The sequence below is a fragment of the Mustela nivalis genome (genome assembly GCF_964662115.1).
Source record: "Mustela nivalis genome assembly, chromosome: 5".
Classification (NCBI taxonomy): domain Eukaryota; kingdom Metazoa; phylum Chordata; class Mammalia; order Carnivora; family Mustelidae; genus Mustela; species Mustela nivalis.
The window spans coordinates 121,277,191-121,349,279 of record NC_139024.1 but is presented as its reverse complement, the minus strand read 5'-3'; the positions used below and the strand labels follow the sequence as shown (position 1 = coordinate 121,349,279).

Genomic DNA, 72,089 nt, shown 5'->3' with positions numbered 1-72,089 from the left:
ATTCTGTTGTTGGATGGTTGAATAAATGGACAGAGCCCCAAATACCAAATACCAACCACAATCCAAGGCAGATGCATCCTAGCAAAATCCAGGGTAGTCAGATGTCACCACTGAAAATCATACACACACACACACACACACACACACACACACACATAACTAGTAAATAAAGGAAAAAGTGGGGGAGGGGAGTTATTATCTCTCAGTATGGACAAAACCGGGAGTTTCAGTTGTTCCTGGGTGTATGTTGGTCTGTGTGTTAGAGGACACTACGTCCCCAAATCACTAGGAATGTAAAACTTGTATATATATATAAAAAACCTGAGTAGAGTGAAAAATGGGCTAAAATAAAGCATATTTCTATAAAAAATAGTTGTGTAGAAATACAAGTTAAGAAGCATCTATGAAAAGATGAGTTGATTTAATAGACACCTAGTTGAAACACGAAGTTATAAGGAAAAATATAGCAGGGGAAAATGGCATGAGAAAGTGAGGGGGGGAAGAAAGAAAAGAAAAGGAAAATTATATCTGAAAAGCAAACAAATGGTGAGGCCACACCTGGAGCTCAATGTATAATTTTCCCTTTTATTGGGGGGATTAAAATCTTATAGGATCCATAGGATTGCCATCCATCTGTTCTCTTTGGGGGGAGGGGCCTGCCAATGCAGTTTCCCAGGTAACCCAGCCTGGGCGGAGTTGCCCCCCAACCCCAGTCTGCGAATGGGCTTAGTGGAAACCAGTCTTCTGGGCCTCTTTTGTTCTCTGGGGGCTTTCTGTACTTCTTCAGGGGATCAGAGCAAAAATGGCTGCAGTCAAACCTCTGGCATAGAGCAGAAACATTGCAATCTGCCCTCTTTAGTAAACTTTAAAGGGCAAACAGTCTCCACTTTTGCCTGTGCCAGTGAAAACCATAGCCTCCCACAGTGAGCACCCACACCCACTCTCTCAGAAGTGTTTTCAGGGCCCGGGTGTATCTATGCTTTTTGTGCTTTGAAACCACAAACAACTGTGGGCTTGTGCTTGCAAAGGGTTGAGGGGAGGGGGCGTTTGGCTACAGAGTCTGGTCTGGTTCTGTCCTACTGCTCTGCAAGTTTTTGCCCTTTCGTGGGTACTGTTTCCAGAATTTTTCATGATATTTAAGGCAAGAGAGGCTATCGACCCTCCTGGTTAGGTTTCAGTTTTGTGGGTTTCTGGGGATCCTAGTTGCAAGTCCCTTCCTGCTCTTGTTGGTCACTTCTTGGCTTCAGTGCTCAGCCCTCCACCATCTCAGGAATCCCCTTTTGCTCTGTGGACCCTGTATCCTGAGACCACAATGCTCTACCTAGAATTCTGCCTTTTCATTTCCAAAGCCTCCCTAAGGTAACGGTGTCTCTTACTAGAGCAGATTTCCAAGGACTTCGATTTTGCCCGCAGGTGTTATATCACTTTCCAGGCACCAGCTTATGGTGGCTCCCTTCCCCTTCTGTTTATCTTCCTATATCACCCCACAGATTCATGATTCTGCCCTTCCTACCTTGCCAAATGCAGATGCTTTTTGCTTATAGAAATCCATATATATATATATTCTTACAGTGCAGGTTGATTTCTTGATGTTCAAAATGGCTTCGCAGATATCCAGCAAAATTCAGGGAACCAGTTTAAATAGGGTCCCCTGATCCTCTGCCATCTTGCCTTCCTCTTTCAAGTGAGTTTTTAAAAGGACTGGGTTCTTCCTAAGGAAAGAGATTCTAAGTATGGTAGGGCTCAATCTGAATTGTTGGCTTTGAAAATGGAGGACAGACTGGCAAAAATGCCATTTTTGTGGGCCTGGGGACCATTCCAGCTGGCAAGGAAATGGGGGAACTCAGCCTTGTAACTGTAGGAAATAGAATTCTACCAACAGCTCTGTATGAACTTGAAGGTGCAGCTCAGGTCAAGTGGAGAGCACAGCTTTGTGAAACCCTGAACAGAGAACCTATCTACACTATGCCTGAATCCCCCCCCCCCCCCGGCCGCCTTTTTTTTTAGTAAGTTCCACAGCCAACATGGGGCTTGAACTCATGACCCTGGGATCAAGAGTCACACACTTTACCGACTAAGACAGCCAGGAGTCCCCTATGCCTGGATTTATATCTAAAGAACAGTAAGTAAATAAATTGATGTTCTTTTGATCCATTAAGTTGTGGTAATTAGCTGTGCAGAAATAGAAAATGAATACCCAGGCTCACTCTGCAACAAATAAACAGGTAGCACTTTTTCCCCTGAAATGAATTTATGAACTACTGTGCACACTAGTTGCATGAATCAAAACCTTTTCTGATTTCTTGGTATATTCCCCTTTGTGATTTTTATGTGATGAATTAAGTTCAAATACAGTCATATTTCATTCATTCATTCAACAACAATTAATTCAGTGCCTACTACAGATCAGGAATGGCTTTCTATGTTGAGGATACAGATTTCACCAAAACAGCCCAAAGTCCTTGGGCTCTTGTGTCTTATATTCTAGAGGCTTCCCTGGAATGAGACAGAGCCACTGGAGCATTTTCAGTGAAGACATGACTTGAGCTGACTCACATCGTAGGATCACTGACCCCTGTGGGGACAAGGGCCCTGGGTGGCAAGTGATGGGGAGGCACCAGGGCCCCAGTTCAGGAGTGAGAGATGGTGGACACTAAGAGGAGGAGAGGGCCTGAAGGATGATAGAGACACAGAAAGGGCTGGAGATGCAGGATGAGGGAAAGAAGCAGAGGGAACAAATTCTAAAACAGTGGAATTCTCAGATTTAAATAGATTGTTATATAGATTGTTAATACCTATTTATTTAAAGGGCTTAGCAACATATTCTGTGCATTTGGTATTAACTACTCTTTGTGAGGCTGCCTGAAAACCAGTTGCCTCCTTATGATAATCTGATAATACCTAGAGCCCAATAACCACGCCCATGCCTTAGTCTGCGCTCACACACAGGCAATGCATGGACACTGGGGAAGGGCTTTTCTACTGCACTGAACACTTGCCACTTCCAGGTGATCCAACCTTGGACAGTCTTCCAGCTGAAATACACAATAACAATTGTGTGTCCCTGCGCTAAGGGTATGTCCAGGACTTGCACAGACAATCTCGGCGCCAGGGAATGAAGATTATTTCAGAACACAGCAGTCACTGATCTATTGTTTGGGGAAACTGAAGAGCTTTGTGAGTCTGACTGCTGTGCTGTTTGGTTCCATTTCTGTGGGAAGGGACCAAAATCACTTTCACAGACTAGACTGCTGATGTTCAGGGGTTATCAAGACTGTGCTACTATTACCGTGGATCCACAAAAAAGAAACTGTTTTCAGTGGGAATCTTCAGCTGGTGCACCAGACACAGCTTCGCTAGGTGTAAAGAGAAAGCCCTGTCCCTCCATCTCTGGTCCCAGGGCAGCTCAGTCTCTGGTAGCAGATGTGCCCTGGGATGAGTTTTCTTGAAGAGTCCAGGAGGAGAGAGGTATGGGGTGAGAGGTAAAAGTACAGTTCAGTGAATATTCCGTAAAGGACAGCAGAGAGCTGAGAAAAGGGGCTGAGTCCAGCCTGAGGGTCTCTGCCAGGTTTCCCCAGAGCCCCTGCGCCAGGACTCAGGAAGACAGGGTTGCAAAATTATCACCTGATTACCTTGCAGGAGGAGAGGGGTCAGGGCAAAGTCTCAGATTCCCTGGAGGGACTGGTCATCAGGGTCCCAGGAGCAAGAGCAGGGGTGGTATAGGGAAGCTCCAGTTCTGGGGAGTCCCAGTCTCCTCTGGTTTCACTTCTCCTTCTCACAGCCTGTGAGGTCCTCCTGCCTGGATACTCATGATGCAGCCCCATCTCGCACTCCCATTGGGTGTCGGGTTTCTGACGCAGCCAATCAGCAGCACCGGGGTTCAGCGTTCTAAAGTCTTCCGCAGAGCCACAGGGACTCAGCTACATCTCAGACGCTGAGGGTCTGGACCCGGGGGCCTCCTGCCTATCTGGCGACCCTGGCCGTGACCTAGACCTGGGCGGGTAAGTGCTGGGCAGGAGGAAAGGGCCTCTCTGTGGGGCCGGAGCGACAGGACCGCGGGGCGGGGCGTCGGGACCCCCGGGGAAGGCGCCTTTCCGCTGCCCCAGTCCCAGTCCCGCAGCTGCCCCCGACCCGCCCGGGTCTGTGCTCCCGCCCCCCTCCCCGCCTGCGCCCTGTTCGCCCCAACTAGGTAGGTGTCCTGTTCTTCTGGTCGCCTCCACCTGGGCCACCGGCCAGGCGCCGCGCTGGGTCAGGCGAGGTCTCAGCCCTTCCGCGCCGGCAGGGTCCCACACCCTGAGGTATTTCTCCACCTGCGTGCCCTGGCCCGGCTGCAGGGAGCCCCACTCCGTCGTCGCCATTGCCCTCCCTCCTTTCCTCTTCCCCTCCCCCTTTCCCCTCCCCCTCCCTTCCTCTCTCCCCCATCTCTTTCCCTACCCCCTCTTGCATTCTCCTCCCTCATCTGCTCTCCAGTACCAGCAGAGGGGGCGTGGGCCCTATCCATCCCCGTGGGCTTCGTGTCCAGAGGAGCTGCTGCTCTTGCTCTGTCATTGAAATTAAAGCTTTCGATGTGAATTTGTTTTCTTCAGCTTTTGCCAGGAGGGCTTGATGGGTTACTTTAAAAAAAAAAAGGGGGGGGGGCGCCTGGGTGGCTCAGTGGTTTAGGCCTCTGCCTTCGGCTCAGGTCATGATCTCAGGGTCCTGGGATCGAGTCCTGCATCGGGCTTTCTGCTCAGCAGGGAGCCTGCTTCCCCCTCTCTCTCTGCCTGCCTCTCTGCCCACTTGTGATTTCTCTCTATCAAATAAATAAATAAAAATCTTAAAAAAAAAAAAAAAAGGATTCCTAAAGTGTGAGAGAGGAAATGAAAATCAACAGAAGCACTGAGAATCTTCCAGGATCTCCATGTTTGCTGGACTTTCTCTGGGGGTGGGAAGAGGAGAGGCTGTGAAGAGCCAGCGTGGAGAGGACTGTGCCCAGCCTGTGCTCAGTGCATCCTGGGTTTTGACATGGTCACACCTCTGCTGGGTCATCATCACTCCTCCCTTGTACTTGTCCCTTCAGTGGAACCTTCTTCTACTAGGCCTTGGGGTCACAGGGCCTCGGATCTCTCCTGTCTTCAGGACCTTGTGTAGCAAGAGTTTCCTGTGACCAGGACAGCCAAGGCTCAGAGCTGGGTCAGAGCTCGGCCCCCATGTTTTGCATGTCTTTTTTTTTTTTTTTTTTTCTTCTTTTTTTCTGTTTCCTTTGGAGACTTGGGCCAGTTCTTCTTTTGCTGTATGAGTCTCATGTACCCCAGGGGTCCTTTGGCTTGGATTGTCCGCACAAGGCCCAGTGAATCCCTGCACACAGAGGTCTCTGTGGAATTGAAAGATGAGTTTGCAGACCCATCCATCCCTTCTCCTAGGATTGTTCTGGATCATTCTTTCCATCTTTTACCTATCTCTTCTAGAAAGCAGATTATGAATTAGAGATAGGATCTGATAGTTTCTCATCCTTATTAAATTTTGCCTATTTTCTATCTTCTCTGCTCACCTCTTCCCCCCACCCCACCCCATATTGGTCTAGTGATACTTGTTCTTGTTCCACTCCTAATTCATTAGGCAGTGCCTAATTTGAATCCACATTTGTCTGGAATATGGGACCCATAAGACAGGAGTGATGGTGTGAGAAGAAGGGCATGGGAACGTGGAGGAGACACCACGGGTGAGAAAAGTGGCAGCTGCCACAAACAACTGTAGTGTGAGTCTCATCTAGAAGAGAGAGGTGCTCTTTGTGGATCATTTCTCCAAGTGATAATTAAGTGTCAGACACAGGAACACTATTGTAGCATCTAGGACACCTTAGTGAAGTGAAAACAGACAAAATGGGCCTGCTTGGTGGGGCGTATGTGCTGGAGTGAGGGGCAGACCGTCTGTGTGGGAACAAGGAAGATGGCTACTTTACTTGGGGTGGTAAGTGTGTGTCTCACTGAGAAGGTGACCTCTGAAAGACCTCTGAAAGACTTGAAGGACATGAAGGAATTGTGCAAGAGGATGTCTAGTGAGAGTTCTTTTCAGTCAGGGAACCCCAGTGCACACGCACTAGGGCAGGAATGTGTCCTGTGTTCAAGGAAGGGCAAGGAGGTCACTGAGGCTGGAGCAGAGAGCAGGTGAGATGAGGTTATGAGGTCAGATGTCAGTCTCTTCGTGGAGGTCTGAGGACCTTAGAAGTGTTTTGAGTTTCTCTGAGTAAGGTATGGAGTTGCAAGATGGTTTTGAACAAATTTGGGAGCATATACTGGAGATTTTTGAGTAAGGTATGGAGTTGCAAGATGGTTTTGAACAGATGATCCACCTGTAGGACTTGTCTTAGAAACACCTGTTTGCTGCTGTGCAGAATTGAGAGATGCAGGGAGAGCGACCAGTAGAGAAAGTGTAGGAAACTAGTGTAGTGTCGGGGGCCTGGGTGGCTCAGTTTGTTAAGTATTTCCTGGCTCAGGTCATGATCTCAAAGTCCTGGGATCTAGCCCTGCTCAGGCTCTCTTGCTCTGCTCTCTCTCTTTCTAAAAAAATAAATAAAATTAAAAAAAAAAAAAAAAGAGGGAGAGAGAAAGAAACTAGTGCAGTGTCCCAGGAGGGGTATGTGTGGTGTGGGATATGAGGAGGGACGATAATAGGAAGTGGTTGGGTGCTAGAGATTTAAAGATGGACTTTGTTGCATTTCCTAGTGGATCCATTCAGGGTGGTGAGTAGGAGGAATCAAGGAGGGCATCCAGTATTTCAGACTGCAAGTAGAAATGTGGAGTTTCTTCCTTGGATATGGGGAAGATTCAGGAAGCAGGACATTTGGGGAAGCAGCAACACAAGCATCCAATTTAGGAATATTAAATCTGAGATGTCTACTAGAAATGCAAGTGAGGGGGCTCATGGGTGGCTCAGTACACAAAGTATCTGAGACTTGGTTTCAGCTCTGGTGATGATCTCATGGTCCCCAAATCGACAGGCTACCCACTGAGTGTGGAGTGTGCTGGAGATTTTGTCTTTCCCTCTCTCTAGGTCTTTTTGCTGTTTATGGTCTTTAAGTAAATAAATAAAAACAATTTTTTTTTTTTTAAAGGAAAGAGGGATGCCTTGGGTGGCTTAGTCAGCTAAATGTCTACCTTCAACTCAGGTCATGATCCTCGGGTCCTTGGATCAAGTCCCACATTGGGCTCCTTGCTCAGTGGGGAGCCTGCTTCTCCCTCTGCCTGCCTCACCCCCTGCTTGTGTGTGTTCTCTCCCTCTGTCTGACAAATAAATAACATATTTATAAAAAATTAATGAATTAAAAAAGGAAAGAAATTCAAACAACATTGCCAGTGGGATATAGAGTGCAGGGCAAGAGAAATATCTGGCTTGGAGAAATAAATTTGGGAGGTGACAGCATATACATGATGATTAGAGCCTTCAGCAGAGATGAGGTCACCAGGGGGGCGAGGGCCATAGAAGAGAAAGGAACAGGACCAAACCCTGGACTCCTCAGGGCTAAGCAGGCTGACCAGAGTGCACACCCAGAGCGCACTGCACAGTCTGGTTCTGCATCTAGAAGGCACAGAGACCACGGAGCCGCAGCTGTGCACAGGAATTTCCTGGACTAGGAAGATCTAGACAGTCTAGGGTAGAGTGTGAGATTCTGGGTTAATAGCAAGGTTTGTGCAATGGCTGCTGGTCTTCAGAACCCACACTGAGTAGCGAGCACATGAAACAGGATCTCTACATGGCTGTGCATCAACTTCTCCTGTAGGGCTTATTACGTAATAAGCATGTGGCTTTGTTACCAAATACTCAGGCCTCTCCACAGACCCACGCCCAACATTCTAAGGTGGTGGGTCTGGGGAGAGGCCTGAGTATTTGGTAACAAAGCCACATGCAATCTTGTGACTTTACCAGATAAGGAAACACTGAAGTCATTGATGAGAGCACTCGTTGTGGGAAGGGGTCTTACTTACACATTTACTGGTTTTTTTTTTTGGTAGGAAAAAAAAGCACAAGGCATGCTGGGAGATATATATTTTCTTTGCTGTGGGGCATAGCCAGGTGGCAGATGGAGGAAGTAGTTATCAGCTTAACATAAAGAAAATGTCTGATTTCTAAAAGAGTATCTTAAATGTTCCCAACACACATGCACACACACACACCCACACCAGTAACTCTGACAGGATGCAGGTGACAGCTAATGCCATAGTGGTGATCAGTTTGCAGCATATAAATATATCAAATCAAAAGATTGTGCCCTTGTGCACCCGAATGTTTATAGCAGCAATGTCCACAATAGCCAAACTATGGAAAGAACCTAGATGTCCATCAACAGATGAATGGATCAAGAAGATGTGGTATATATACACAATGGAATACTATGCAGCCATCAAAAGAAATGAAATCTTGCCATTTGCGACAACATGGATGGAACTAGAGCGTATCATGCTTAGCGAAATAAGTCAAGCGGAGAAAGACAACTATCATATGATCTCCCTGATATGAGGAAGTGGTGATGCAACATGGGGGCTTAAGTGGGTAGGAGAAGAATCAATGAAACAAGATGGGATTGGGAGGGAGACAAACCATAAGTGACTCTTAATCTCACAAAACAAACTGAGGGTTGCTGGGGGGGGTTGAGAGAAGGGGGGTGGGATTATGGACATTGGGGAGGGTATGTGCTTTGGTGAGTGCTGTGAAGTGTGTAAACCTGGCAGTTCACAGACCTGTACCCCTGGAGATAAAAATATATGTTTATAAAATTAAAAATTAAAAATTAAAAAAAAAAAGATTGTGCCCTTAAATTTATAAAATGTATGTCAGTTATTTCTCAAAACTGGAAAATAATTCTGAATCCATGCTCTCTGAAAGTGTTCCTTCATGGATTTCTCACTCCTTGTTCTCAACAACAGAGTCCAAGTTGTTTTAACTGAAACTATATTTATATGGAAACATATGTGTATATGCATAGTTGAGGAGGATTATATGTATTTCATATATAATATAAAATGTAAATTATATATAATATAATATATAATAAAACATTTTAGGATTAAAGTAACTATATATTATATTTATATATTATGAGTAAATATATTTATAGTGGAATAAATGTATTATGTATACATATATAGTTAGAGTATTTGGCCTCACTTCATTTCAGGGAAAGCCACAGAATAGGCCCAAGACTGCACAGGCAGGAACAGAATCCACCATCGCACCTCAGGTCAAGGCCCAAAAGAGGTACCATTGCCCCTGGTGCTGGGCACAGGTCCTATTGTTCACACCACTGCACCTTGAGGCCAGGACTGCTGTCACTGCTGCTCCTGGCAGCGGGTTGACATGACAGCCACTCACACCACTTGTGCCAAATGCCTGCAGCACTGTCCCAGCTTCTCTGTCACCCATCCTGAGTCAGAGTCTGGCATGTGGTCACCTGACTGGTTGGAGCCTCAGGCCCTGGCCCCCTGCAACTATGTGTGACATCCCGACTCTGATCTGGATTCCTGGGGAGTGATCACCAACATCCTCGGACTTGAGCTCTCCATTTAGTCTGGTCTCTGCATTCCTAGCCACAGGCCTGTGGGAGGCCACACATTCAAGTGGTTCCCAAAGTCACCCCTGCTGTAGGCAGATCCCAAGATGGCTCCAGTGTTCCCATCCTCCAGTATCATGCCCTTGTGTAATAATACCCACTTTGGGAACAGAAGCTGGACATAATGACTTGCTGGTGACACACAGAATAGAGTAAAGTCATGCAGTGAGTACCTGGAATCACCAGGACACAAAATATGAGGGGCCTGGGGTCCACAGTCTCAAGGTGGGCCGTCCAAGCCAGCCTGGATAAGTGCAGATTTATGGTGGAACCTCATGACCAAAGAACCTGCATTCCTTTTCCCTTTGAGGGGTTTCTTTTCCAGATCTCAACCCCCACAGCCACTGCCCTCAGACAGGAGGAGGAGAAAGAAAGGTAACCAGCAGGGATTCTCATCCTGGCTGCAGTCAACAGGGGAATTCTGTAAAAAGTACAGGAAGGGAAGAGAAGAAACACAGGCCCCCAACTGTAACAGCTGGTGAGTCCATGCACGCCCCAGGACAGCCCCGTGGCTACAAAGGTGAGAGGAAAACAGTCTCCAGTCTCCCTGTGCTGCCCCTGGGGCCCAGCTCTCCCTTCCTCCAACACAGTGTCCCAGGGAGTCCCCAGTGCTGCTCCCTGTGTATCTGTCTCTGCTCATCTCCAGAACAGACCAGCACGGCCACCCGCTCCAGGAAGCCCTCCCCTCTCCACATGCTAATGCTCAGTTGTGTGCAACAGAAACCCAGCTAACAGTGGTTGTCCACGGGACAGCAGCTTGTGTGTGTCCCATGAGTGAGGTGAGCTGTCTGGGGCTATAGGGTCGCTCTGTACCACGCTGATGTCCGGACACTCTGGTGATGATGACCCTGGGAATTTTCCTTATTAGCATGACCTAGGGCCATGTCTATGGTCCATGAGCAGGCAAGGGAGAGGAGAAAAAGAGGAAGTTTCTCTCCATTTAGGGCAACACCTACTACCTCATTCTGTGTTACCATAATGGCTGGAATGTAGTCACACAGACAAAAGTAGCCTTATGGAAGACTGGTGAATCTACACATTTATTTATTTACTTTCCATTAAATTTAAATCCTTGAGGGTTACAACATCACATGGATTCTGTGGTTTGGAATTTGGCACGGACCATGCCACTGTTACTCTTCCCCAAATTACTCTGGTTTTGTTTGGTTTGCCACCAGGAGTCACTGTGTTGTCCTTTGTTTTGTACACATAAGCACATTTCTTGCCTAGGTAGAATTCTAGAGCATATACACTTTCAATTTTAAGAAGAGTTGTATGATCCCTCTGATTCCGGAGACCCCACTTATAGCTAGCAAAAATGGCCCTGGACCACAGCCTTCCAGATATTATTTGGTGTTTGAGGAGTCCTGTTTCCAGCAGGCCTCCACGGGATCCAAGATGGTGGAAAAAGACTGTAAGAGACTCTTAAATGAAGGTTGCTGGAGGGGAGATGGGTGGGGGAAGGGATAGTTTGGTGATGGGCATTAAGAAGGGTACATGATGTTAGGAGCATAAGGTGTTATATGCAACTGATTAATTGCTAAATTCTACTTCTGGACCTAATAATAAAGTATATGTTAACTAAATTGAATTAAAATAAAAATATTTTTTAAAAAATTAGGATCTTGAGGGAGAAGGACCTAAGAATTTTTTTCCCACCAAAAAGAGACCCTCCCCTCCCCAGAAACTCTGAAACTATCTGGATCTCATGCATGCCTGCTCCTGGAACCCTCATACAGGAGCCAGAGATGTGTCCTCAGCTCAAGATCCTGGAATCCAGAGACAGCCACGTGCATTGCCCCAGGTTGTGTTGGGGCTCGGGTCCAGCAGATCTCCAGCCTCCCACCTTCTCCTAGCCTGCCCTCCCACCAGCCAGGGATCCCACTAGTGCCCCTTATCCCCCCACCCCAGGCTTGCTGCACAGTTGGATGTCTTCATATCTCCTTCAGAATTAACAGGAGCAGGAATTTCAGTTGAGCCCTTGAAGTGACACAGGTATAGATCAGAATGAGGAAACTAGATCCTCCTACACCTGAGTTCTTGTTGTTCTAGAACACAACTCTAGCAACTACAGTTCCAACCATCTAAACCCCTGCTAAAACAATCCCAGTGATGAGAACGTTAGGAGAAACCTGGGCAGCAAATACCCCTTTGGTGAGCATGTGGGCTGGGCAAATGGGTCAGAGGTGAAAAGGAAAACTGAGGGGTGCCCCTGTGCCCTGACTATGCTGAAGTCTCTAGAAGACTCCTGTGTCCCTGATACAGGGCTCCACTCCTCATCCCCCACCCCCGTCTCATGGTGATGGGCTCAGGCAGCCCCTCATCCTACACACAGCATGTGTGTCTCTCTTCATCTGCAGAAGGCAGCACAATGACCACCCACTTCTGGATGGTTTCAGCCCCTTCTGCCTCGTCTCCACAAGCACCGTGTACTAGATCTGGTGCTTTCTGGTGCACTGCCAGGTCATGGTCATCTCTGCAGGGCAGGAGCCTAGGGCACACAGCTCCTCAGGGTGACCCCACAGTCAGAGGTCACATGTGTTCTGGGAGGCTCTGTGGAAGAGCAAACAGGGAGCGCTAAGGCAAGGCCTTCTAGAAAAGCATCAATTCCACAGACCAAGGTGCGATAACTGCTGAGGCTCTGGCTGCCTGCCAGGACGAGGCAGGGAATGTTCCCTTTCAGGGGCAGAAGGAACCAGCACTGGCCAGGCCCAGGCCCAAGACAAGAAGATGGGAACTGCCTCTGACATTTTCCTCCAAGGGAAGAGCCTTTTCAGAGACTCTCCACCTGCTTATGAAGCCTATAACTCAGTATCTCTAGCTCAGTATTGATAGGTCCTCACAGCTACTGTGTCTCTGGTAGGAAAGAGCCTGAAGTGTGAGAAACCTCCATGAGCCTCAGAGCTACTGCCGTGCTCTCTGGAGAGAACAGTCCCAGCGTGGGCCTAAGAAGAGTGTGCCATGGCACTGCCCAGGGGACTCATGATGCGCTGCCGTCCTCAGCGCATTGCCCCACTCCACCTCCCTGTCCCACACTAGATGTCCTCCATCCCTGTGTGTGATTAGCTCTGGAGAGAGGGCGGCCCCAGGCTGGGCTGGGAAGAGCTGCAGGACTGGGCTGTAGGGAGTCCTTACCAGTGCGGCTGATGTTCTTGTCCCCAACCCTAAGTGTCTCTGTAGCGACAGGAAGCGCTGCTTCTCAAGTCCGTCTCATCCCTCCATGAAGTGCCCACTGGCCTCCTGTCTCTGCTGGGGTAGCTGCAACGATGATACTACCATGGATGGCAGAGGTTCCATGTTGAAACTCAGTCACTGTCATTGTCCTAGTCATCCTGTCACCACCTCAGGGTCCTGTTATCCTCCTGGAGCTCCCAGCCATGGTGACCTGCAGGGTTGGGGGCCTGCCCACCTCCTCCCCAGGACCAGGCAGTGTCTGTCAGGGCAGAGCAAGCCTCCAGAGCCCTCCAGCATTTTTCCCTGCACCCCACCCCCACCAGCTTCTCTGTAGGGAACATTTACTGTCTAGACTGTGCTAGTGTGACACAGTAAGAAGGACGTATTTGGTCTTCCTCCTCCTGCACAGCTCTTAACACCTCTGTAACGGCCTGAGTGATGGGAGTCATAGGAACATCTCTTCCTAGATTTTGTTCCCAGATCCTAAAAAAGTTCTGAAAAGATCTTGCCCCATCCTTATACACTGTACCAAACCTCACTGCATATTGTCTCTCTCCTCTGATGCTGTGAGCCCCGAGAAGGCAGGACTCTGTCAGGGACTGAAACAGAACCATCTGGCAAACTGTGGAATTCATGCTCCTGTATAGATCAGCTGGGAAAGTCTGAGCAGCCTCCATCTTCAGCTCTAATCATGCCTCTCACTGGTTTATGCCTGGATCCCACATGCAAGGCCCTCCACTGACTGTTTCATATGCTAAATCCTCAACCTTAACTAGAAATGATTAACTACACCTACGTCTTGACCTCCCTGTGTCCAATGTCACCCACACCTTGCCCAGCCTGACTGTTGACTGCTTGGAACCTCATCCCCCATCAATGCAGATCGTACACACACATCAGGGTTCCAGCTCATTCATGAACCTTCCCCCAACCACTGGGGGTCTGGCCTATGAATCCTGTAAACTGTGTCTCTGCTTCTCATGTGACATCTAAGGAGGCGTCTGTCTTCAGTAGCTCTCAGTCTGCCTCATACGCTCAGTCACGTGCTCTCAGAAGTGTGGGCACCTCCCCATCTTCACTGTAGGCTCTGTGAGGACAAACACTAGCTTATACCTTCTGGTTCTTTCCCTACAGGGACCCAAACTGTGTCCATGACCACTGAGTCTGTTTAGTTAACCAGTTAATGACACAAGGGCCCTGTCCGCCTGAGCGGACTTTACCCCCTTCACTCTCACATGATAGCTTGTGCACATCTGCCTGCCCCAGCCTGACATGGGGGGGGGGGCACCTGACAGGAAGGTCTCATGCCCCTGGGGGTCAGGGTCAGGGGCGTGCTTGGCTCCCTCTTCTTTCTCCCAGGCCCCAAGCTGCTGGCTGTCATGGCTGCTCTTTGTCCAGACTGAGTCCTGGTTTTTGGCGGTAGGATTGCTGTACATTCCTCAGGTTTTGGGGTGACTCTTCATCTGGCTCGTGAAGATCTTGGTCTCATTGTCTGAAGAACTTGGCTCCTGCATGCACCACTGGACTCCAGACTCTGTCTCTGTCTCCTCACAGTCATGGCAGGGGAAGGTGGCTGGTCTTTGGGGCCCAAGGCAGGAAACGCAGGGCCTCCTGGGGCGGCTCCGACCCAGCTGAGGGGGAATACTGCAGAGAGTGATGTCTGAGGGAGGAAGCAGGGGATTCAGAGGAAGCTCCAGGATTCACTGAGTGAGGACCTAGTGATGCACGTGTGGGGAATGCATGTGTATGTCTGTGTGTGTGTGAGTGTGTGTGTGTGTACATGTGTATTGTATGACAGGAGAGACAGGGCACACAACATAACACAATGGGAGACAACAACACAACAACCCTCCCTGTCTCCGCCCCCTGTGACAGTCATATTCCAATCCCACACCCATGGTGTCCCCACAGAATGCAGTGATTATGTATGATTTCCTGCAAAGGAGGCACTATTTACATTTTTACAATTAAAAAAAAAATCTCTGTTACTTTTTTGAAACTCACTCGTCTTGCTCTTGCCAGCCATGTAAAGATGACAGGCAGATCATACCCCAAAGCTGTGTGAGAGCTGAACGTGTGAGCACATGCTGTCCGCACTCAGGATGCAACGGAAATCATCGGCCATAGTCTTGAAGAACATTATAAATGAACTATATATAGGAACGTCCTGGGAACAGTAGAACTTTCTATAATAGTACTGACTGATGATAAGAGCATCAAACATGGAAACAGTGTCATCAGAAGCTCGCCCTGTCCTCTGAGTCATGAAGCCGAGTGTCATACATGGTGACTTAGGCTGTGACCAGACTGTCCCCTGTCCCTGCGGGCTGTCCCTGTTTCTGCTGGGGGAACCCTACATCTACTAGAGTGAGACACATGGGGGGAACAGTTATCAGTCTGACAATAAATCCTTATCTGTGTCATTTCAAGTATGTCACAAGAATGTGTTCTAATCACTTACTTAAAGACTCAGTTTAAGACGTGTAATAATGAGGGCTTTGTTGATGTGAGGAGTTCACTGCCTCAGGTGTCATCACCGGGGCTCAAAGAAGCTGGGAAACCATTACATGGTGGGACAGATGGTGCCCGTGTTGCCGCAAAGTTCTGGGCCTCAGACAAAGTTCTAGAGAAATTTCTGGATGTTCTCATTTGGTCCTGCAGAAGTCTCTGTAGTCAGTGATTTCAGGATGATATAGTAAAGTGTTAAATAAGTCACTTTGAATATTTACACAGTGCACTTTCTATTCACAGGATTCTCTTGTTCACAGGTATTACTCTTCCAGTAACTGATCATTTGAGACAGTTGCCAGAGGGGAGGGGGTGGGGTCTGGCAACATGGGGAAGGGGCAGTGGGAACACAGGCTTCCAGTTCCAGAATGAATAAGTTGATGGGAATAAAAGGTACAAGGAAGAGAGGGGGTGACACTGTCATAGGGCTGCATCGGGCAGATGGGAGCTACACCTGTGTGGAATAGAGCGTGACATGCGAACTCGTCACATCATTACTTTGTACACCTGAGACTAATGGAACATTATGTGTCAACTATACTTAGAATTTAAATATTTTAAAAAATTATTCTATTACAGTTTGGGCAAGGTGTTTTTCACATTTTACATTAAGTGAATATACATAGCAAATTCTGGTCTTGTGTATGAGAATTGATAAATAAAATGTGTAATGATCACATGTAACTTACACAAAATTAGGTACAAAGACTAAAAATATAAATAAACATCTGAAATAATTAAATAATGTATTTGAATATTCAGAGGGAAAGGATAACACTGGGCAGACCTGGGCCTCCAGCAGGGCTAAGACAGCAAAACTGCTGAACATGGTGTCAAATCTGTTATAGTCACTTTATAAGAAGTCATGCAAATGGAGAAAGTAAATGTTTGGGAAATAAACTTTTTAGAGAGTTCGATTCGATAACTTTTTTATGAACAGTGATGTAAATACTGTCTTAGAACAGTATGTTACTAATTACAGAATCTGGATTAATTTGAGAAAATAAGAATTAGTGAGCATATAAAAGTAATAAGGATATCAAATAGGAAAAAGCAGAGGATACTATTTTTCAAAAATTAATATGACATAGCAGTTTATTTTATTTTATTCTAATTTTAAGGACTTATTTATTTCAGACAGAGAGCACTCAGAACCCTGTGAGCCCAGGGAAGGGCAGAGGGAGAGAGAGAGAGAATGCTAAAGCAGACTTTTGCTGAGCCCACTGCAGTACACAGGGCTCAGTCCCAGGACCCTGAGATCATGATCTGAGCCAAAATCAAGAGCCACACATCCCTTAACCAACAAAGCCACCCAGGTACTCCTGGCATAGCATTTTAAAGAAAAATGTCCATATTAGGAGGAAAAAAAAGACATTATTTAATAAATTCTGTGATTGCAATTACAATTTGAATAAAATACACACATAAAGAAGTTTTAAGTTTTAATTTAATTAACCTTGATTATTTACAAAGCTATATAGATTTAACTAGTTAAATCCATTAAAATCAATCGCATGGATCAAATATTTAATAATAAATGATTTTGGGGACTGAGTGAACTACAGAGACATTAAACATATAAGAATTTCTGACAATATTACAAGGGAAAATCTAAATGCAGTTGTTACAGTGAGGGAAGACCTAGGACCATGAACAATATAGTTGACATTCTGTATGTTGTTACTTAAAAAACAATATAATGGGGAACCCACTGAACACTTTCTATGGGGCTCCCTTGTGAAACCAGGGCTCACATGGGCCTCTCATTTCACTAATGACAGCTTTGTAAAATAGAATCACTCCAAAATAGTTTGGAATCTCGACAACTGAGACACTTTTATAATGCATTAAGAAATAAAATCTACTAAAACTTCTATCATCCGGAAGCAGTTTTTATAACACACAGTTTTGTTAGAACATAGAAAGGCTATAACTAAACCTTCTCCTATACATGGTATTACTGTACTGATGGTCATGTTTTTAAATAACACCCTTGTCTGACATGGAGTTTGCCTGTGCGAATCGTTGGCTGACAGCATGTCTGACAGGACAGGTACATGGAGAGGACCTTGGCGACACCCCGGACGGTTCAGAGTCAAGCGTTCAGGGAGCTTCAGAGTGTGCAGGGCTGACGGTGTGTCAGCGGAGACGTCTAGAACCAGAGCGAACACGCAGGCACAGGAACACAATTGCAGCCCTGCTGGGGCTTCCCCTGCCCCTCCCCCCGCGTGGGAACCTGCGGACTCAGGCACCAGCGCAGCTTCCACGTGATCTCCGGAGCCCCTGCGCCGCAGAGCTGGGCTTCTCTGTCTGCTCATTAGTGAATGAACTGCCTTGTTCCTAGGCCTCGGTGGCCACTGCATGCTCTGCTGCAGGGCTGCACCCCTGTGGGCAGAGGTCATGAACACCTCAGTCCCCAGCAGCTCCCAGTAGAGTGAAGGGCTGGTGACGGCCCTGAGTGACCGCCTGCTCAGGGGCTGACTCGGGAGGATGACCAGGACTGGTCAGCTCTAGTTAGGAAGGGAATCACTTCCTGAGTGTCTATGGGGAAAGAAACGTTCATCTTCGAGGAAGGGTCTGGATGGGCTCCATACTGGGAAAGGAAAGTGAAGGCAGAGCGTCTCCCAAAGAGGGGCGGACAGGGGCACCCTCCACTCCCCCAGCCCAGCTCCGACAGTCCTTGCAGGACTCCCCCCCCCCCCCCCCCCCCCGCACCTGGCATTGGCTTCTCCCCCTGCGCGGGGAAGAGGTGAGGAGGAGGGGGGTGGAGGACCGGAGAACAGTGTGTCTTGGCTGAGCTGCTCCCAGGGTTCAGGACGAACACAAGGCCATTAACTGTCACTGCGCTAAAGCTCTGTCCAACCCTCTGGGAAGGGAGGGGAGAGGGAGCAGCGTCTACTTCAGTTCCTGGAGGAGACTTTAGGATGAGGGGGGAAGAGACTTGTGTGCTTTCCCTGTTAGGCTTCTCCCATCTCTCCCAGGCTAAGGGCTCCTGCTGCAGCAGGGAGAGGGTCACAGGCAAAACCCAGGCTTGCCCTTCCATCGCCACCCTGTGCCTGTTCAGAATGAATTCTCCTGGTATCCATGTTCTCAGGGAGAAGTGCAGACAGGATGGTCCTGGAGCCCAGCACATATCACCACGTAGCAGCAGAGCAGACAGGAGCAGAGCGGAGGGGAGGCAATAATTGCTATTGCTCAGTGGGCTTGCGATGGAGAAGAAACATGTGCATTCATCGTCTCTCACCCCAGCACACCTGCACTTCGGATTCCCCTGCAGCCCTCCAGAGCACCAGCACTTTTAATGTTCTAGTTCATGGAGCTGGGGTGGGGCAGGGGCTCAGGGCAAGGGGGCCATCATGCACTGTTCCAGTTAGAGCCGGAGCAACCATCCAACCCCACTCACACAGGAATGCAGCAGAGAAAGTGCTACTATCCTGTTGTCACAGGATTTTTGTTCCCTGAGTGCCTGTGATTCTTGGTCATGCTTCTGTGAAAAATGAAGAGGTGGAGGAGAGGGAGAGTGGTGGGCAGCAAAGCAAGTGTATTGAGTGATAGTACAAAGCTCCCAGAGAGGGAGGGGACCCAAGAGGGTTGATGTTTTTTTATTTAAATCAAGGTTTTTATAAGCTCTTTGGAGTAACTGTCTAGAGCTTTTTGAATGTGGGCCCCTGTGGATTGGCTGCTAACTTGTGCCAATCAGGGCTGTGATCATGCCCTGTCTACTTATCTGATTACTGTTCATGTGCTGCTGGTCTTTGGAGCTGACATCTGGAGACTAACTGCCTCAGCTTGTGATAGTGACCAGTATTTCATGATTAACTGCTTTGTTTCAGGATGTTTTACAAAAGTCACTCCTGCAGAGGCTGCTAGACAGTATGCTACTGTGGCCTTTTTGAAACTGTAAAACAGGATGCTAGTGCGGTTTTGTCTTAGCTGTTCTGCTCCCTGTTTTCTTGTTGGGGACCCGGGCCCTGACTGCCTATGTGTCCAATTAACCTTGAACACCATTAGGTAGAAGGGATGTGGGGGAGGGTTTGGTTTTGTCCATTTTAAAATTCTTTCCTATGTTGCTACACAATATGGAGCAGTCAGAAAAGGGAAATCGGTGGGCGCTTGGGTGGCTCAGTCCATTAAGCATCTGACTCTTGTTTTCTGCTTAGGTCCTAGGACCTAGCTCTCCCTCCGACTCCCTGGAGTTTGCTTGAGGTTCTTCCTTGTCCTCTGCCAGTCCCTTGCTTGCATATGCTCTCTCTCTCTTTCTCTCTCAAAATAAATAAAATCTTTTTAAAAAAATGGGAAATGGGAGAAGGGAAGAATTGATGGAGGTTCTCATAAGGCAGAGACATGAAAACAAAATAAGAAAAAAATAAGAATTCACATGTGTATATATACCACATCTTCTTGATCCATTCATCTGTTGATGGACATCTAGGTTCTTTCCATAGTTTGGCTATTGTGGACATTGCTGCTATAAACATTCGGGTGCATGTGCCCCTTTGGATCACTACGTGTGTATCTTTAGGGTAAATACCCAATAGTGCAATTGCTGGGTCATAGGGCAGTTCTATTTTCAACATTTTGAGGAACCTCCATGCTGTTTTCCAGAGTGGCTGCACCAGCTTGCATTCCCACCAACAGTGTAGGAGGGTTCCCCTTTCTCCGCATCCTCGCCAGCATCTGTCATTTCCTGACTTGTTGATTTTAGCCATTCTGACTGGTGTGAGGTGATATCTCATTGTGGTTTTGATTTGTATTTCCCTGATGCCGAGTGATATGGAGCACTTTTTCATGTGTCTGTTGGCCATCTGGATGTCTTCTTTGCAGAAATGTCTGTTCATGTCCTCTGCCCATTTCTTGACTGGATTATTTGTTCTTTGGGTGTTGAGTTTGCTAAGTTCTTTATAGATTCTGGACACTAGTCCTTTATCTGATATGTCGTTTGCAAATATCTTCTCCCATTCTGTCAGTTGTCTTTTGATTTTGTTAACTGTTTCCTTTGCTGTGCAAAAGCTTTTGATCTTGATGAAATCCCAATAGTTCATTTTTGCCCTTGCTTCCCTTGCCTTTGGCGTTGTTCCTAGGAAGATGTTGCTGCGGCAGAGGTCGAAGAGGTTGCTGCCTGTGTTCTCCTCAAGGATTTTGATGGATTCCTTTCGCACATTGAGGTCCTTCATCCATTTTGAGTCTATTTTCGTGTGTGGTGTAAGGAAATGGTCCAATTTCATTTTTCTGCATGTGGCTGTCCAATTTTCCCAGCACCATTTATTGAAGAGGCTGTCTTTTTTCCATTGGACATTCTTTCCTGCTTTGTTGAAGATTAGTTGACCATAGAGTTGAGGGTCTATTTCTGGGCTCTCTATTCTGTTCCATTGATCTATGTGTCTGTTTTTGTGCCAGTACCATGCTGTCTTGATGATGACAGCTTTGTAATAGAGCTTGAAGTCCAGAATTGTGATGCCACCAACTTTGGCTTTCTTTTTCAATATCCCTTTGGCTATTCGAGGTCTTTCCTGGTTCCATATAAATTTTAGAATTATTTGTTCCATTTCTTTGAAAAAGATGGATGGTACTTTGATAGGGATTGCATTAAATGTGTAGATTGCTTTAGGTAGCATAGACATTTTCACAATATTTATTCTTCCAATCCAGGAGCATGGAACATTTTTCCATTTCTTTGTGTCTTCCTCAATTTCTTTCATCAGTACTTTATAGTTTTCTGAGTATAGATTCTGTGCCTCTTTGGTTAGGTTTATTCCTAGGTAACTTATGGTTTGGGGTGCAATTGTAAATGGGATTGACTCCTTAATTTCTCTTTCTTCTGTCTTGTTGTTGGTGTAGAGAAATGCAACTGATTTCTGTGCATTGATTTTATATCCTGACACTTTACTGAATTCCTGTACAAGTTCTAGCAGTTTTGGAGTGGAGTCTTTTGGGTTTTCCACATATAGTACCATATCATCTGCGAAGAGTGATAATTAGACTTCTTCTTTGCCGATTTGGATGCCTTTAATTTCCTTTTGTTGTCTGATTGCTGAGGCTAGGACCTCTAGTACTATGTTGAATGTGCTAAGTCTAATTTGAAAACAAAAAGGAAAAACAAAAAGCAACAAACCTTAGAGATTCTTAACTCTTGGAGACAAACTGAGGGTTGCTGGAGGGAAGGTGGGTGGGTGGATGGCGTAACCAGGTGATGGGCATTCAGGAGGGCACGTGATGGAATGAGCACTGGGTGTTTCATACAACTGACAAATCACTAAATTCTACCCCTGAAACTAATAATAAACTATATGTTAATTAAATTGAGTTTTAAATAAAAAAATTAAAAAAAAAACCCCTATGATGATGCCTCATTTTCTCCCTGAAACTTCTGGGGAAATGACCCATTTCTGGACCCCTGGAGTCAAACAGAGTAAGTCCAAGTCTTCACATGGCGCCCTTCAAATATCTGAACTCTTGTCATGAGCAAGGTGTATCCCACCAGCATAAAAACAAACACAAAATGACTGTTTTCAGTAGGAAGGCTGATGTGATTCCTCCAGCCCACCATCACCTGAAATGTGAAGTTCTCCTGGAGTCGTTTCTGATGAGACTGATTAATTTATGGACCTGATGATCTCTATCTGGGGCCTGATATCCTCCAGGCAAGGGGGTGCAGCCGTGAGCAGGTGACACAGGCTCAGTGTGTTTATATATTCAATATTCGGCCTGAGGAGACAGGCAGCTGGAACCTAGAACAAGGACCCCAACCTAGGAGCAGCTCAGGACCTCCTTCCTAAACAGGGGACATGTCATTTGAGCCCCCAGGATGAACAGGAGCTGACAGAGGAGGAATGGTGGATCGAGGCCAGCAGCTGGGGAGAGTCCTGCCTACTGGACCGTAGTCAGGTTCTCAGGACGGACCGAGCACAGGGAAGTGGCCGGTTTTGGCAGCATGGAGCTTAACTGGGCAGGCCTGTACCTAGACCACCTGGATTCCAGAATGTTCCCAACCACCTGCTGAGCTGCTGGACCTGAACACGTTCCCTACCCATGGGCGCCTCAGCCTCATCCCCTGTCCCATGGTTTATGCTTTAAAGATCAGCTGTGATGTGCTCAGAACCATGCCTGGCATGTGACTATGGCTGAACCACTGCCTGCTCTCGTGGCTGAAGGGAAAACAGGTGGGAGGGAGGGGAGTGGAGGCCAGCGGCCATCTGGGGGAGCCCTCCTGGCCTGGTGTGGGAAAGAGAGTGAGGGTGAGAGTCCTTGTGGAGTAAGGCCTCTGGGGCGCCGTGTGGAGAAGAGATGGGGCAGGAGGAGAGTGCATGCAGGGACAGGTCAGGAGACCACAGCTGGGGGGCTCTGTACTGGAGGCCTATGTCCACCTTCTCCTTCCTGAACGACCCCTCTGCTCTCTCTAGTCCTTTTCATAATCCTCACCACATCATCCTCCTGTCACAGGTCAATGCAAGGTGAGAACTACTGAAGCATGAAAGAATTACCTTGGGCGGAAGTCAGGGTGACTGGGCCAGCTAGATGGAGCCTTCTGGAAGAGGTGACCTGCAGTTTCTGCTTGGAGAACAGGAAGGGCCCTGGGAGCATCTTCTTGGCCACAGCATCTCCAAGCCTGAATCACCGAGGGCTGTGTTACTCCCAAAGCAACCAAGGGATCCATGGGCTGTCCTTCCTGAATAAAGCCATTTTATGAGGGGATATCAGGCCTGACTGGACTCTGCACAGTTTGGTGTCCAGCTTCCTAACACAGGAGCCCAGGAAGAAGAGTCCAGCACTGGACATTTTGTCACTGAACCCACATCCGTCTGCTCCAAGCCCAGCAGAGCCGATCCCTGAGATGTCAGGATGCAGCAGGAAAGGGTTTATTTGAAGAGCAGCCAAAGAGCAGATGGGAGGGAGAGCTTCATATTGGCCTCCTGGAAGGGGCAAGAACAAGTTTTTTGTTTTTGTTTTTGTTTTTAAATAATCGTTGGGGGTTGAGATTATATGCATATTGATGGAGAGGATGGGGAAACATGACTGTTCATGAAGAAAGTTGTGTTGGGGAGAGTTACTTGGAAAAGGAAAGAAGCCTCAGTTCATTTTGCTGCCACAGTAGAAGCACAGGGCAGTGAAAACAGAGTAAAGCAGAGCGAGGTTTTATTAAAGTCACTCCAGGGGAGGGAGAGCGTCAACAGACACTAAGGCCTCAGTAACTTCAAAGTGTGGACCTATATCAATGTTTTCTTTTGGATGGGTCCTGAGGTCCCAGCGTTGGAGTGACAGGCCTGGGTAGTATAATAATCAGTCAACTAGGGGCGCCTGAGTGGCTCAGTGGGTTAAATCTCTACCTTCAGCTCAGGTTGTGATCCCAGGGTCCCGAGATCAAGCTCTGCATCTCCTTCCCGCCCCCGACTGCTTGTGATCTTTCTCTGTCCAAAAAAAAAAAAAAAAAAAAAAAAAAAAAAAATTCTGTCAACTAGGCATGTCTTCTCCAATGATGCTTCGGAATGCCTACAGGGGAAGGAAACCTCAGAATTATTTTTATTTTAGAGACACAGCTCAGATCAGGACAAGCCACTGCTTTCTGCAGGCCCAACAAACTTGACTCTTCCTCTGTGGGGGTTCTCCGTTAAGACCCCAGACATTTAAGGTCCATCCTTCTGTCGCTCCTGGCCAACGAGCTTCCAGTCGAACAGGTGGCGCATGCGCACTGAATAGACATGAGTGTAGCCTACCTCCCGTGTTCACACCTTGAATCCAGGCTTCTGCAGGACAGCTGGTGGATGTGTGAGTGGGGTCTGCAAAGAAACACTAGCTCCCCGGGGAGAAGCAGTTCTCTGGAAATCCAGCTTCAGATTGTCTGCTTGTTGCCACCTCAGGATCGCTTTGGGGCATGGTTTCAGTGCGCTTCTGTGAGCAGCACAAGGAAAGTGCCTTTCGCTATTGTTGGGAGGACCTGCATTCCTCTGTGTGTGGTTTGTAGTATCTCATAGAGCAAAATGCCACCTCGTGCTGCAGAGGGAGAAAGATGCCAGATTTTAGGAGGCGGGGAACCCTATGCTGTCTTGTCTTAATTTGGACAGATCTTTGGTGGCTTGCACTATTATTGATTTTAGAACTACTGATAAAGGAAACTTGGAACTTTTAATAATCATGGGCTCATTTCTAGGCTCGCAATGAAGCTATATATACTCTAATATTTGCTAAGGTCAGAAGGACTTAACCGAACTTCAAAGTAGGGGCTCTATTTCTGCCTGAGCACACATTGTGCATCTAATTTGTTAGCAAATAACGCAAAAGAAAAATTCTTAACTAAAGAGAACAAACTGATGGTCACCAGAAGGAAGGTAGGTCGGGCGATGAGTTAAATTGGTTATGGGGATTGAGCAGGGCACTTGTGATGAGCACTGAGGGTTGAAAGGAAATATTGAATCACTACATGCACATTTGAAATTAATATTATGCTGTATGTTAACTAACTGGAATTCAAATAAAAACTTGGGGAAAAAATGGGCAAAAATCTCCCTAAGTTCTGCTCCTATACCTAGACTGTTGCAGCCTTGCACATCCTAAAAGAACAGTTCAAGTTTGTAACATTTTTTAAAAATTTTATTTATTTATTTTACAGAGAGAGAGAGAGAGCACAAGTAAGCAGAACAGCAGGCAGGGGGAGGGAGAGAAGCAGTCTCTCCTGCTTCCAGGGAGCCTGATGCGGGGCTCAATCCCAGGACCCTGGAATCATGACCTGAGCTGAAGGCAGCCGCTTAACCAACTGAGCCACCCAGGCGCCCCAAGTTTGTAACATTCTGGAATGTTTTTCATCACGATGGCTTGTAATTCTTTCTGTAAAAACATGTATAACCCTGCCCTGAATGTTCCTCTCCCCACCCCCATACTCTCATTATTGTGAGGATTGTATGTCCCCAGCAGCTATCCTTACTTGGGCTCTAGTGAAACTCTATTCCTTCCTTTTAGAAATTCTGAAGGATGGGGCACTTGGGAAGCTTAGTCATTTAAGCATCTGCCTTTAGCTCAGGTCATAATCTCAGGGTCTTGAAATCGAGGTCTGTGTTGGTCTCCCTGCTCAGCGTGGAGCCTGCTTTTCCCTGTCTTTCTGCCCCTCCCCCCTTCTCATAAGCTCTCTCTCTCTCAACTTAACAAATTAAAAAACAAGAAATTCTAAAATGTTTATTCATTTTCCATGAGCACAAGCATTATAAAATAGTAAACTGCTATATTCTAAACATAAAAACACTGCAAGAATCATGTTTTTCAGTCCTATTAGGAGGTTTCCTCTACATACATACCTGAGAAAAAGCTTAATTTATAATTAGACACAGTAATAAATTTGCAACACTTGCTACTAATAAAACAGAAGAAATATAACAATATAGAGTAATAAAAGTTATGCATTGCCCCTCTGTCTCTCTGAATCTTAACTACTCTGACTATACTGCTCATCCTCCTTCTTGTGAGGATGGGAGATGATAAAAGGCCTACCGAAGAGTTGAGGGAGGGGAGAGAGCTCAGCACTGGGATCTAGCATTAGGCACTATTGACCTTTGACTTCATGTCAGCAGGAGGATCCCTTGCTTCCAGGACACAGGTGACCAGGGGCAACAGAAAGCACAGACAGCCACAGCAGGGACAGGGAAGGACAGCTAGAGTGACTCTTCCATGTGGCCATGTGAGAGTGGTGAGACTACACCGGCAGCTTCTGGAACCAGGTCCTTCCGTGCACAATCACACGTGCTCCTAAAGATGACACATTCAAGGCAGATTCTAGCACACAGACCTTGTGACGAGGAAACAGATACTCAGGCAAAACAATTCCGGTCTTCCTATCACACTGCCTGGCGGCTGTTTGGCCAGAACCCAGCATGGCCTAGGGGATCTTTGCTGCTGGAGGCTACTTACCCCAGCACTTCCTCCTGCCCAGCGCTTGGGTCCCCGGGGTCCCTGGATGTGGAGCAGCCACTGGCACCACCAGGCCTGGGAGAGGAGATGTCTGGTGGGGGAGGGGGCCATGCTCTCCCTCCCTGAAGGCCCCGTATCCACTGGCAATGTTGTGTGACAGACGTGAAACAGACGAGCTTCAGAACAAGGGCCAAGAGCCACCCCCACAGGACTCTTCAGAACAACCGCGCAGCTGCATGGTGTCCAGACCCCAGCGAGCCCGGGTTGGAATTCCTGCTGATGGGATTCTGTCTTGCACTCAGGGCTGAGGAATAATCTGAGACAGCAGTGGGAATGGACACGAGGCTGAGGCAGAGGTGGGGAGAGCAAGGTCCCCACAGAATGGCAGTAAAGTAATGCAGCCCACACCAAGCGAACCAGAAGGACGAAAAGTCAACGTGGCCACATTGCTGACACTGTACTGTGAGACTCAGCAGTGTCCCCACACAGGGGCTGAGCCTGATGTACATCCCAGTGGCTCAGCTGCCCCCACTCTGGGGTAGACTGTGGGCACAGGCCATGTTATTGAGGCCACATGACTAGATGTTGCAAGTGGGGACCCCCTCCAAAAGGTGGGTGCCCTGACACCTTCCTGCTGTGCTCAGACCTGAGAGATTCACACTAAATAAGGCAGGTGATGCTGCAGAAATTCAAGACAGCCAGAAAATGCCAGGATCAAGAACCAGTAAAGACCCGAAAACTCATTCTAATTGTCCACATGAGGGAAACAATTTTAAAGGCCATTCAGATGATTAAGTAGTGGAATGTGGGTGCAAACCCAGGCCTCCTGACTTCTGGTCCAAGGCACATTCCATTGTGCCAGGAGAGAGGACCAAGGCTAAAGGTCCCAGGGGAAGAGCTATAGAATCATGAAATGTTCAAAGATAGAAACCTCTGGAAAAGCCCCCCTGCCTCATGCAGGGAATGCAGAAAGCAGGAGATACCAGGTCACCTCCAAGGGTCACGTTACACCTGCTCTTCTACCTGAGATGGCGAAACAATGGACACAAATGCAGTAACCTTTTTGAGACTCAGCTTCTCTCCCGTGAAGGAGAAGTGGCACATTCTCTCTTTGCCTCCACCATCGTCTGGAGCCTGAAATGGGTTCTTCCTGAATTGTCAGATGCTGGTAAATTGAAACTATTTTATAATACTTATTAATACGAATGATTTCCCTGCCTTGTGGAGGAGAACAAAGAGGAGCTCATTGCTGAGGTGCTCTGCTCCGAGTAGAAATGGGGTAGGATCTGGGGCTCTGATTTGCATCTGGTGCAGCTCTGACCTTCAGTCTCTTTCTCTAGCAGTAGATGGGCTTCTGGACCCGGAACGCTGCTCACTCCAAGCTCCTGGTCCCTGAGGATGGACACATGGGACTCTGAGAGGCTCTCTGCTGGGACCATCTGCTCATCCCCAGAGATTCAACTCCAGCCTCTGTGTGCAAGGTCAGGAGGGCTGCTCCTCTGGGACCCACCACTGGATGGTGGCTCAGCCATACTAGGGACACTGCCTTCTGAAGGTGGCTTGAGGGTTGGTGAGGAGACAGGTGAGGATTTCTCTGCCAGAAGGAGGGCATCTGGGCTATGAGTGTCACCAGGTGACAGTCCTGGACACTCATCATCCCAGCCACCAAACTTCCCCAGATGGAAGGAGTGAATTTGAATAGCAAGGAGGAGGAGGTGTGCTCTTTAAAAGTTAAAGAGGCCATCATTTACTAGTCAGCATTCTTTCTCAGGGAACATAGTCTCATTCTTTAGGTTCAGTGGTACAAGGATCAGCTGAGCTGGCACCTCTGAACTGGACAGGCTTCCCCGTGGCCTCTCTCCTGACACCTGCTCAGAAATGTGCTCTTCTCCAGAACTGTGTTGGGCCTATACTGGGCATTCATGAAGAAACCCTTGTGACTGACTCCCTGCCATCCAATCAGGGGATCCTCAAGGACATTAGGACATCTGTGATCTTGCATATCTAGTGGTTTTGCCCCTGGCTCCTGGTAGAAGACTCAGCACATGTGTTCTAGGTGCTGTGGATCATCATTTCATTTCCAGTCCACAGTCCCACCCAGATTTCCCACCCCCTCCAGCAGTTCTGACACTGCACAGGCACAAGAACCCGGGTGCTTGATGACAGTATGGATTCCTGGTCCACCCACAGAGAACCTGCTGCAGGTCCTCTGGGGCAGAGCTCGAGAATTTGGGTTCTGAGTGGTGCTCCAGGTGCTTGGAGATCACACTCTGGGGAGCATCGTCCCGGGGCAGCTGCTGAAGTTCTAGCAGGTTTGCCCACTCTGTGAGGATCCTGTGAGTCTGCTTCAGTTCCTGGAGTCCATTCTCCAGGACATAAAGATGAAATGTTAGTCTCATTTTCCCAACCTTCTCTATAAGGGGTTTCACCAGATGACGTGCCCTTCAGAATGCAGTATCCAAGCAAATGGCCTGACAGTCAGGCAGTTCCATTCATGAAAGCCCAGGAACCTCTGTGCTTCAGTCCCCATCACTCTGTGTGTCCTCTGTGTCTCGGTGTCACCATAGCTGCACAGAGTGTCCCCAGCTATGGGTTGTGAGCACGTTCCCATCCACAGTGCAGGGCTGGGGGCTTCCTTGCATTTCCCCTGTGGGAACACGTTGCTGCTCGAGCAGTAAACCATGCACATCGGTGGCCCAGTCCCTCCGTGGCCAGTGGTTTGGGAAGAGCAGCCGATGAGCACCCCCTCCACCCACCCATGGTCTGTGCAGTTTGCTAAGGCCTAGGATACGAGCTGCACCCTCAAGAAGATGTGCCATTTCCACTTCCCACGGAGGACATTCTGCACCCTCGGAGAATGTGAGAAGACCCTGATGAGATGAGAAATCCCAAGCTGTTCTCTGGCAGAACAAGTGGTACTCAGGAGGATCTGGTCACTCAGATGCACGTACATCTCCAAGGGCTCGAGCTGTCAGACTCAGAGAGAAGCTGTCAGTTCCAATGCCCAGAGCACACGGAGTAATAAGGCATCTCACTGAGGAAGGCTGTAGCAGTTGTCAGACTGGGGACAGTCATGGTCAGTTCCTCATTCTGAGAAGGATGGAGAACAAGGCAGAGCTTGTTTCAGATTTAAGTCAATACTCCCCAGGCCTCCCTTTATTTTTTTTTAAGTTTTTATTTATTTATGACAGAGAGATCACAAATAGGCAGAGAGGCAGGCAGAGAGAGAAGCAGAGGAAGCAGGCTCCCTGCTGAGCAGAGAGCCTGATGCGGGGCTTGATCCCAGGACCCAGAGATCATGACCTGAGCTGAAGGCAGAGGCTTAACTCACTGAGACACCCAGGCACCTCCAGGCCTCCCTTTAAATGTAGCTGCTTCTCTGGGGACTTGATGCAGATAATGTAAGAAAATTCTTATGTGTGGTACGTGTTGTTTCCACCATAAAGAAGCAGTCAGATGGGAGGTGGGATGGGCTCATCCTTCTTTGTCATTGTGGGTTCTGTCAGGTCAGCTGTGAGCCCAGATCCCAGGCCACCATGTATTTCAGTTGGAGAAAACTGAATACAGAATCCCAAGTGCCTGAACCCTCCCTGGTCTCACAAGGTCACATCATGGGCTGTGACATTTTCACCCGAAATCCTCTCTCAGGTGAGACTTCTGGTAATGGCAGGAGGAAGGGCTTGACTCAGTTCTTCCCCAGAAGACAATTGTGAAAACCGGGGAAAAAACATTAAAAATAAATATCTGAGGGGCGTCTGGGTAGCTCAGTCAGTTAAGCATCTGACTCTCGATCTCAACTCATGGCTTGATTTCAGTGTTATGAGTTCAAGCTTCAGGTTGGGCTCCACACTGGGCATCATACTTACTTAAAAACTAAGTAATTTAATAAATATTTGAAGTCACTGAGAGATAAATGAAGACAGGCAGAAATATGAGAGAACTTTAATTTTGAATAACTACCACTAGGATGGGCAAAAAGAGCAAGTCTGTGGCCTTATTTCCTATAGATGTCGCCCCTTCCCCAGCATGCATTCCCAGTAGCTCATGGGGGCTGATGACAGCAGTCATGGTGCCAAGGAGCTAGACAATTCAAAGGGAAAATTTGAAGTGAGGGAGCAGCAGAGAGTTGAATATAAAGTCCCTGCATGACCACTACACCCTGCAGGGCTGGACTCTCAGGAAACACTGCCAAAAAAGCCGAAAGAACCTAAGGGAAGTTGAGCATTAAAGACACAGTTCTCCTGGACAAGGGGTGGCTGGCTGGCTGGCTCAATGGATGGAGCACGTGACTTTCGTTCTGTGGTCATGAGTTCAAGCCTCATGATGGGTATAGAGCTTACTTAAAAAATAAAACCATACTGGATGGTATCAAAGGTCAGACTTGGTGGCTGGCAGGGCATTTGGAAGTTTAAGGGAAATCCCAGGAACAAGGCAACCGAAATCTGAGTACAAACTGCACGTCTTGGATTGACCGCTAAGTCACCAGGATGGAGGGCAGCTTGCTCAAGCAGCTGAGACAGGCAGAGACAACAGCTGTCAGCTCTGCAGGGGGTCAGGTCATAGTGGGGTCCATGCAAGTGACACACTTCTAAGGAACACTCAAACATAAAAAATAAAGTAGTTTCCCCATTTGTTAAAACATAAAACTCATGTCCACTTTGAAAATACGTATTAGCAGACATGCAAAGAAAGACATTTGAGAAACGCATCTTGAGAAAGTAAACAAATGTATTGTTTCCTGTGTGCTCATATGTTGGAATCAGGAATGAAGACTCCCATGCATTTCAGGAAATATGTTCAAAGGATTGAATAAGTATGTATTGAAAGAGTGTAAGAAAATCTTATTTTTAAATGGTGAGGAGAAAGGAAATCTGAATGAAGAAGTGGAATGTACAAAGAAGACCAAACAGAAATTCTAGAACTAAAAAGGAAAAAAAAAATGCAATAAAAGTTTGGTGGGTAAACTCCACTGAAGGCCTGGGAAGGGAGAATGAATAATGAATAAGGCTGAATGTAAATCCATAGAAATTACCCAGTCCAAAAATCACAGAAAAAAAGATTGGAGAGAAACTAATGAAACAGAACTTCAAAACCCCCCCCCCCAAGCCCCCAGACAAATAAGTAAGGATAGAGAACAAGTAAGGATTAGAGGACTTTACCTATACTGTGACTTAAAATAGACCAAGGATTGACCATAAAATACACCTCAATAAATGTAAAGGCAGTGAGATCATAGACTATACTCTGCGAATGCAATTAGAAATGCATAACGTGAAGATCTCTGGAAAGTCCCCAAATATTTGGAGATTAGTAACACACATCAAACCCGTGGGTCCTCATGGCTTAAAGAAGCAATCACAGGAGATGTCAGGATTCTCTTCACCTGAGTGACCATGTACAGAAATGAGAATGTGGGATCTGTAGATGCAGCAAGAGCAGAGTTTGTCATTTCCCAGTTTGCAGGGGCAAGAAGCCAGGCCTGAGGGAGGCAGACAGCAGGGTCCTGTGTCTACAAGGGTAGCAAGGGGTAGAAGGGTCCTGGGCTCTCCAGGTGAGAGATGGGGGCCACTTCAAGGTTCCAAAAGGTGGGATCTGACCCTGCTCAGGGACTTCCCTCCTTGGCCACCTTGGGCATGGTGTTCAGATGCATGGGTTCTGCAGGCCTGGGGAGAGGGGAGAGGACACGTCTGGGTCCTGGGGGAAATGTGAGGCAGGACCCTGGGCTCTGAGTCTTGGCTGATCTCCTTGTACCATAGCCATATCCAGCCTTCATCTCATGCGCTGCCCCTGAGCTCCAGGATCGCATCTCCATAGCTCCAGTGCTGGGACCTCCCTGTCTAAGACCCTGTGACTGCTCTTCCTGGAGCAGGGCTTCCGCTGTCTTCACAAGTGGAGAATGTTTCCAGGTGGCAGAGGCTGTGAAACAGGGGTGGATGGCAGATGACTACGAAACCATAGCCCAGGGAGTGGGAATCTGGAAACTTCAGAATCAGAAACCAGGGCTGGCCCTTCAGGGTGCATGGGCCTCGTTCTCCCCTTCTCTCAGTTCCTTGATTCCACCAAAGCCCAGGCCAGAAACCTCTGTGCCTCTTCCAGACAGGACCCCTCCTGCCCCCACAAGAGTCCCCTAAGATGACTCCTTCCCCTGACCCTCTCGTCCCTGGTTCCTCCTCCAGCACTCTTGTTGGCCTCCACCCCTAATGTCACTACTTCCTCCCTCTTCTCACTCCTCCAAGAGCATCCCAGGTTCCAGGCCATCACCCAGGGGGGCAGTTCCCCCTCCTGCTCCCCTCCTACCTGATTTTAGGAACTGACACTCCAGACTTTGTTCCCTGGAGGAGGACCCGTTAGCCCTGAAGCAGGAGCAGGAACAAGTGACAGGGACATCAGGGTCAAGGTCCCAGGAGGAGCCTGAGCGCACCCGGTATGTGTGTGGGGTCCACTGTGGACCTGGGAGCCAGCTGTTGTGGCCTGATGGTTGGTTCCTCCCTGAGGCCAGAGTCTGTGGTCCTTCAATGGGGAGAAAGCACCTGTGTCAGTGTGTATTTGGGGAGACAATTCAGACTGGGGACCTGACACTATATGGGGATTCCCCCTAGGGCACAGCCCTGTGCCCTGCTGGGAGCCCAAGGAGACCCTGGGGAGGTCCGCAGGGAGAAGCCCAAAGGGCCCTCAGGTCTCCTGCCCTCAGCCCTGTGGCCACACGGGGGTCTGCTACGCTCCGGCCCTGCACCGCCAGGGGGCGCAGTTGGGCTGAGCTGAGTCAGGTCCAGATGGAGGACCTGTAGACTGGGCATCCTGGGGGGCAGGAGGAGGCCTTCTGAGCAGCCCTGGGGACAAGGACAGGGGGAAGGCAGGGATCCGAGGAGAGGAGCGCTCTGGAGCCCTGTCCTGAGTCTGAGTTTCTGTCTGTCCTCCCCACAACCTCTCTTTCTAGCCCCTGGATGGCAAGTCCCGGAAAACTGGAGAGTAGATTTTTGTTCCTCCAGCATCTATTCCCTCTCTGAGGGCTATTTTACAAGAGACACTCATTTATCTTAGAATAGTTGGAGATTTACAGAGAAGTGACAATGTTAGTGTAGAGTCCTGTGTATGCCACATTCAGGTGTCCTGTCTTTTTTTTTTTTTTAATATTTATTTATTTATTTATTGACAGAGATCGTGAGTAGGCAGAGAGGCAGGAGGAAAGGCTCCCCACTGAGCAGAGAGCCCGATGCGGGGCTCAATCCCAGGAACCTGAGATCATGACTTGAGCGAAGGCAGAGGCTTCAACCCACTGAGCCACCCAGGCACCCCATCCTGTCTTTAACACCAATCTCACTGTCATGCATTTGTCACAGCTAATTACGTGATATTCACACATTACTACTGATCTCCACATGGGACTTACTTTCATGGTTTTGTTTTCTCTTCCCAGATCCCATCCAAGTTACCACATTGAGTCCCACCATGGCTTCTTCAGGCTCCTCTGGCTGTGACCATGTCTCAGACTGTCCTTGCTTTTCATGACCCTGACATGTTTGAGGAGATGGTTTGGGTACTTTGTAGACTGTTTCTCATTGTGAATCAGGCTGACTGAGGCTGTGGGGTTTGGGAACAACATAGCCAGAATATACCGTGATTGCTCGCTCATCATGGATGAAGTTCACCTTCACCCACTGGCTAAGCTCATCTAACCCAGATGCTCCCTGCGAAGTTCCTTCTTTGGCTTTGTCCCTTTCCATAAAGTAGTCTTTGGAAGGAAGTCAGGATGTGCAGCCCACAGGTGAGGGCTGTTTCGCTGGGACAATTTGCATGCATGTTGTTGTGCAAACATGAGTTCTCAAATGACTTGGGTAAGTACCTTACAGGGGGATCAGCAGCTTGGGTGCTTAGTGCATCTGACTTTATAAGAACCTGCTGTCTCCTACGGCGCCTGTGCTATTTTGTCTTCTCACCATTATTGACTGAGGCTTTCTGTGGCTCCCTGTCCTGGTCAGCAGGTGACACTATCAGTGTTTGGATTCCTACCATCTAACAGGTGTGTGATGGCAGATCACTGTTGTCACTTGCATTTCCCTGATGACACCTGCTGCTTATTACCCAAAAGTATATCTTCTTGAGCAGTCCAGGTTTTTCCTTATTTTTGTAATGAGTTATTTTCTTATAGCTACTTTTTAAGGATTTTATGAATATTCTAAAACAAGTCCTTTATCAGATATGTGATATGCAAATATTTTCTACCAGTCTGTGGCCTGAGCTTGTTTCCTGATATAACAGTAGACATAATGCACAGATGTATTTTTTTGATAAGAGACATGACCAATGGTTGACTGTGTTAGATTTTGGATAGAGAACTTGAGTGACTAAAGGATAAGGGGTTACCATGTGACTTCCTTATTTTTGAATATTTCTATCTATTGAATTCTCTTGTATGTGAATGAATAATTTTTCAAACAATAAACTACCTTAAAATCCCTAACAGTTGACAGATCATCCTCAGACCGTGAATGAAGTCCCAGGTTTGCTCTTCTACTTTAGGACTCATTATCTTTCACTGTACTATTCTATCTTTGAATATCTATCTCTGAAGCAGCTGGGCTAAATTGTATGGACATATTCTCCAAGTAAAACAGCTTGAAATTCCATGTAACATAGAAATAACATTGCACTGTGTGAAGTGTGTAAAACATGGTGATTCACAGACCTGTACCCCTGGGGATAAAAATACATTATATGCTTATTTTAAAAAATTAATTAATTAATTAATTAAAAATAGAAGAAATAGCATTGCACTGAAACCTTGAAAGTTGATGCCCAGTTGGCCCCCCACAGAGCAGGGTCCTGAGACATGGAGAAAAGGCTCTGTGTGTTCCCTGCCCAGAGCTCAGACAGGCAGGCCCAGTGCTTCCAGCTATGTGCCCTGAGCTGCTGACTTTCCCAGCATCTCTTTCCCTTTTAAAGTGAACATAAAGCATTTACATTCTGATTCTGATGACTTAAAATATAATGTATGATGTAAAACATATGATGTCATGTCTACTTACTGTAAAAAATTATTAAAATGGAAAAGTGATATATGACAAAGTAAAAAGATTGTAATTCTCACACCTTAGCTGTTTTATCGCCTTTTCTTCTAGTCTCTTATCTATCGTCCTGCTGCTTATCTCTCTCTCTCTAAGGTAAGAGCACAGAGCTCAGGGGCCCCCAGCCCTGCTCTTTCCAGATGCCATTTCCCCAGTCAGCTCCCTGTCACTCTCCTGAGAGGGCTGCCTCTCACTTCATACTCCCTCCTCAGGCTCCTCCACTCCATCCCTGCTCCCCTCTCTGAGGTGGTGAGCTCATTTGTTCCTCAATCAGAAAAGAAGAACTCAGATGAGAACTGCACACTCCCGCCATCTCCTCACTCACTTCCCCACCTGTGTCCACAGCGTGTAAGCAGTGAGAGAGGAGGGACCTCTTCTGTCTCAGGCTGTCCCTCCATGTGGGCACACATAGTCCCTCACTCATCTCCATCATGCATTAACCCCTCTCTCCTGACTCAGCCATTCCTCCTACAAACATGTTGGGATGACTCCCATGCAGCCACATGAAGCAAAACTAAATAAACCAAAACAAAATCATCCCACAAAAACTCAACACTTGCTCCCAAGACTCCTCCAGCTCCTGCCCCATCTCTATGGCCTCCGTGCAGAACTCGTCCTGACCCATCATCTCACCCCCCTTGTTGTCTTTGCAGCAAATGGACAAAGACAGAGTTCTAAAAGTCAAATCCTTCCACCGTCCTTGATGTCAAGACAGATGTCCCGAAGCTTTCATGTCCCCATTTCCTGAATCTCAGAGACCACCTGCATTAGTTCTTCTGGCTGATTCTCTGATTATTGCTTCTGTGCCTCTAGGTTCCCTGCTTCTCAGATGCCTTCCCTGGTCTTCAGGCTTATGCGTCATCATTCCTGAATTGACTCCTCTTTCACACTCTCCCATCTGCCCCATGTAAATATTTGATAATTTTGATGAGCTTATTGTGCAGTGTTTGCATATTTATGACCATGAAATGCTAGTCACAACTGGGACTTTTATAGACTATGATTATGTTTCCTTTCCTGAATCAACTTTTTATTTTCCCCAGAGTAAATAAATATCTGATCCCCTCATTTCTTAGTTTCTGTTGTGCTCCTTTTAAATCCTTCCCCCACTTCCTCTCTGTTAATCTCCATGAACGCGTTCAAGCCCACCCACTTTTCTCCCATCTTCATGTCCATGAGCCACCTGGCCTGCAGCTCTCAGTCTGCCCCAGTCTTGCACTCCTGGGGCAGGGCTGACCCCCTGACTTCCTCCCCTGAAACTCCTCCTGGGGGTCCTTGGTCACTCTCCTGTTGGCTCCATGTGGCCAGGATCCCATGTGCTCTCCTTGTTTGGTTTTCTCTTTCATTTGCCCAATTTGCCTACTGGTGACTTGTTGAAGGGAACACGGAAAGTAGAACAGCAACTCTCATATCTGAGGTGACTTTAAGCTGCCCTCACCCCGAGTCACACAGTGACATGACAGACTCTGTGCTGGACAGAGTTGTCCTCAGGATTTGGGGGCCTTGTCTCATGTCCTCCAGCCCCCAGGCCTGTGTTGTTGCCTCATGGAGTCTTCACGGTGTCTGCCCTCCCGCCCTCTTTCTGACATTTCACTGTGATGTGTCCTGGTGTGGGTCTCCTCTCCTCTGCTCTAGGTAAGAATTTGGGTGGGTCTTTCAGCATGTGTGTTTAGCCCTGTAAACTCGGAGAAAATTTTTTGAAATTGTTTTCACTTCCTACTTGACATTCTTTTTGAAACAACTATAATGAACTTGTTAGAATCACTTGACTGAGAAGCAAACAGGTCTTCTCTCCTGCTGCCATCACTCTCCCGACTGCACGACTTTGAGGAAGGACAACTATAATCATCCAGTGTTTCCACTCAATTATTCATTTCTATGGTCATATTGTTAGTTTCCCAGAGCTCTTTCCTGTTCTATGATCGTACAGCACTGTGTGGAGTTGTGTTTTTGTTTCACTTCCATATGCCTGTTGCATCCTGTAGATGCGACTGATTCCAGTGGTAGGGGCCCTCCTAGGTCTCCTGGTGTCTGCTTTTGTGATATCAAGACCTTTCTCCACACAGCACTCATCTCAGGAGCGACCTGTGTTCCCTCTGTCATTGCTCCATGTCCATCTCCCACATGACCTTGCCAGTGTCCTGTCACCAGGGTGTTGCCCTTGCTCTGTGTTTCAGCTCCAGAGGCCAACTGATCCTGAGTCCCTAAAGGCCTCAAGATGTCCACTGGATGACAGAATTTAGTGTGATTTGAGCAGCTGAGTCATATTGCTTGTTAATGTGCTCCTAGGCTCTGAGCCCAGCAGCCTTCCATCACAGAACGTTCTGGAACATTGCAACAGCTCACTCGCATGGAGTACACATCATACCCACCTCCTGATGGACAGAAGACAATGAAGAACAAGTCATCAAGGCCTCTGAGATAAACCTTTTGGGGTGAACCCTGGCCCTACTACCTCCTTCTCCTCTCTGAGTCTTCCTTTCCCTGTCTGCACAAAGGGATCCCTTATGAGATGCCTCATGGGTTTGCTTTCCTGATGAATTTTGACCCTCTGTATAAATCACATGGTGATAATCCCTGAGATTGTTAAGTGTTCTATTATTTATATCTACCATCATCATATTGATTATAGCCCTTACATAACTTCTGTTCTTTGTTTTTATAAACCACAAGTCAAGAGACATACTTGAGAACATGTGTGATTATCTCCTCAGGATAAACTTAAAGAAAATGTGTGTGTCACAATATAAGAACATTTCATTTGTGGAGACATTTTTCAATAGCACCCTTTAGAAATTATATACCAGGAGTTCTTGGGTGGCTCAGTCAGTTAAGTGCCTGCCTTCAGCTCAGGTTATGATCTCAGGGTCCTGGGATTGAGCCCCACATCAGATTCCTTGCTCAGTGGGAACCTGCTTCTCCCTTCCCTCTGCACCTAACCCCACTCCTGCTCTTACTTTCTCTCAAATAAATAAAGTCTTTAAAAAACAATTGTATCTCAGTGTTTACTCCCATCAACCTTTATGATGGTGAGTTTTCCTCAAACCTCTGACGGATACTCTCATGCTTTACTTTCATCTTTGCCAAGTTCATAGATTGTAAGTTTTATTCCCATTACTTATCCCACAATCTCATGTTTGTTTATGTTTACTTATTACCAGTACAGTTTGATTGACATTTAATTTCCTCCTTTCCAAGTTGTTTTTTAACATTTCAAAATTCTTTTTTTCTTTTTCTTTTTTTTTTTTTTTATAATTTGAGTGCATTTGATACACAATGTTACCCTCCTTTAAGGTGTTCAACAGAGTGATTCTCCATATAATCCACCAATTCCACTCTTGGGTATTTGTCCAAAGAAAATGGAAACACCAATTCTATAATTATGTGTTAAATCAGTTGTAGCTGTTTTTAAAATATGAAATTTAACAAAGAATAAACAGCTGCCCCCAACATTAGGTGCTGGTCTGACACTGACAGCTGGATTCAGTGTGGTCAGAAGCTGGTGAATGTCCATTTGGCCATATTCTTCTCCTGTGGGACATGAGCCTCACAGAATATCAGCATCAGACAAGGACACTCTGAAACCATGACTTCACTTTATGTCAATACAGACAAAAACAAGGCACCGCATACCCCACAAAGTAACACGCATCTCCCTGTGTCAGCCAATGTGAGCAATCGCTGCTTCTTCACCATAACTGCTCTCTCTTCAATATGGTCTGGCCTGCTGGAGAGCAGACTCACTGAGATGCTCAACCATGGGATTACCCACACGTCCTGACAACATGCAGTCGGGAGTGGGCCCCACTTCCATGGAACCTCTCCCAAACTCCCATCCAAAGCCCATGTTCCATAGGTTCCAACACCTTCATATTAAGATGTCCTGTGGCCCCCAAAGGGGTGCATTCTCTCTCACTGCAACAGGTGATAGATCCAACTTGAATGCCCACAGGTGCTCCTGGTGGTTTTGGGCTGAAGAGCATTGAACCATGTTACCCTTTTGTGTGTCACAATTGTTTTTCTGTTTTTTACTCTGATCATGGACATGTGTTTGTATTTTTGTGAGTGTGTGGATCACAAGCCGAAATTTCATGTACTTCTTTACGGGTTTTCATCATTAGGCCATGCTTAGAGAATTCTTCATCCCACCCTTGTAAACATTACATGTTTACATATTTTCCCCTCAGTGGAAATGAAGAGCAGAGGGTTTCAGAGGACAAGGGAAACACAGAGAATTGTCTGAATTTGGGCAAAAATATAGATAGAAGAATGCATAAAGTTTCTAAGGTGGTGGAATCTAAGATGTCCATCTTCTGCTTTATGATTCTTACAAGTACCTACAGAGCCTACGAGGTATCTGATATATGTGTGTTCAATAAATCCTCTCATTTGGGCTCAATGAAGACTTATGTGCTTGCTTATGTTTACCAGCTGAATGCAAACAACACCAAGAAGACAGCCAAAGTTATAGAGACATCAATTAGCTCCAGTAATGGGTATTTTCCAACACTATGACCTAGACATCATATATCATGTTTTGGCTAATGTCCATACACTTTAGCTGTTATAATGCAAATTAATTAAACTTTCATGCTGCATTTTAAGCATATTTAAGTATATGTCTCAGACCCTTGTAGACAAATTCATAACTTCCATTTAAAGGTAAATTTAATACACATAACACCCATGAGTCACAAAGTCTCTTCTTTAAGGAGGATCCTGACAACTAAGAGCGTTCTAGATATGTACTGTCTGAATAATAGCTATGAGCCATCTGTGGCTACTTAAATTCCTACTAATTTAAAACAATTAAAAATGCAACTGCTCAGCACACTAGCCCCATTTCAAGTGCCACCTGCATCTCAGGAACCACCTGCATCTTGTGGCCACCATACTGGACAGCATGGATACAGAACAACTCCTTCTGCACAGACTGTTGCACTGGAAGGTGCTGTGCTTCATGCTTTGTGGATCTGGAGTCAGATGCGTGAGACACATGTAAACTGAGAAGACCAACGTGATTTCTCTTACAGACGACATCAGATTTCTGTCGTGGGGGAATACACGTGAAGCTGATGCATCACAAAATCAAAGTTGCTTGTATGAGTCTGAGACCTTCCGGGGGCAAACTGTCTCCACTTACAAAAGGGAAATCCCTGTCCCTGCACCTCCCTTCCCAGACTGGGGACCCTCTCTGCCATCACATTTCCAGGAGGTGATGTCTCTTCTAGATGCACTCAGGGGCTCAAGTCAGAGCTGGGTTTTCAGAGGCAGGAAGTGCAGCTCAGGGAAAGAGATTCTGCTGAGTGAGGAGGAGGCCAGGGCAGGACCAGCGGGAGACTCTCCCAGAGTTATTCAGAGCAGTCACTCTCAAAGTATGTTCTGGGGAGCAGCCGATGTCACTGAGGCTCTTTGCAGAAGCCACGAGGTCAAACTATTTTCATAACATCACTGAGACATTATTTGTGTTTTCACCATATTGACATTCACACTAAGGTAAAACTTAGCAAGAATGGAGGTGATGGGTGCGAACAGCAATAGCTGTTATTCTTCACCACTACTTACATAAAAAAACAGAAGCACTCTTTCTGCCTTTTTTCTGATCCACCATAACAGTCACATGAATACCTTGGCAGATGCTCAATGCTGGAAAGAGAGGCAAAAGGCAGGTCTTATCAAGCTATGCTCCAAAGTCATGTCCCATTTCTAACTGTGATGATGAAGCACGGTTACACTGAAGAATCTGAAATCACTGTTTATTACCTAACTGGGAACATTGCTGGGAACATGTGTGGAGTGGTCAGCCCCAGATTTGGTGTACAATTCAAAGATCTACCAAAATTGGCAGAAAATTCTGATCCCAACCCTGCAGTTTGGTTTCATTGTCATGACAATGTCAGCCGGCACCATAGACCGTGAAGGAGCAAGATGAAAACACACACAAGGGAAAATCCTGGGATTCTTTTTCTAGGGATGTAATACCTACGTGCCAATAAAATGTTCCAAACCATAAAACAGAACAAAAGAAAACTAGTCACACTTTAAAATGTCCTTGTTAAGGTATTCAAGATTATTATATCTATTAATTATTCTCAAATCCACATATTAAACATGTCTTATATGATGACGTGGGATGTATAGCAATTCCACTACATGCATAAGCTCCAAGGAAAATAATTTGTGTGAAATTATCTGGCCTCCTTTTTTTTTTTTTTTAAACAGAATACCATTTTTACCTGAAGGAATGAATGACACAGAAACTTGGATTATTTACACTAGGATAGTTGGCCAACAGTTTCTGGAAAATGAACAGGAAACTACCCTTTCACGAAAATCAACTCACATATAACAGCAAATAGTACTTGTTGCATCAATCAAATATAAGCTTTGAAGAGAAAATCAGAATTTTGGAAAACTCGTGATCCACCAATAAACTTGATAGCTTCTCACTACTGGTAAACTTTCCTGTTGGGATCTGCAGTAATGGTAAAACAAATACGACATTTTGATAACTCCATTCTAGTCTAATCAACACAGGAAGCCTTAGATAACTTAGTAAAACAGCAATTACTTTAAAAACAATCATGCTTCAAAGAAAAAAATGAATAAATAAACAAACAATCATGCATTAGTACAAGATCTGTTCAGTGTGCAAGATGGGCCCCTGGGTTTTAATGTAACAGAGAACAGAGTCGATGATACTGTTTCAGGTTCCACTTTGCAAATAACCTTAGAGAAGTTACAACCCCTGTAGTCTGAATATAGTATCTAAGATGACTATCTGTATTATCTGAGAAAGTTATGAAACATAGTATTCTCCCCTGTTTATGCAAGTTTTGTAAATTTTTTTCATATACTTCAGCCAAGACAACACAGTAAATGCAGAAACAAATCTGAACATCCAGGGGTTTTCTAAGGAGACAGACAAGAAAGAAACTTGCAAAATTTAAAATGCAACAACATCACTCTTCTCACCATGCTACTTATTTGCGGATATGGTTATTTTTCATAAAAATAATATTTCTGTTTTCATGCTATGGGTTAATATGATTCTAAGCGAATTAATAAATCTTTTAATCTGTTACCTTACTAGGTAAATGCTGATAGAGATAACCCACAGACACAAGATTATCCTTGGGATCCTCAGTCATCTCTGAGACTGTATAGATACCCTGTGAACAAAACTTCTGAGAATCACTGACACACATAGGTCCTGGGCCACGACTCAGGGACAGTGTGACAAAGAGAGCTCTGTGCCATATGTGACGCGTCGCGGCAAAGTCCCAGGACCCTGGGCCTGCCTCTTAGGCTCTCTGGCCCCAGGGCTGTGACTGGAGAAGAGAAGTCCAGTGTTGGGGAGTCCCCATTTTCCCAGGTTTCACTTCTCGCTCTCACACCTGTGTCAGGTCCTCCCGCCTGGATACTCATTACGCACTCCCCTTGGGTGTCAGGTTTCTGGAGTGACCAATCAGCGGCACTTAAGTTCCGGGTTATAAAGTCTCTGCATCCGCCACCGAGCCCAGCTGCGACTCAGCCGTTTGCCCAGACCCCGGGGTCTGGGTCGTGATGCCCCAAACCGTCCTCCTGCTGCTGTTGGGGGCCCTGGCCGTGACCGAGACCTGGGCGGGTGAGTGTGGGGCGGGAGGAAAGGGCCTCTGCGGGACGGGAGCGAGGGGACCGCCGGGCGGGGACGCGGGACCCCCGGGGAAGGCGCCTCTCCTCCGTCCCCGCCCCAGACCCCCAGCCGCCCCGGCCCCACCCCAGCCTGTGCTCCCCCGTTCCTCCCCGCCTGTGCCCTGCTCTCCCCCACTCGATGCCCCCTCCCGCTGCCCTCCCTGCCACCTCCCACTGGTCCTCGACCCCGCGCCGGGAGGAGGGTCGGGCGGGGTCTCAGCCCCTCCGCACCCGCAGGCTCCCACTCCCTGAGGTATTTCTACACCTTCGCGTCCCGGCCCCGACGCTTCATCGCCCTCGGCTATGTGGACAACACGCAGTTCGTGCGGTTTGACAGCCGCGCTGGGAGTGGGAGGATGGAGCCGCGGGCACGGTGGGTGGAGCAGGAGGGGCCGGAGTTTTGGGACGAGGAGACCCCAATCGCCAAGCACAATGCATGGTATTACCGGGTGAGCCTGAACAACATGCGGGACCACTACAACCAGAGCGAGGCCGGTGAGTGACAGGGCCCGGGTCCAGGTCACGAACCCCATCCCCACCGACCGGCCGGGATGTCCCCGAGTGTCCTGATGCGAGCATCACCCCGAGTTTGAGGAAACTCCCGTCCCCAGATCCCCAAACCGGGAGGAACCCGAGGGAACTTTTGGGGGGTTTTACTTTCCATTTGGATTTAACCCCCTGCCCGTCGGGGCAGGACCAGGGTCTCACACCATCCAACGCATGTACGGCTGTGACGTCCGCGGGTGCAGTCAGTTCGCCTAGGATGGTGTGGATTACATCGACCTTAACGAGGACCTGCGCTCCTGGACCGCGGCGGACACAGCGGCGCAGATGACCTGCTGCAAGTGGGAGGCCAAAGGTTACACTGAGCATAACCGGAACTACCTGGAGGTCAGTGCGTAGAGTGGCTCCGCAGGTACCTGGAGAACGCGAAGGAGATGCTGCTCCACGCAGGTATGAGGGGCCGCGGGGCCTCCCTGATCTCCCCTCCCCTGGGGCTGGCTTCCCACCGGGAAGGGAAAATGGACTTAGTGGCAGAACACCACTCTCCCATGGGTGGGGAGAGGGAAGTCCGCCTGGGTGTTCAGGTTCCTATTAGAGAGTGACTCACCCAGAGGGCCGCTTTTCTCTAAGGACAACTGAGCAATCCAGTCTCTCCCGGGAGGCAGGTGGGGACCATCCCTGCAATAACCCATCACTGGTTCTCTTTGACCCTGGCAGCCACCTTGGGAACCATGATTTTTCCTCTCAAGGGCTTTTTTTTTTTTTTTTTAAAGCCCTTTGCTGGTCTGAATCCTGGTTTTCTGACTCAGTCACCCTCCACCTCAGTCAGGACCATTTAGTGTGCTCTCCCTCTAAGACCTACAACCTCCTATCCTGGGTTTTCCTCCGGAGAACTTCCCAGGATTAGAAGATCCCAAAGGCTGGGTTGGTAACTGGGTTTTATTCTTCCATCTGAACCAATGCCCAGTCCCCCTCAGAATGGTCACATGAATGCCGTTTTAGTGGCCTATAGAGGTAAACCCAAGTGTGGATTTTCTGATTCTCTTCCTCAGAACCTTCCGACACACGTGACACACCACCCTATCTCTAACCGTGATGTCACCCTGAGGTGCTGGGCCCTGGGCTTCTACCCTGCGGAGATCACCCTGACCTGGCAGCGGGATGGGGAAGACCTGACTCAGGACACAGAGCTTGTGGAGACGAGGCCTGCAGGAGATGGAACCTTCCAGAAGTGGGCGGCTGTGGTGGTGCCTTCTGGAGAGAAGCAGACATACACATGCCATGTGCAGCATGAGGGACTGCCCAAACCCATCACCGAGAAATGGGGTAAGGAGGGTTTGGGGTCGAGCCTCTTCTCAGGGAAAGCAGAAGGCCCTCTTGAGAACTTCAGCAGGGTCAGGACACTTACCAGAGCTCTGGACCCCTCACCTTCCCTCCATTTCCAGAGTCACCTCCTCCTACCAACCCCATCACGTGGATCAGTGGTGGTCTGATTGCAGTGATTGCAGTGATTGGAGTTGGAGCTGTGATCTGCTGGAAGATATGTTCAGGTGGGGAATGGAGTGAGGGGATCTGGGATTTCTTGTCCCTTGCACGGGGGTGGGGGGGTTCCTAGGTAGGAGACTGTCCTGCCTTGTTACTGGGAAGTACCGTCCTCACACATGGACTTGCCCACTCTGGAGCTGATCACTACACTCAGTGTGTAGCAAACACTTTTGAAAATGAAGGACACATTTTCATCTTGTTAATTCTGGTGATGGAGACCTGATGCCCAGCAGTCACAGGACAGAGAAGAAGGTCTCTGTGACCCCAGACCCAGTGACCCCACATGTCGTTCTTCATGTTTCATGAGCGTGTCCTGGGTGTTCAGCCAGAATTCTGCAAACTTCATTTAGAACCAGGGCCAGGAAGCTTCCTCTAGGATCTCATGGCCCAGGCCTGTTCCAAGCCTCTGACATGATTATTTTCTTTCCACAGAAAGAAGAAGACCAGGCTACTCTCATGCTGCAGGTAAATATGGAGGGGGTGATACCTGAGACCCTGGGATAGTGTAGACAGGACCCCATGGGGAGCTCACACACCCCATAGCTCCTCCTTTAGTCTCCTGATCTCTGTGGTCTCTGACCATATCCTGTTTGTTCTCTCCTAGGCGATGAAAGTGCTCAGGACTCTAATGTGTCTCTCACGGCTCCTAAAAGTGAGACCCTGGAGACCCTGAAGTGGGTGATAAGACAGGGAGAAATACTGTTCTGATCCTTAGGACATTTTTCAAATCTGGAAAGTCTCAGCTTGGTTTCTCAGTTTCATGACCTTAATAGACAGGAAATGATGCCCAGAGCTTATTCATGCAAGGAGCATGAGAAACACTGCCTCTCTGAAAATATGGGAAATTAAGTTCATATCACCAGAAAAGGGTGAAACATATTAAAATCTTCTCTATTTTCAAGTACAAGAGTATTCTAAGGAAATTTGCCTTTGAGAGCATAAAGTGAACAAACAGTTATTGCAAAAAAATTGCAATCACAGACTAACCCTTTTGTGATTTGTAGTCAAAATTTTATTTATTTATTTATTTATTTATTTTTTACCATTTTGGGGCAAAATAACTTCAAGTCATTAGTTTAGTTTATAATTGTCCTGGATTGGTGATGATCCAAAAATTGTAAGAAAGAAACAAATTCAGGACAGCTGACTGGCTCAGTTGGTAGAGCAGGTGACTCTTGAATATGAGGTCCTGAGTTCAAGCCCCATGTTGGACATATAGCTTACTGAAAATAAACAAACAAAAATGAGTAAGTTTTTAAAAAAGAAATCCTTTAAAAGAGAAAGAAGCAGGAGCACCTGGGGGCCTCAGTCATTTAAGTGTCCAACTCTTGGGTTCGACTCAGGTGATGATCTCATGGGTCCTGAGATGGAGCCCCTTGTAGGGCTCTGCTCAGCAGGAAGTTAGCTTGAGATTCTCTCCCATTGTCCTTCTTTCCCTCTCTCTCTCAAATAAATAAATCTTTAAAAAGGGGAAAGAAACAAATTTCTCTACAGAAATCTGTATTTAACCTGTGTATCAAAAATTTACACAAATAATTACAGAAAGAAAAATAAAAATTAAATGGAAAAAATACACGAGTGAATCATTTTAGAAAGAATAGATAGTATAAAGAAGCTCATAAAATTCAGTATTGGAATCATAAGACATAAACTATAACATAACCAGGATATCATATAAATATAGAAATATATTATTGAATATATATTATGGATGTGATATAAAGAAAAAAAATCACAAAATTGAAAATGTAGAAAAATGGTGAAAGCAAAAGCATCTCTTAAAAAAAAACTACAAAGGGATGACTGGGTGTCTTAGTCAGTTAAGCATCTGCCTTTGGCTCATTTCATGGTCTCAGAGTCTGGGATCCGCTTCCAGTGGGAAGAGGCAGACTATCCACCATAGGCAGAAAATGAGGGAGGAGTTAGGTCAGAAAGTCCTAAATGCTATGAGAAAATGCAGAAGGTAGGTGATCCAGAGTTGTGGTGTGGGGACAGGAAAAATGGCTTTTGTTTTTTAAAATATATATGGGAATGTAGTACGTGAACAAAGAAACTTAAAAATTTAAAAAAAATTTTAAAACTTTTATGCATTTATTTAAGTATAATTTATATAGACTGTTATATTAATATCAGGTAAACAATATAGTGATTTAGCAGTGCTATACATTTCTCAGTGCTCACTATAACAAGTGTCCTCTTAATCCCCTTCATACCTTTCACCCCTCCCCCCAGCCACCTCCCCTCAACCACCAGTTCTCTGTATTTAAGAGTCTCTTCTTTTGGATGTCTCTTTTTCTTTTGTTCATCTGTTTTTCTTCTTAAGTTTCAGATATGAATGAAATCGTATGATATTTGTCTTTCTCTGACTTATTTTAATTAGCATAACACTGTCCAGCTCCATTTGTGTTTTTGCAAATGGCCAAATTTCATTCTTTTTGATGGCTGAATAATATTCCATTGTGTATATATGCCACATCTTCTTTATGCATTCAACTATCGGTGGACACTTGGGTTGCTTTCTTATTGTTGTAAATAATGCTGCAGTAAACATAAGGGTGCATGTATCTTTTCAAGTTAGTGTTTTCATTTTCTTTGAGTAAATACCCAATAATGGGATTACTAGGTCATATGATAATTTTAGTTTTAACTCCTTGAGGAACCTCCACACTGTTTTCCATAGTGCCTGCACCAATTTACATTCCCACCAACTGTGCATGAGAATTCCTTTTCTCCGTATCACCTCCACATTTGTTATTTCTTGCATTGTTTGGTTTTAGCCATTCTGACAAGTGTAAGTAATAGCTCATTGTGGTTTTGATTTGTATTTCCCTGATGATGAGTGATATTGAACATCTTTTCATGTGTCTGTTGACTGTCTTTATTTTTTAGAACAATATCTTCTATCAAAAGATGGCTGTTTTCACTTGGGGGCTCACTGTAGTTGTCCCTGAAAAAGTGAGCTTTGAGAAAAGATTTGATGGACCCAGGAATTATCCATGAGATTGTCTGGGACAAGATTTTCCACACAGGGGAAATTCCAGTGTGAATGTATGAGGGCAGGTGTGTCTGGGTGTTCTGGGAAGAGAAGGGAGGCCAGTATGGCTGGAGTAGAGAGTAACCAAGACGAGATACAGGCATGGCCAGACACTGTAAGTTTAGAGGATGTCACACTTTGCTTAAGTGTGCTTTGCTCTAATGGGAATTACAATACAGTTTGAGCAAAAGAGGGACATGGTGCAACTTGTCCTTTGAAAGGATCACTTTGTCTGCAGTGTTAGGAACAGAATGGGAGGAAGGGGGCAGCTGAGGCACTTGGGAGAGCAGTAGGAAACTGGTACAATGTTCCAGGCTGGATATATCTGTTCTTTCCACTGGGGTGTGAGCAGTGGAAAGAGTGGGAGGTTATGGGATTCTGGATACAATAAGTAGATGGGCTTTTCAGCACAATCTTGGGTATGAGAAAGAGGAGTCAAGGAGGACCCCACAAATTCTGGACTATGCAAGTAGGAAGATGGAGCTGTTGTCAGCAGAGATGAGGAAGACTCTGGAAGGAGCATATTTGAGGAGGGGACGTCACAAGCATTCCATGAAGATATGATGAGGTGAGATATCTATTAGAAATGTAAGTGAAGGAGTTGGCTTGGCCATCAGAGAAATGTGGATGAGGGTGGAATTTAGGAGAAAGTTCTGAGCTGGGAAATAGATTTTGAAGTGACACCATGTAAATGATGTTTAGTCTTTAGCATAGATGAAGTCACCAAGGGGGCAAGGGCCGTAGAAGAGAAGGGGACAAGGACCAAACCCTGGACCCCCCGGTGCTAAGAGATCTGATCAGACCACACACTCAGAGCAGCCTGCACAGTCCTGGCTCCACGCATAGACCAGGGAGTCCCAAACCTCCCTGTTCAGAGAATTCCCAGTCATCCTATTAAGGCTCACAAAGTGTGGAGTAGAGTATGAGATTCTGTGTTTTCCAAAGGTGTGGCTGCTGCTAGTCTTCCCATCGCACTTTTAGCAGCAAGAATGTAGATTAGGATTCCCCGTGGTTGTGCCTCAACCTTGCTCATAAAGCTTGTTAAATAGGTGATTCCCTGACCTTGTGCCAAATACTCAGAGTCTGTGGGTCTGTGGAGAGGGCCGTGTGTTCTGAGAAGCCCCTCGAGCGATTCTGGTGCTCAGCCGGATCTGGAACTGCTGAGGTTGGAGAGGAGAGAAGGCAGGGTGGGATTTTAAATCACATTTAAATGTGGGTTTTTTCCCGCCTTGGAGAGAAAAGGGAGGATGTTTTTTGTCAATATGACATGTGATGTGAGATACATGTCATTTTCTTACTTTAAGGTGTATATAGTCAGGTGGGAGCAGTGGAAGTGGTTCTTAGTTTAGTGTAAGGAACATCTCTGAATGCTTACTTCGTGGAACTATTCCCCTAATCAACTTTTTGGAGCAAACAATGGAATCTAACTTTTTTATGTTTTGGTATTATGTAGGGGATGGCCACAGAATAGGCTTGAGGCTACAGAGACAGGAATGGGATATACCGTCCTGCTGTAGGCTGAAGCTACACAGGAACTGTTACAACCAGAGTGAGGCCAATCCAGTGAGGCTGGGCAGACCACAGGTCACAAGTCTCCCCATTTCCCACCGGCCAGCCGGGTCTCCCTGGCTGTGGTTTGGAGCTTCATCTGGAGGCCTCAGAACCCACCGGGAGTCTCCACCCAGGGAATTCTCTCTGTTGTACCTTTGGAAACTGGCTGTGACCAGTCACCACCCAGAAGTGTGGAGCAGAGGGGAGTGGGAGGGGAGTGGGGAGGCTGTGTGGTTGGGGCTGCCTCTGGGGCAAGGCCAGGGTCTTACTTTCCGGTTGACCTATAGTTGAGCTGTGGGGTCTCAAGGGCCTCTCCTTGGTGGACACTGGCAGTTGGTTGATGACAGCACAGATTATCTCGCCCCGAAGAGGACCTGCACTCTTGGACTGTGGTGGACACGGCGGCGCAGATCACTGGGCAGGTGCAACAGAGCGTGAGAGGAACTACGTGGAGGGCAGGTGCATGGAGTGGCCCCGTAGGTGCCTGGAGAACCGGAAGGAGATGCTGCAGTGCACAGTTAGGAGACACCTGAGCACTTCCCAGATCTCTGCACAGCCTGGGGCTGCACTCCCATAAGGAGGGGGGTAAATGGAATAGATTCCTGAATACCTGCTGTCTCTCCCAGGGCTCAGGAGACAGGGGATTAATTAAATCTTGGCTCTTCAGATCCTCTACAGGAAGAGTGACTGGTCTAGGGGACCAGCCCTTCTCTCAGAAACTATTAAGGGATCCAGTCGTCCAGGGATGGAAGGGGAGACCATCCATGCAATAACCAACTGGAAGTACCTTGCTTCACTGTCAGTGGCTTTGAGAACTGTGAGGGACTTTCTCACTCAGTCCTTGAGAGGAAGGAGCATATGTGAGAAGGGACACCACAGACTTTCAGTTTAAGAGATGTTTAAGCTGAGGGGCACCTGGGTGACTTATTAAGCATGGAACTCTTGATTTCAACTCAGGTCATGATCTCAGGTTTGTGAGATCGAGCCCCTCATCCAGCATCTCACTGAGCATGGAGTATGCTTAAGATTCTCTCTCCCATGTGTCACCTGGATAGCTGAGACCATTCAGGTCTGCCTGGCTCAGGTCATGATCCTGGGGTCCTGGGATCCAGCCCCACATCAGGCTCCTTGCTCAGTGGGGAGCCTGCTTGTGCTCTCTCTCCCTCTGTCAAATAAATAAATAAAATCTTTAAAAAGAAAAGATTCTCTCTCCCTCTCCTTCTCTGTTCCTCCCCCCAGCTTGCACACACACATGCTCTTTATCTCAAAAAAGAAAAAAAGAGAGAGACATGCTTAATCTGAGATGTCATTTAAAAATGTGGTTGAGGGGTGCCTGGGTGGCTCAGATTTTTAAGCATCTGCCTTCTGCTCAGGTCATGATCCTAGGGTCCTGGGATCAAGTCCCACATCAGACTCCCTGCTTCTCCCTCTGCCTCTGCCTCTCTCTCTCTCTGTCTCTCATGAATAAATAAATAAAAATCTTAAAAAAATGCAATTGAGGTTGTCACGTTGACAGTTGTGTTACCCACAACTGGGATCACCTCTTGGTGGGTTCAAAGCAAAAACTCAATGAAGCCAAAGAATAGGAAAATGAAAGGTTCTACTGACAAGTAAAGGAAAACACCAGGATATTTCCCAAAACACTGTCTCCCTGAACAGCAAACTGGGGAAGTTGTCAGTTGAGGGTGCTAATGTCATGACTCCTCTGATGCAGGACATCTGAGCCTTGGTCGGAACTGTTGTCTCTGCTGCTCCTGACACCTGGGTGACACTCATGCCACTCAAGCTGAAATGTCTCTGCACAGACTTAGTGCCAGATCTGGGAGCCCACGGCTGCCACATCCCATCAGTCCCACCTCCAAGCAAGTGAAGATGTTAAAGATACTTTTGCCAGAGGAGAAATGAAAAATATTGAGTTCTAAAAATATCTGTTGAAAAAGAGACACTTGTGATTGCATCATGTAGTCTGCCTTCCAGTTCCTGGGGTAAGGATTATGATTCCTTTGTTTTACCCCTCCTGGAGGACAAACAGCCATGCAACATAGTGTTCAGTTTAAACTCTCAGAATGCCCAAGGATATGAGTGGATATTCACTTCCTGGTCTCCAGAATATTCTCATAATCATCAATATATGTTGTATGTAGGAACTAGTGCAACTCTGAAAAAGGAGTTTGGAGGGGGCCACATTACAGATGAAGTGTTTGGAACAGTAAAGGAAGATGCATCATTACACGGATATAAAAAACAGTCTTCTGTCACAATCTTCTCCTGCCCCATTGACTGCAGCTGAGGAAGAATCACGACAGATTAAAATTAATGAGGCACAAACTGACATGGGTGTGGACATGAAGCATCAAACACTACAAGGAGTAACATTTCCTATTTCTTGAGAAGATTTTCAAGCTTTGGAAACATTAAGTAACAGCTCAACTATGTGCAACTGGAAATAGATATGAAAGATGAAATTATAATTTTGGCCAACACAACAAAGACAGAACTGAAAGACTTGCCAAGGAGGAGTCCCAAGGATTCAGCACACTACCATTTCTTCCTGTGGGAAGATTCCCATGAAGGAGATGGTTTGAAGTCTGTAGTTTTTATTTATTCAATGCTGGGATACACATGCAGTAAAGAGAACGGAAGCTGTATTTTAGCTGCAAGAGCTCTCTGCTAGAAACTGTTGAAAGACAACTACAAATGGATGTTATTAGAAAAATTGAAATAGGGTGCTTGGGTGGCTCAGTCCAGAGAGCATTTGAGTCTTGATTTCAGCTCAGGTCATGATCTCGGGGTCCTGAGATTGAGCCCTGCATCAGGCTCCCCACTCAGCATGGAGTGTGCTGGAGAATCTGTCTCCCACTCACTCTGCCTTATTCCTGCTCATGCTCACTCTTTAAATAAATAAATAAAGTCTTAAAAAGAAAAAGGAAGGAAATTCAAACAAGGTGGCAGTTGGATAGTGCAGGAGAGGAGAAATATCTGGGTTGGAGAAATAGATTTGGGAGGCGACAGCATATACATGATGATTAGAGCCTTCAGCAGAGATGAGGTCACCAGGGGGTGAGAACCATAGAAGAGAAATGAATAAGACCAATCCCTGGACTGCTCAGGGCTAAGCAGGCTGACCAGAGCGCACACCCAGAGTGCAATGCACAGTCTGGTTCTGCATCTAGAAGGCACAGAGACCGGGGAGACCCAGCCTTCAGCATGCATGGGAATTTCCTGGGCTATAAAGATCTAGACAGTCAGGGGTAGAGCATGAGGTGCTGGATTGATAACGGTTGATGCTGCTGCTGCTGGTCTTCAGATCCCACAGTAGTGAGCACAGGAAGCGGGATCCCTACATGGCCGGGCATCAGCTCTCCTGTAGGGCTTATCACATCAGTGAGTCCTGGGCCCATGCCCAACATTCTAAGGTGGTGGGTCTGTGGAGAGACCTGAGTGTTTGGTAAGAAAGTCACAAGTCATCATGTGGTTCCACAGGTAGGGAAGCACTGAAGTCCTTGAGGAGAGGAGAGCACTCATCGTGGGAAGACATCTTACAGACACATTTATTGTTTTTTTTTTTTTTTTTGAGGAAGAAAAATGCAAGGTAAGCTGGGAGATACATATTTTCTCCTCTGTGGGGCACAGCCAGGTGGCAGATAAAGGAAGTCATCATCAGATGAACATAAAAAAAAAGTCTGATTGCTAAAAAGAAGTCCTTAAAGTTCCCACCACACACACACACACACACACACACACACACACACACATAAATGGCTGATGCAGGTCTTAGCTGTTATAGTGGTAATCAGCTTGCAGTACATAAATATATCAAATCAAAAGGTTGTGCCCTTAACTTTATAAAATGTTATTTCAACTATATCTCAATAAAACTGGAAAACAATTCTGAATCCATGCTCTTCAAAAGTATTCCATCATGGATTTATCACTCCTTGTTTTCAACAACAGAATCCAAGTTGTTTTAATTGAAACTATAGATATTTATATGGAAATATATATGTACATATGTATAGACAAGGAGAATTATATATATAAATTTTAATATATAATACAAAATATAAATTACATATAAAATAAATATTAATATGTATTTTAAGATTAAAGTAATATGGAATATTAAATATAACTTGTATTTATATATTATGAATATATATATTTATAGGGAAACATATATGTAAATAATGTTAGAGAGTATTGGGCCTCATTTTATAATGGCTAGATAGTTAACAAATCATTCTTTTTTTTTTAATAATTTTATTTTTTATTTTAAGATTTTATTTATTTATTTGATAGAGAGAGATCACAAGTAGATGGAAAGGCAGGCAGAGAGAGAGAGAGAGATGGAAGCAGGCTCCCTGCTGAGCAGAGAGCCCGATGCGGGACTCGATCCCAGGACCCTGAGATCATGACCTGAGCCGAAGGCAGCGGCTTAACCCACTGAGCCACCCAGGCGCCCAATAGTTAACAAATCATTCTGAACATTTGTGGAATCCACTGGATATCCGAGAAAGAATTACTACAAGTCTACACATAGAAAAGTTATCACTTTTTGAGGGAATACATGGGAAGGTAATCCACTGGGGGAGTGAGCCTCCATCAGCTGGCTAATGAAAAGTGATATATCAGCAGATCGTAAAATCAGAACTTTCAGAAAAGTCTGCTCTGATGAGGGACATCCCTGTTTGAAAGGTGCTCAGGGAGCGAAGATGGGTGGAATCCCAGGTGGGACAATGTGGCCTCAGGATCTCAGGGACACAGAAAGAATGGGGGTGCCTGAGTGGAACAGAGTTCCCAGATACTGAACTGGGAAGCCCATTGCACTCAGCAAGCCCAGGAGTGTTGTCATAAACCACCCACCTGGGCACAGTTGGGTGATCGTGTCTGAGCAGGGGCCCAGCCAGCAGCAGGACCACGGAGGCCAGTCTCCCTTCCCTGGGAGGAGCAGTGCTGGTGTGCTCTGTAAGGATCTGTAAAGTTTGGAGGCACAAAACAGGGTCATATGCCTGATATAGAAATGACTAGTCACAGGCTGGGTGAACACAGAGTTCCGATGGAAACCAGGGAGATAAGAATGACAGACTGCCTTTCTGTGAGAACTCACTGAAGAGCAGGGACACGAAATTTTAGCTCCAGATCTAGACATTACAGTGCCTCCACTTATACCCCCACATCAGCTCCAGAACTGCTTACACTGAGCCCTGGCCCCCTGGCAAAGGGGGGGGATGCAGTTTTGTCTGGGGAAAGACACCTGAGAATCAGTGCAGTAGACCTGTCCCCCAGAACACCAGCAGGAACTTCTGGTGAATACCGGGTTTATTGATCATCCAGAACTGCAAAACTCCAGCCCTTGGAGAAAGAAATATATACCATCTGTGGTTTTTCCCCTTATTCTTTAGTCCTTCAGTTTTAAATTTTATTTCCCTTTCAGCTATTTTCTTACCAATTGTATTTTTAAGTCTTTTTAAAATTTTCATTTTTACATTTATGTTTATATATATTTTTCATTTTTGGCTTCCTTTCATTGCGTTCATCTTATTTTTTTTTTAAAGATTTTATTTATTTACTTGACACAGAGAGAGAGATCACAAGTAGGCAGAGAGGTAGGCAGAGAGAGGGGGGAAGCAGGCTCACTGCTGAGCAGAGAGGCCGATGTGGGGCTCTATCCCAGGACCCTGAGATTATGATCTGAGCCGAAGGCAGAGGCTTAACCCACTGAGTCACCCAGGCGCCCCGCGTTCAAAAACTTATTTTTGTATATACATATAACTTTTTCTTTATTTCCTATTTTGGGATCTAGTTTTTTTCTAACAAACAGATGAATGTAAACCCAGGATCTAGTTTATTGTTCTGTTATGTTCAACTTCTTGTTTGATTTTATTCTCACTTTTTTTCCCCCTTGTGGTTTCTGTTCTTTTCTGATTTGTTTAATGTATATTTTTCCTGGTGTTGTTGTTGGTATTTTTGTATTTTCTCTATCTTTCATCTGTTCTTTTCTAGAATAATGAGAAGATGGAGGAACTCACTCCAAAAAAGAGAACAAGAGGCAGTGTTCACTGCCAGAGATTTAATCAATATGGATATAAGTAAGGTAACTGAACTATAATTCAAAACAATAACTATAAAAACAATAGCTGGACTTGAAAAGTCATAGAAGACACTAGAGTATCTCTACCAGAGAAATAAAAGAACTACAACTGAGTCAGGGTGAAATAAAAAAGGCTATCAATGAGACACAATAAAAATGCAGTCTCTAACTGCTAGAATAAATGAGGTAGAAGAGTCAGTGATAGAGAAGACAAAGTGATGGAGAATAAGAAAGCTGAGAAAAAGAGAGATAAACAACTAGTGGATCACTCGGGTAGGATTTGAGAAATCAGCATTACCATAAAGTGAAAAAATATTAGAATAATGGGGATCCCAGAGGAAGAGGAAAAAGAAAGGGGCAGAAGGTTTATTTGAACAAATTATAGCTGAGAATATGCCTAATCTGGGGAAGGAAATTGGCTTTCAAGTCCAGGAGGCACAGAGAACCCCCTGAAAATCCGTAAAAATAGGCCAACATCCTGACATATAATAGTGAAGCTTGCAAATTTCAGAGATAAAGAAAAATCCTGAAAGCAGCTCAGAACCTGAGGTCCTTAAACTAAATAGGTAGAAACACAAGGTTGGCAGCTGACCTGTCCACAGGCTCCTGGCACCCAGAAAGGACTGACATGATATATTACACATGCGAAATGGGACAGATATGCAGCGAACAATGCTTTATCAAGCAGGCTGTCATTCAGAATAAGAGAGATAAAGAGCTTCCTGGACAAAGAGAAAATAAAAGAATTTGTGATAGCCAAACCAGCCATGGAAGAATTATTAAAGGGGATCTTTTGAGTGAAGAGAGAGCTCAAAAGTAAAAAAGACAAAGAAGGAACAGAGACAATATACAGAAACAGTGAATTTAAAAGTAATACAATGGTATTAAATTCATAAATATCAATAATAACTCTGAATATAAATGGGTTAAATGCCCCAATCAAAAGACACAGGGAATCAGATTGGGTCAACAGTAAGACCCATTGATATGCTGTCTACGAGAGAGTCATTTTAGACCCAAAGACACCACAGATTGAAAGTGAGGGGGGGAGAATCATTTATCATGCTAATGAATATCACGAGAAAGCTGGGGTAGTAATCCTTCTATCAGACAAATTAGACCTTAAGCCAAAGACTGTAATAAGATACAAGGAAGGATACTATACCATAATAAGGGGGTCTATACAACAAAATCCCTAACAATTGTAAATATTTATACCCCTAATGTAGAAGGAGACAATTATGTAAAGCAATTAATAACCAAAATAAAGAAACAAATTGATAATAATACAGTCATACTGGGGGACTTTAACATCTCCCTCACACCAAGGGACAGATCATCTAAGCAGAAAGTCAATAAGACAATGACTTTCCTTGACACATGGCACCAGAAGGACTAAACAGTTATATTCAGAACATTTCATCCCAAAGCAGCAGAATACACCTTCTTTTCAGATGTCCATAATATGTTATCCAGAATAGATACAAAATTAGGTCTTAACCAGTAGCAAAAGATTAAGATTATTCCCTGCATATCTTCAGACCACACTGCTTTAAACCTGGAACTGAATCATAAAAGATAATCTGGAAGGAACACAAATACATGGAGGAAAAAGAGCATCCTACTAAAGAATGAATGGGACAACCAGGAAATTAAAAAGAACTTTAAAAATTTGTGGAAACAAATGAAAATGGAAACAACAGTTCAAAACTTTTGTGATAAAGCAAAGGCAATCCTAAGAGGAAATATATGTCAATACAAACCTTCCTCAAGAAACAAGAAAGGGGGTGCCTGGGTGGCTCAGTGGGTTAAGCCTCTGCTTTCAGCTCAGGTCATGATCCCAGGGTCCTGGGATCGAGCCCCACATCAGGCTCTCTGCTCTGCGGGGAGCCTGCTTCCTCCTCTCTCTTTCTCTGCCTACTTGTAATCCTGTCTGTCAAAAAAAAAAAAAAAAAAAAAAGAAAAGAAACAAGAAAGGTGGTTGCACCAACTTGCATTCTCACCAACAGTGTAAGAGGGTTCCCCTTTCTCCACATCCTCTCCAATACTTGTTTACTGTCTTGTTAATTTTGGTCATTCCAACTGGCGTAAGGTGGTATCTCAACGTGTGGAGATTCCTTAAGAAATTAAAAATATAGCTACCCTACGACCCTGCAATTACATTACTGTGTATTTACCCTAAAGATACAGATGTAGAGAAAAGAAGGGCCATCTGTACCCCAATGTTCATAGCAGCAATGGCCACAATCGTCAAACTGTGGAAAGAGCCAAGATGCCCATCTACAGACAAATGGATAAAGAAGATATGGTCCATATATACAATGGAATATTATGCCTCCATCAGAATGGAGGAATACTGAACTTTTGTATCAACATGGATGGGATTAGGGGAGATTATGCAGAGTTGAATAAATCAAGCAGAGAGAGTCAATTATCATATGGTTTCACTTACTTGTGGAGCATAAGGAATAACACGGAGGACATGGGGAGATGGAGAGAAGTGAGTTGGGGGAATCGGAGGCGGAGAGAAACCATGAGAGACTGTGGACTCTGAGAAAGAAACTGAGGTTTTGGAGGGGAGGAGAGGAGGAGTTAGGTGAGCCTGGTGGTGGGTATTGAGAAGGGCACATGTTGCATGGAGTATCGGATGTGGTGCATAAACAATGAATCTTGGAATACTGAAAAAATGAAACAAAACAAAACAAGCAAAATCACACATACACAAAAATTAAAAAAGAAACAAGAATGGTCTCAAATACACAACCTCACATTAAACCTAAAGGAGCTGGAAAAATGGATCAAGATGTGGTATATATACACAATGGAATACTATGCAGCCATCAAAAGAAATGAAATCTTGCCATTTGCAACAACATGGATGGAACTAGAGCGTATCATGCTTAGCGAAATAAGTCAAGCAGAGAAAGTCAACTATCATATGATCTCCCTGATATGAGGAAGTGGTGATGCAACATGGGGGCTTAAGTGGGTAGGAGAAGAATCAATGAAACAAGATGGGATTGGGAGGGAGACAAACCCTAAGTGACTCTTAATCTCACAAAACAAACTGAGGGTTCCTGGGGGGAGGGGGTTTGGGAGAAGGGGGTGGGATTATGGACAATGGGGAGGGTATGTGCTTTGGTGAGTGCTGTGAAGTATGTAAACCTGGTGATTCACAGACCTGTACCCCTGGGGATAAAAATATATCTTTATAAAAATAAAAATTATATTAAAAAAAAAAACCTAAAGGAGCTGGAAAAAGAAGAGCAATTAAAGACTGATTCCAGTAGGGGAAGAGAAATAATAAAGATTAGAGCAGACAACAATGACATAGAAACCAAAAGGACAGTAGAAAAGATTAATGAAACTAGGAGCTGGTTATTTGAAAGAATTAACAATAGTCAAGAAGCCCTTACCCAGACTTATCAAGAAGAATAGGATAAGGACCTAAATAAATAAAACCATGAATAAAAGAGGAGAGATCACAACCAACACCAAGGAAATACAAACAGTTATAAGAACATATTATGAACAACTATACGCCAACAAGTTGAACAATCTGGAAGAAATGGATGCACTCCTAGAAACTTGCAAACTACCAAAACTGAAACAAGAAGAAATTGAATACCTGAAAAGACCAGACCTATATCCAGGAAAGAAATTGAAGCAGTAATCAAAAATCTCCTGACAAACAAAAGATGGCTTCCCAGGGGAATTCTACAAAACATTAAAAGCAGAATTAATACATATTCTTCTGAAACTGTTCCAAAAAATAGAAACCAGAGGAAAACTTCCAAACTCATTCTATGAGGCCAGCCTTATCTTGATCCCAAAACCAGATAAAGACCTCACCAAAAAGGAGAATTACTGACCAATGTCCCTGATGAACATGGATGCCAAAATTCTTACCAAGCCAATAGGGTCCACTGGAACATTAAAAGAATTATTCACCAAAACCAAGTGAGATTTATTCCTGGGCTGCAAGGACAGTTCAACATCTGCAAACCAATCAATGTGATACACCACATTAATAAAAGAAAGGATGGGAGCCATATAATCCTCACAATAGGTACAGAAAAAGCATGTGACAAAGTACAGCATCCTTTGTTGATTAAAATTCTCTGCACTGTAGGGATAGAGGGAACATACCTCAATATGATAAAAGCCATCCATGAAAAGCCCACAGTGAATGCCATTCTCAATAGGAAGAACTTTTCCCCTAAGGTCAGCAACATGACAGGGATGTTCCCTCTCATAACTGTGGTAATAGAAGCCCTAACCTCGACAATCAGACAACAAAAAGATATATATAAAAAAAATCCAAATCACAAAGCAATCACAAAGTCAAATTCTCAATCTTCACAGATGACATGGTACTCTATTTTTTTTGTTTGTTTGACTTTTTTTAAAAATTTTTTATTTTTTATAAACATATATTTTTATCCCCAGGGGTACAGGTCTGTGAATCACCAGGTTTACACACTTCACAGCACTCACCAAAGCACATACCCTCCCCAATGTCCATAATCCCACCCCCTTCTCCCAAACCCCCTCCCCCCAGCAACCCTCAGTTTGTTTTGTGAGATTAAGAGTCACTTAGGGTTTGTCTCCCTCCCAATCCCATCTTGTTTCATTGATTCTTCTCCTACCCACTTAAGCCTCCATGTTGCATCACCACTTCCTCATATCAGGGAGATCATATGATAGTTGTCTTTTTCTGCTTGACTTATTTCGCTAAGCATGATACGCTCTAGTTCCATCCATGTTGTCACAAATGGCAAGATTTCATTTCTTTTGATGGCTGCATAGTATTCCATTGTGTATATATACCACATCTTCTTGATCCATTCATCTGTTGATGGACATCTAGGTTCTTTCCATAGTTTGGCTATTGTGGACATTGCTGCTATAAACATTCGGGTGCATGTGCCCCTTTGGATCACTACATTTGTATCTTTAGGGTAAATACCCAATAGTGCAATTGCTGGGTCATAGGGCAGTTCTATTTTCAACATTCTGAGGAACCTCCATGCTGTTTTCCAGAGTGGCTTCACCAGCTTGCATTCCCACCAACAGTATAGGAGGGTTCCCCTTTCTCCGCATCCTCGCCAGCATCTGTCATTTCCTGACTTGTTGATTTTAGCCATTCTGACTGGTGTGAGGTGATATCTCATTGTGGTTTTGATTTGTATTTCCCTGATGCCGAGTGATATGGAGCACTTTTTCATGTGTCTGTTGGCCATCTGGATGTCTTCTTTGCAGAAATGTCTGTTCATGTCCTCTGCCCATTTCTTGATTGGATTATTGGTTCTTTGGGTGTTGAGTTTGCTAAGTTCTTTATAGATTCTGGACATTAGTCCTTTATCTGCTATGTCGTTTGCAAATATCTTCTCCCATTATGTCAGTTGTCTTTTGATTTTGTTAACTGTTTCCTTTGCTATGCAAAAGCTTTTGATCTTGATGAAATCCCAATAGTTCATTTTTTCCCTTGCTTCCCTTGCCTTTTGCGTTGTTCCTAGGAAGATGTTGCTGCGGCAGAGGTCGAAGAGGTTGCTGCCTGTGTTCTCCTCAAGGATTTTGATGGATTCCTTTCGCACATTGAGGTCCTTCATCCATTTTGAGTCTATTTCTCAATCTTCACAGATGACATGGTACTCTATTTTTAAAATTCAAAGTACTCCACCCCAACATTGCTAGAACTGATACAGGAATTCAGTAAGGTGGCGAGATATAAAATCAATGCACAGAAATCAGTTACATTTCTATACACTAACAATGAGACAGAAGAAAGAGAAATTAAGGAATAAGTACCATTTACAATTGCCTCCCAAACCATAAGATACCTAGGAATAAACCTAACCAAAGAGGTAATGTATCTGTACTCTGAAAACTAGAACACTCATTATTGAAATTGAGGAGGATCCAAAGAAATGGAAAAAAGTTCCATGCTCAAGGATTGGAAGAATAAATATTGTTAAAGTGTCTATGCTACCTAGAGCAATCTACACATTCAATGCAATTCCTATCAAAATACCATCCACTTTTTTCACAGAAATGGAACAAATAATCCTAAAATTTGTATGGAACCAGAAAAGTCTCCAAATAGCCAAAGGAATGTTAAAAAGAAAACCAAAGCTGGTGGGGTCTCAATTTGGACTGCAAGCTCTATGTCAAAGCTGTCATCATCAAGGAAGTGTGGTACTGGCACAAAAACAGACACATAGATCAGTGGAACAGAATAGAGAGCCCAGAAATGGACCCTCAACTCCATGGTCAATGGACAGCCACATGCAGAAGAATGAAACCGGACCATTTCCATACAGCGCACACAAAAATACTCAAAATGCATGGAAATCATCAATGTGAGACAAAACCAGTTATGACATAGGCATAAGACATGGACAGACATTTCTCCAAAGAAGAAAAAGAAATGGCCAACAGACATATGAACAAATATTCAACATCACTTGGCATCAGGGAAATACAAAACAAAACCACAATGAGATACCACTTCATACTGGTTAGAATGGTTAAAATGAACAACTCAGGAGTCAATAGATGTTGGTGAGGATGCAAAGAAAGGAGAACTCTGTTACACTGTTGGTGGAAATGTAAACTGGTGCAGCAACTCTGGAAAACAGTAATGAAGTTCCTCAAAAAGTTAAAAAGAGAGCTACCCTATGGCACAGCAATTGCACTATAAGGTATTTATCCAAAGTATACAAACATAGTAATTTGAGGGAGCAGGGTCTAGTGTTTATAGCAGCACTCTCCATGGTAGCTAAAATATGGAAAAAGCCCTGTTGTCCACCAACAGATGAATGAATAAGAAAAAGTGGGATAAATATACACAGGACTATTACTCAGCCATCAAAAAGAATGAAATGTTGCCATTTGCAGCAACATGGGTGCAACACAAGGGTGTCATGCTAAGTGAAATAAGTCAATCAGTGAAAAGTGAGGTCTCTTCTAGGGCTAAAGTCAGAGCTGGGTTTTCAGAGGTAGGAAATGCAGCTCAGGAAAAGAGATCCTGCCGAGTAAATAGGAGGCCAGGCCAGGGCCAGCTAGGAAACTGTCCCTGGGTTATTAAGAGCAGCTGTTCTCAAAGTGTGGTCTGTGGAACAGCTCATGTCACTGAGGCCCTTTCACAGAATCTATGAGGTCAACACTATTTTTATAACATTACTTAGACATTATTTGCCTTTTCACCACATTGACATTCACACTGAGGTAAAACTTAGCAAGAATGAAGGTGATGGGTGCAAACAGCAATAGTTGTTATTCTTCACCATACAAAAACACTGTTTCTGCCATCTTTCAGTGCCATGATAGTGGTTGCATGAATGTTCTGCAGATACTCTCAGAAATGTTAACAATTACTAAGAGAGAGGAAAAAGTCAGGTCTCATTAGGCTATGCTCCAAAGTCATCATCCTGTTTCTAACGGTGATGAGGAAGCTTGGTTACTTTGGTGAATCTGAAATCACTGATGAACACAGAGCTGGGACTACTGCTGTGAACCTCAGGGGCAGTTTAAAGACCTGTGGAGTGATCAGCCCCAGATTTGATGTACAAATCAAGAATCTACAAAAATGGTAGAAGAATCTGCTCTCACCTCTCCATTTTGGTTTCATTGTCCTGACAACCTCAGCTGGCATCATGGACCATGAAGAAGCAAGATGAAAACACACACCAGGGAAAATCCAGAGATTCTTTTTCTACAGATGTAATACACCTGTAGTATTATGTGCAAATAAAAATGTCTCAAAAACAAAAAACAGCAAAACAAAACTAGTATCATATTAAAGCGTCCTGGTTGGGGTGCCTGGGTGGCTCAGTGGGTTAGGCCGCTGCCTTCGGCTCGGGTCATGATCTCAGAGTCCTGGGATCGAGTCCCACATCGGGCTCTCTGCTCAGCAGAGAGCCTGCTTCCCTCTCTCTCTCTCTCTGCCTGCCACTCCATCTACTTGTGATTTCTCTCTGTCAAATAAATAAATAAAATCTTTAAAAAAAAATAAAGCGTCCTGGTTAAGGCATTAAAAATTATTATCTTATAATTATTCTCAAATCCCAATTTTAAACATATCTTACATGATGACATGGGATGTACAGCACTTCTGATACATCCCAAGGAAAATAATTTATGTGAAATTAACTGACCTCTTTCTTCTTCTCCTCCTCCACCTCCTCCTCCTCCTTCTTCTTCTTTTTTTTTAATGGTATTTTGTTAAAAAAAAAGATTTTTATTTATTTGCTTATTTGACAGAGAAAGAGATAGTGAAAGAGGGAACACAAGCAGGGGGAGTGGGATAGGGAGAAGCAGGCTTCCCACTGAGCAGGGAGCCTGATGCAAGGCTCTATCCCAGGACCCTGGGATCATGACCTGAGCTGAAGGCAGATGCTTAATGACTGAGCCACCCAGGTGCCCCATACAGAATACCATTTTTACCTGAAAGAATCAATGACACAGAAACTTGGAATATTTAGACTGGGTTATTTGACAGACAGTTTCTGGAAAATGAACAGGAACCTATTCTTTCATGAAAATAAACTCACATGAAAATTGAGAGCACTTTTTGCCTTGATCAAAAGTAAGCTCTCAAGAGAAAAATTAGAATTTTGGAAAACACCAATAAACTTGATAGCTCTAATGACAAACCTTTTTGTTGGGATCTGTGGTAATATTAAAACAAATATGACTTTTTGATAATTCTATTCCAGTCTAATCAATACTGGAACACCTATATAACTTCCAGAAACACAGTACTTAAAAAAAGAAGTCATGCAATAGTACAAGATCCATTCCATGTGCAGGATGGGCCAGGGATATTAATGTACAAGAGAAGAACATAGTCAATGATACTGTTTCAATTTCCACTTTGCCAATAACCTTAGAGAAAGTACAACCTGTGTATTTGTAATATAGTGTCTAACTAAGACAAATATCTATAATTATCTGAGAAGGTTATGAAACCTGCCATTCTCCCCCATCTGTGCAAGGCTGTAAATTCATATCTTTGCAAATGGCAAGATTTCATTTTTTGATGGCTGCATAATATTCCATTATATATATACCACATCTTTTTTTATCCATTCATCTGTTGATGGACTTCTGGACTCTTTCAATAGATTGACTATTGAGGACATTGCTACCATAAACATTGGGGTGTGGTGCCCCTTTGGATTACTACATTTGCATTTTGGGGGTAAATACATGGTAGCGCAATTACTGGGTCATAGAGGAGCTCTATTTTCAACCTTTTGAGGATCCTTCATACTGTTTTACAGAGTGGCTGTACCAGCTTGCATTCCCAGCAACAGTGTAGGCGAGTTCCCCTTCCTACACACCCTGCCAACATTTCCTGACATGTTAATTTTAGCCGTTGTGACTGGTGTGAGGTGGTACCTTATTAAGGTTTTGATTTGTATCTCCCTGATGCTGAGTAATGCTGAGAACTTTTTCATGTGTCTGTTGGCCATTTCGATGTCTTTTTTGGAGAAATTACTGCTCATGTTTTCTTCCCATTTCATGATTGGATTATTGGTTCCTTGGATGTTGGGTTTATAAGTTCCTTATAAGTTTTGGATTCTAGCCCTTTATCTGATATGTCATTCACAAATATCTTCTCCCATTCTATCTGTTGTCTTTTGGTTTTGTTGACTGTTTTGTTGGGCAAAAGAGTTTTCTCTTGATGAAGTCCCAATAGTTCATTTTTGCCCTTGCTACCCTTGCCTTGGTAATTTTTCTAGGAAGAGGTTGCTGTGGCTGAGGTCGAAGAGGTTGCTTCCTGTGCTTAGTGGATTTCTGTCTCACATTGAGGACTTCCATGCATTTTGAGTATTTTTGTGTGTGGTGTAAGGAAATGATCCAGTTTCATTCTTCTGCATGTGGCTGTCCAATTTTCCCAACACAATTTGTTGAAGAGACTGTCTTTTCTCCACTGGACATTCTTTCCTGCTTTGTTGAAGATTAGTTGACCATAGAGTTGAGGGTCCATTTCTGGGCTCTCTGTTCTGTTCCACTGATCTATGTGTCTGTTTTTGTGCCAGTACCACACTGCCTTGATGATGATAGCTTTGACATAGAGCTTGCAGTCCAGAATTGAGACCCCACCAGCCTTGGTTTTTTTTTTTTATTTTTTTTTCATTAATTTTTTATTTTTTATAAACATATATTTTTATCCCCAGGGGTACAGGTCTGTGAATCACCAGGTTTACACACTTCACAGCACTCACCAAAGCACATACCCTCCCCAATGTCCATAATCCCACCCCCTTCTCCCAACACCCCTCCCCCCAGCAACCCTCAGTTTGTTTTGTGAGATTAAGAGTCACTTAGGGTTTGTCTCCCTCCCAATCCCATCTTGTTTCATTGATTCTTCTCCTACCCACTTAAGCCCCCATGTTGCATCACCACTTCCTCATATCAGGGAGATCATATGATAGTTGTCTTTCTCTGCTTGACTTATTTCGCTAAGCATGATACGTTCTAGTTCCATCCATGTTGTCACAAATGGCAAGATTTCATTTCTTTTGATGGCTGCATAGTATTCCATTGTGTATATATACCACATCTTCTTGATCCATTCATCTGTTGATGGACATCTAGGTTCTTTCCATAGTTTGGCTATTGTGGACATTGCTGCTATAAACATTCGGGTGCACGTGCCCCTTTGGATCACTACGTTTGTATCTTTAGGGTAAATACCCAATAGTGCAATTGCTGGGTCATAGGGCAGTTCTATTTTCAACATTTTGAGGAACCTTCATGCTGTTTTCCAGAGTGGCTGCACCAGCTTGCATTCCCACCAACAGTGTAGGAGGGTTCCCCTTTCTCCGCATCCTCACCAGCATCTGTCATTTCCTGACTTGTTGATTTTAGCCATTCTGACTGGTGTGAGGTGATATCGCATTGTGGTTTTGATTTGTATTTCCCTGATGCCGAGTGATATGGAGCACTTTTTCATGTGTCTGTTGGCCATCTGGATGTCTTCTTTGCAGAAATGTCTGTTCATGTCCTCTGCCCATTTCTTGATTGGATTATTGGTTCTTTGGGTGTTGAGTTTGCTAAGTTCTTTATAGATTCTGGATACTAGTCCTTTATCTGCTATGTCGTTTGCAAATATCTTCTCCCATTATGTCAGTTGTCTTTTGATTTTGTTAACTGTTTCCTTTGCTGTGCAAAAGCTTTTGATCTTGATGAAATCCCAATAGTTCATTTTTTCCCTTGCTCCCCTTGCCTTTTGCGTTGTTCCTAGGAAGATGTTGATAAACCCCTGGCCCGACTTACCAAAAAGAAAAGAGAAAGGACCTAAATAAATAAAATCATGAATGAAAGAGGAGAGATCACAACTAACACCAAAGAAATACAAACTATTATAAGAACATACTATGAGCAACTCTACGCCAATAAATTTGATAATCTGGAAGAAATGGATGCATTCCTAGAAACATATAAACTACCACAACTGAACCAGGAAGAAATAGAAAGCCTGAACAGACCCATAACCAGTAAGGAGATTGAAACAGTCATTAAAAATCTCCAAACAAACAAAAGCCCAGGGCCAGACGGCTTCCCGGGGGAATTCTACCAAACATTTAAAGAAGAACTAATTCCTATTCTCCTGAAACTGTTCCAAAAAATAGAAATGGAAGGAAAACTTCCAAGCTCATTTTATGAGGCCAGCATCACCTTGATCCCAAAACCAGGCAAGGATCCCACCAAAAAAGAGAGCTATAGACCAATATCCTTGATGAACACAGATGCGAAAATACTCACCAAAATACTAGCCAATAGGATTCAACAGTACATTAAAAAGATTATTCACCACGACCAAGTGGGATTTATTCCAGGGCTGCAAGGTTGGTTCAACATCCGCAAATCAGTCAATGTGATACAACACATCAATAAAAGAAAGAACAAGAACCATATGATACTCTCAATAGATGCTGAAAAAGCATTTGACGAAAGTACAGCATCCCTTCCTGATCAAAACTCTTCAAAGTGTAGGGATAGAGGGCACATACCTCAATATCATCAAAGCCATCTATGAAAAACCCACCGCAAATATCATTCTCAATGGAGAAGAACTGAAAGCTTTTCCGCTAAGGTCAGGAACACGGCAGGGATGTCCATTATCACCACTGCTATTCAACATAGTACTAGAGGTCCTAGCCTCAGCAATCAGACAACAAAAGGAAATTAAAGGCATCCAAATCGGCAAAGAAGAAGTCAAATTATCACTCTTTGCAGATGATATGATACTATATGTGGAAAACCCAAAAGACTCCACTCCAAAACTGCTAGAGCTTATACAGGAATTCAGGAAAGTGTCAGGATATAAAATCAATGCACAGAAATCAGTTGCATTTCTCTACACCAACAACAAGACAGAAGAAAGAGAAATTAAGGAGTCAATCCCATTTACAATTGCATCCAAAACCATAAGATACCTAGGAATAAACCTAACCAAAGAGACACAGAATCTATACTCAGAAAACTATAAAGTACTCATGAAAGAAATTGAGGAAGACACAAAGAAATGGAAAAATGTTCCGTACTCCTGGATTGGAAGAATAAATATTGTGAAAATGTCTATGCTACCTAAAGCAATCAACACATTTAATGCAATTCCTATCAAAGTACCATCCATCTTTTTCAAAGAAATGGAACAAATAATGCTAAAATTTATATGGAACCAGAAAAGACCTCGAATAGCCAAAGGGATATTGAAAAAGAAAGCCAACGTTGGTGGCATCACAGTTCCGGACTTCAAGCTCTATGACAAAGCTGTCATCATCAAGACAGCATGGTGCTGGCACAAAAACAGACACATAGATCAATGGAACAGAATAGAGAGCCGAGAAATAGACCCTCAACTCTATGGTCAACTAATCTTCGACAAAGCAGGAAAGACTGTCCAATGGAAAAAAGACAGCCTCTTCAATAAATGGTGCTGGGAAAATTGGACAGCCACATGCAGAAAAATGAAATTGGACCATTTCCTTACACCACACACAAAAATAGACTCAAAATGGATGAAGGACCTCAATGTGCGAAAGGAATCCATCAAAATCCTTGAGGAGAACACAGGCAGCAACCTCTTCGACCCCAGCCGCAGCAACATCTTCCTTTGGTTTTCTTTTTAACATTCCTTTGGCTATTTGGAGACTTTTCTGGTTCCATACAAATTTTAGGATTATTTGTTCCATTTCTGTGAAAAAAGTGGATGGTATTTTGATAGGAATTGCATTGAATGTGTAGATTGCTCTAGGTAGCATAGACACTTTAACAATATTTTTTTTTTCCAATCCTTGAGCATGGAACTTTTTTCCATTTCTTTGGGTCTTCCTCAATTTCACTAATTAGTGTTCTATACTTCTCAGAGTATACAGACTTGACCTCTTTGCCTGTGTTTATTCCTAGGTATATCATGGTTTTCATTGTAATTGTAAATGGGATCGACCCCTTAATTTCTCTTTCTTCTGTCTCATTATTGGTGTATAGAAATGTAACTGATTTCTTTGCATTGATTTTCTATCCTTTACTGAATTTATATCCTTTACTGAACTATCCTTTATGAATTATCCTTTACTGATTTACTGAATTCCTGTATGAGTTCTAGCAGTTTTGGGGTAGAGTCTTTGGGTTTTCCATATAGAGTATCATGTCATCTGCAAAGAGCAAGAGTTTGACTTCTTGCCATTTTGGATGACTTTTATTTCTTTTTGTTGTCTGATGGCTGTGTTGAATAGCAGTGGTGATTTGGACATCCCTGCCATGTTCCTGACCATAGGGGGAAAAGCTCTCAGTTTTTCCCCATTAAGAATGATATTCACTGTGGGTTTTTCATAGATGTCTTTAATGATATTGTGAATGGATTATGGTATGTACCCTTAAAAAAAAAAGATTTTATTTATTTATTTATTTGATGACAGAGATCACAAGTAGGCAGAGAGGCAGGCAGAGAGAGAGAGAGAGAGAGAGAAGAAGGGAAGCAGGCTCCCCGCTGATCAGAGAGCCCGACGCGGGGCTCAATCCCAGGACCCTGGGATCGTGACCTGAGTTGAAGGCAGAGGCTTAACCCACTGAGCCACCCAGGTGCCCTGAGGTATGTACCTTTTATCCCTACACTGTGAATTGTTTTAACCAACAAAAGCTGTATTTTGTCACATGGTTTTAGCGACAGGATCATATGGTTCTTGTCCTTTCTTTTATTAATGTAGTGTATTACACTGATTGGTTTTCAGATGTTGAACCACTCTTGCATCCCAGGAGTAAATCCTAATTGGTTGTGAATAATCCGTGTACTGTACAGTTGGATTCTATTGGCTAGTATTTTGGTAAGAATTCTTGCATCCATGTTCATCAGGGATATTGGTCTATAATTCTCCTTTTGTTGGGGTCTTTGGTTTGGAGATCAAGTTGATATTGGTCTCATAAAATGAGTTTGAAAGTTTTTCTTCCATTTCTAAGTTTTGGAACAGTTTCAGAAGAATAGGTATTAATTCTTTCAATGTTTGGTAAAATTCTTCTGGGAAGCCACCTTACCCTGGGCTCTTTTTATTGAGAGGTGTTTTATTACTGCTTCAATTTCTTTGCTGGTGATGGTCTATTCAGTTTTTTTTTTTTCTAGTTGAGTTTTGGCAGTTTATATGTCTCTAGGAATGCATCCATTTCTTCTAGAGTGTATAATTTTTTGACATGTATTTGATCATAATATGTTCTTATAATTCTTTGTATTTATTCAGTATTTGTTGTGATCTCTCCTCTTTCATTCATGATTTTATTAATTTTGGTCCTTTCACTTTTTTTCATAGGTCTGGTCTGGGGTTATCAATCTGAATAATTCTTTCAGAGAACCAGCTCCGAATTTTGTTGATCTATTCTACTGTTTTTCAGGTTTCTATTTCATTGATTTCTCCTCTGGTCTTTATTATTTCTCTTCTGCTGGGTTTAAGCTTTATTTGCTGTTAGTCCAGCTCCTCCTAGGTGTAGGGTTGGGTTGTGTATTTGAGACCTTTCTTGTTTCTTGAGAAAAGCTTGCATTGCTGTATACTTCCCTCTTAGGACTGCCTTTGCTGCATCCCAAAGATTTTGAACATTTGTATTATCATTTTCGTTAGTTTCCATGAATTTTTAAAATTCTACTTCAATTATATGGTTGAATGATTAATTCTTTAGCAGGATGCTCTTTAGCCTGTATGTATTTGAGTTCTTTCCAAATTTCCTCTTGTGATTGGGTTAAACTATCAAAGCATTGTGGTCTGAAAATATGCAGGGAATGATCCCAATCTTTTGGTAACAGGTGAGACCTCATTTGTGACCCAGGACATGATCTATTCTGGAGAATGTTCCATGTGCACTAGAGAAGGATGTGTATTCTGTTGCTCTGTCTTGGAATGTTCTGAGTATATCTTTGAAGTCCTGCTGCTCCAGAAGGACTTCAAAGCCCTTAATTTCTTATTGATCTTTTGCTTAGCTGATCTGTCCATTTAAGTGAAGGGGTGTTAAATCCCCTATTATAGTTGTATTACTGCCAATGTGCTTCTTTGATTTTGTTATTAATTGGTTAATATAACTGGTTGATCCTATGTTAAGGGCACAGGTATTTACAACTGTTAGATTTTCTTGTTGGATAGACCCTTTAAGTATGATATACTGTTGGGGAGCCTGGGTGGCTCAGTGGGTTGGGCCTCTTCCTTTGGCTCAGGTCATGATCTCAGGGTCCTGGGATCAAGTCCCACAATGGGCTCTCTGCTCGGCAGGGAGACTGCTCCCCCCTCTCTCTGTGCCTGTCTCTCTGCCTACTTGTAATCTTTCTCTGTCAAATAAATAAATAAAATCTTTTTAAAAAAGTATGACATAGTGTCATTTCTCATCTCTTTTTACAGGTTTTGGTTTAAATCTAATTTTTATGACATAAGGATTGCCACCCAAGCTTTATTTTGATGTCCATTAACATGGTAAATGGTTTTCCATCCCCTCACTTAAAATCTGAAAGTGTCTTTGGGTCTAAAATGAGTCTCTTGCAGACAACATATCAATGGGTCTTGTTTTTTTTTTTTAATTCAATCTGATACCCTGTGTCTTTTGATTGGAGCATTTACATTCAAGGTAACTATTGAAAGAAATGAATTTAGTGCCATTGCATTGCCTGTAAGGTGACTTACTGTATATTGTCTCTGTTCCTTTCTGGTCTGTGTTAGTTTTGGGTTTTCTCTTTGCTTGGAGGACCCTTGCAATATTTCTTGTAGTGCTGGTTTGGTGATCGCAAATTCTTTTATTTATTTATTTTTCTTTTCTTTTCTATTCTCCTATCTCCTTTTCTTTTCTTTCTTTTTTGATTTATTTAAAAGATTTTATTTATTTATTTGACAGACAGAGATCACAAGTAGACAGAGAGGCAGGCAGAGGGGGAGGGGGAAGCAGGCTCACTGCTGAGCAGAGAGCCCAATGTGGGGC

General features: G+C 44.7%; 1 long non-coding RNA gene and 2 pseudogenes across 3 annotated transcripts; all 3 read left to right on the top strand.

Annotated features, from left to right (window-relative positions):
* The first annotated feature begins 42,715 nt into the window (after nucleotides 1-42,715).
* On the top strand, nucleotides 42,716-50,735 carry LOC309865877 (DLA class I histocompatibility antigen, A9/A9 alpha chain-like; annotated as a pseudogene). Its single transcript, XR_014316692.1, has 9 exons — nucleotides 42,716-42,853; nucleotides 43,138-43,395; nucleotides 43,601-43,854; nucleotides 44,457-44,730; nucleotides 44,850-44,954; nucleotides 45,382-45,414; nucleotides 45,554-45,601; nucleotides 47,839-47,904; nucleotides 48,392-50,735. The product of XR_014316692.1 is annotated as a DLA class I histocompatibility antigen, A9/A9 alpha chain-like (transcript).
* On the top strand, nucleotides 49,875-52,460 carry LOC309864160 (twinfilin-1 pseudogene; annotated as a pseudogene). Its single transcript has 2 exons — nucleotides 49,875-50,051; nucleotides 51,346-52,460. The product of its transcript is annotated as a twinfilin-1 pseudogene (transcript).
* A 1,545-nt stretch (nucleotides 52,461-54,005) lies between these two features.
* LOC309865899 lies at nucleotides 54,006-63,415 on the top strand. The gene is made up of 2 exons (XR_014312306.1): nucleotides 54,006-55,628; nucleotides 63,276-63,415. It is a non-coding gene; the product is annotated as an uncharacterized lncRNA (long non-coding RNA).
* The last annotated feature ends 8,674 nt before the right edge of the window (nucleotides 63,416-72,089 follow it).